Here is a 72,089-nt window from a genome sequence, read left to right on the forward strand (position 1 = left end):
AGTGGACCTGGCACACACCGTGTCGCCGAGCGGCCCCATCATCTTCCTCTTCCTAGTGGCCTTGAACGGCCTCCTCTTCGCCTCCCTGATGTTCGGGACACAAATGTTCGCCATCTGCGTGGGAAGGACCAGAATGGAGCAGCTGAGAGCCAAGAAGAGGCCGTGGGGCAAAGGGTCCAAGTGGGCCAATTTCAAGGTCATCTTCGGCCACCGTGTTTCCCTGGACTGGCTCAGCCCCTTTGCCTCCCCAGAGCCGCGGAGGGCTGTTGGGCACGACGATGTGGTCTGAGGGCTGTCCCTGAAATAGGAGCCACAGGCCCACACACACACACAGGGTACCATCTGCTAAGTCTCAGGCTTGGGGCAAGTGCACCAGCGAAAACAAGCCAGCCTCCCGCATGTGGTACAGACAAGCACCGCCGGGAATGCAAACCCCTCTGCACTTTTCTGAGCAGAAAGCCAGGCTTGTGACAGCCAGATTCAGAGAAAGTACACAGAGGCTGTGTCTGCCCCTTCTGGGTTGGTGTCCTGTCACGTGGAGAGATTAAAGCAGAGGAGTACACATAAAGTGTCATGACTGTTGCCAACCCTTATTAAATGTGCCAGCTGTGCACACTGAAGAACTCCTTTGTCAGTTTCTGATCCTCTGCTGTGAGTTGCACAGGTTGATTTCGAGCCATTGTTGCATTCCTTGGAACTCCAAGTCCATTGTGATGTGTTGTTTCAGGTTTTCTGTTGGATTTGGTTAGACCGTGTTTTATTTAGAATTTTCGCTGTTTTGGGTTGTCAATAAATTGGCCTGTAAATTTATATTCTTTTATTAGCCTTACCCACTTATGTTTTCCTGCAAGTCACAGCCATTGGAAGTGAGTGGACAGCTGTCGGTGTCTGAACAGGCTGGACAAGACTGAGGTAGATGCTCCTGGGAAGAGAGGATGGATTTTGCCAAAATAGCTTTCTACTTTGAGATGGTTGGAAGTCCACATGCAGTTGGGCCGTCACCTAGTTTCTCCATGGCAGCACCTTGCAGGACTGTGGGCGCAATCCCCTGACCCATGCAGACATCACCACTGTGCATGCATGTAGCTCTGTGTGCATTTGTGTGTCTGCCACCCCAGCCAACACAGACCCTTCCATGGCAAGGACCCCTGTGCTGTCCTTCTGTAGGCAGAAGCTACTCCTCCCCTCCCTCATTCAGCATCACCTGACCTGTTCTCCATCATTTCAGGAACACTGTGTGAGTGGAATCAGACAGCATGCATCTGTTGAGGTTCCTTTTCACTCGGTATAACACCCTGCGACCCATCTCAGGCATGAACGATCAGGGAAAAGGAGGCATTTCTGGGGTAAATACTGCTAGATACAGCGTTCTAGGATTTTGTTGAGGGTTTTGCATTCATGGGAGGTACTGATTACTGGATTGTTGAACCCAAGTCTGCGTCCTGGTGAAGTTGATTGAAGACATGGACAGGAGTTAAGAGTAAAGGCAAGCACAGAGTTTATTGAAAGGACAGCAAAAGCTTCCACATGGACAGAGGACTTAGGGAAAGCTAAGCCGTGGCATAGCTGAAGTCTAGGAGATGATATGAGGCGCTACCTGGCTTAGGGCCAACTCTCCTACTTTGAAACAGTATTTACAGTTGGCACCAAGTCAGCTTCTCACTGAACTAACTGGGCCACCTGTCCATCCCCTCTTTATTGATCAGATCATTCCAAGAAGACCCAGTCAGCTCGTTCTGGCCTTGGGGCCCACCACCCACACTGTGCAGCTGCATTCAGTTATTTAGTGAGGGATTTGTTATTTCTCTGAGAAGTCTTGTTTCCTATGCCCTCTTTCATGTCTGCTTCTAACGTGCCTCTTTCACCCAAAACGGAGTCACCTCTGTCACTGCTCCCCTTACACTATTAGTAAGTAATTTAATTTTTCATCTGGTTTCGGTATCAAGGTAATGCTGGCTTCCTTAGATGAGTTAGGGGAAAGGAACTCACATTGTCACAACTGAAGTCATTTCTTCCTCAAGTACTTGGCAGAGCTTGCCACTGAGGCCTGGAGATTTCTTTTTCAGGATTTCTAACCACAAATTCAACTTCTTTGACAGTCAGGGAACTCTTGCGATTCTTTCTGTCACCATGAGTGAGCAGTGCTGAACGTTTGCCCATTTGGCCCAGCAGTGGCAATTAGTGTGCAGTGTTTACGGTCCTCGTCACCCTGTGTCTGTGGGGTCTGCAGTGACAGCCTTTTCTACTCCTTATGTTTGTCATTTGTGTCTTCTCTCTTGTTCCCTGGTCAGTCTTGACGGAACTTTGTTAATTTTCTGTCTTTTCAAAGACACACGTATGAGTTCCGTTCATTTTTCACCATTATTCTGTTTGACCCCATTGATTCTACTCTTTCTCCCCTGACTTGGAGCCTGTCTTGTTCTTAGGAAGGCTGGGCCTTAACTTGGAGGCTTAGGTTCCTGATGTCTTCCGAAATGAGAGTATACGATAAGTGTCCTCAGCGCTTCCTTGGTCACACTCTACAAGTTTTTGATATGTTGTATTATAAGTTTTATTCAGTATAAAGTCTTTTTACTTTAAAACACCTCTTTGGCCATAGATTATTCAGATGTCCCTTGTTTAATACCCCAGTAATTAAAGATTACCCTTCTCTCTGTCTCTCTCAGGGCTTCTGGGTTAGGTTCCCAGTGAGTCAGTTCTCTCACGTGTGCTGTGAGACCATATGCGGTCTCTCCTGGTGAGGGTTCCACAGCTCTTCAAAATAATGCTGCCGACTGGTTGGTTGGTGATGGTGGCCAGTTATTTTCTGTCCTCGCTGGCTTCCTACCAGTTCCACCAAGAACCAGAAGAACCAGGAGACCTGAAGCCTCCAATGACACACGGGACTTGTCTGTTTCTCGTTTCACTTGTCAGTTTTGCTTCAGGTGTTTTTAACCTCAGCCTTTACATGCATGTACATTTAGGATTGTTACAGCTTCTGTGAGTTGAACGTCTGTCATTACACGATGTCCTTCTGTGTCACTCACAGTTGTCTTTGCTCTGAGCACTGCTTCATCTGACATCACAAAGTCACGCCAGCGTTTAGTGCTTCTGTTGTGTGTATTTCTCTGCCAAGGAAGGTCTGGGCTAGAAGAGGCTGGGCTGGGCACCTCTGAAAACTTGCTGTTGCAGATCGCGTGACCCCGCGAGAAACAGGATGTCCCTCTGATAAATATCTACACCCAGTTCCGACCTAAAATGTGATTTAAAAATAAGTGGGTGGCACACATGTGCCTGCCATCAGAGACCATCTGAGCCTGTGTATTATCTCATTCACACCAGTCCTGTAGGCAGCAGTATGTCTACACCCATTTTATAGATGGGGACTGAGAAGAAACAAGTCAATCAAATCCTCCAGATGGCACAGCAGTAACGGGGAAGCCAGAGGCTACAAGCTCAGACAGCCCGGCCCCAGAGTCTGTCACTTACACCTACACTGCCCCACTCCACCAAGAGGAAGCCTGAGTGGCTTCCTGCGGTGAGCTTGAGGAAATGCCAGCACAGGACAGAGCCCTCTTCTGAGGTGGACCACCAGCTGTGCCCATTCATCCAGCCACAGTGCAGGGAGCACCTGGCCAAAGGAAGCCCTCCCAGCTCTGCAGGGCTCTGGCCCAGCGCCTGTTTTTAGAGATGAACTGTAAACCATCTTCAGGGAGATTAAAGATAAAGCTGCATTAACTCCACACAGCAAAGTGAGGGTGCAGTGAGATGGGAAGGATGGTCCTCCTGTTGACCCTGGGGCTCCAGAGCCCCACACCCCGCCTCACATCCGGGAGAGTTGTAGGAAGCCTGGGCTGCCGCAGGGGCCAGGCTTGGGAAGTGATGGCAGACAAGTAGGCCTGTCAGCAAGGAGGGGGATTACTAGCTCTGCCATGGGGGTTCTGGGGCAAAAGTGGAAAGGAGGGTGTCTGTGGGGGACTCCAGTTTTAAGAATGAAGCCTCAGTCAGCTCAGGAGCAGCACAGGCTAGACTCAGAAAGTGTGAGCCAGAGAGGAGGCTTGGCAACACAATGTGACAGGGACACTCCTCTGGCGAAGGACCCCTGAGCAGCTGTGGACAGTAGGTGGCAGGGACTGGCTGGAGCAGTCCAGGCCCGCAGCTGCCCCCCACCCCAAGCCCACAGCAGAGCAAAGACAAGACACCCACCGGCCACAGCTGCACAGCAGGATCCTGGCCTCCTGCTTTCCAGAGTGGGGTGGCCTTTGGAAGTCTCTCTCGGAGACAAGGAAAGTGTCCTGTCACTCTCCAGTCTGACCCTCAGATTTGAAAAAGGTTTATGAACCTGAGAGAAGTCCCGCAGCCCTGCGACCTGCCTCACCCCGGGTGCTAATGGAGTATCCTGCAACCCCCAGCAGAAATCCCAGCCCAGGATGATGGGCCCCTCACCCTGGTGCCCACAGCTCGTGAGCTGCATTTCAATAGCAGCATTAATGTCTACCTTGACAGTCCCAGAAGTCAGGAGGACAGCTGGGTTTGGGAGCCAAGGGCTCAGGCTAGGGGGTTCTGGGGGAAAGCAGGTCCTGTCCCCAGCTCCCGCCCCGCCCCAAGTGACGAATCCCAGGCCCAAGGACATGCCAGTGTGCAGCTGGGCTGAGCCTGATGCGGCCCCTGTGGTGGGTCTGGAGCTATCTGAGCACAGAGGAAATTTGAACACACACAAAGGGCAGACCCGGGGCCCCAGATGCCTGAGCCTCCAATGGAGCTGGGTTAGGTGGGCAGAAGGGCAGGGCATGGGTGGGGAGGCCTTGACTTGGGGGACAAGGACAGGAAAGAGGGACAGGGAGGGTCAAGAAAGGTGATGGGGCTTGACTTATGTCACAGTGGGTTGCCTGATTCTCCCATCCAGATACACAAAAATGCCGAGTGGATTTTAACAGCTGAGAAAGCACAAGGGGCATGTGCTTGAGGTCCACATAAGTCACAGGCCACGGGATGGGGATGGACATTTGAAGAACATCCTCCCTGCAGAAAGAGCTAAAACACCACTGGCTGGTATGGGAGGGCGAGGCAGCCAGCCAGCTGCCAGGGCTGGTGTGCGGTGCATGTGGGTGGAATGGAGTGGACAAGCTTTGTCTGAATCCTGCATGCTGCGGACATGGAGTTTGCTCCCCTTGCCACAGGAAGACCCTGGTCAGAAGTTCAAATAGGAATATCTCTAGGCCTAGCAGAAACCCCATGTCTTGGAAGGGAAAAGTTCCACACACCAGGGCAGAAGAAGTTGCCTGGCACAGACCCTCCCGAGTGAGTCACAATGAAGACCCAAGCCAGCAAAGGATGAGTCACCCACAGGCAGGCCAAGGAGCTGATGGAAAAAAAAAAAAAAAACAGGAGAACATGCACCCCAATGATGAGGGATGATAGAGCATCTTAAAGACTCCTTAAATGTTTAAAACAAAAGAATAACATAGCAGCAGTAAAGCAAGAGTAGGACAGTACGAGTAAAGGAGGTGGGTTATAAGAAGAGAAAAAGCAGCGTTTGATCGTAAGCACCAGACAAGTCTGCAGTTAGCTAGACGCAGCTAAAGAGAAAGTTGACGATGTGAAGTTAGATCTGGGGGAGTCACTTCTCACAAGGCAAGGGGACCTGAGAAAGGGGGATTGAATGAGAAAGTTCAACACACACTTCTTCAGGAGGGAAGAGCGTGAACACCCCGGACAGGCAATGTTTAGGAAGGTAATAGACAACGGTTCCCCAAGATCAAAGCAAACATTTTCTACTACGAGATAAATAAAAGCAAATACATGCCTTACTCGTATGGCGATGAAACGATGGAACATCAGAGTCACGCATACATGTTACGCTCTGCCAGAGAGCACAAAGGCGCCTTCCACAGAGGTGACGGAGAGAGATGAAAGTGGTGACGGAAGGTGGATACATGAGCTCCCTGCTTCGACCATCACAGATGGTCTGATGTCACAGATGTTAGATTTTTAAAGACATCTTATGAGTGATTGGCAGCCAAGGCCAGCATAACCACATTTTCAATGTGTCAACAGGAAACAACCATCGATCAAAATGACACTCAGTTAAAATATTCACGGTTTCAGTCCAAGACCAAAAGTTGACCCTGGCTGAAAGAACTCGGTAGGGGGTTTTGGAATGGAGCAAGAGGGTGCAAGAATGGTCGTAAGTAAATGATTGGCGCACATGGTAGTCATCTGAATGACTGTCGGCTGTAATCACAGTGACTGGTTGCATTTGTCAGCAGCCCCGGACTTGTACATCTGCAGCCTCCCTGATGAAGCACCTAACGTAATCCCACTGAAAGCACCTACAAGCTCTAGGCATAAAATACTTAGGCCATTTTCAACACATCCTGAGCTGTCAGGAAAATGTGATGTCCTCAGAGGCCAGAGGCCAGAACAATCGGACATCCCAGAAGGGGAATTTGCACTGGACACAGGCGCCTCTCCAGGCACAAGTGCAGCTCTGGTTCTGACACTAAGGAGGGCACAGGAAGCAGCTCACAATGCAAGTGTGTGTGTGGAAATGCTTGGATGTACAAACACACATGCACATGCACAAGCATGCCTGCACGTATCAGGAATGAAAAACTCGTGTACGTGTATCAACGTGGCTTTAAGTAGAGTTTGCACTGCAGATTAAAGAGAAAAGAAGAGCCAGACGTGGTGGAACACCTGCAATCTCAGCACTCAGGAGGTGGAGGCAGGAGGAGTGGGCGTTTGAGGCCAGCCTGGGCTACAGACTGAGACCCTGTATCAAAAAAAAAGTAGGGGAGAGATGACCTTGTTCAGTGATGGATGCTGAGGAAACTGGTTAGTATGTTCAAAAAAGAAAGAAAATGGACCCCACCTCACTCCATACACAAAAATCAGTTCCGAATGGCCCAAGTGGTAGCTTAAACATTTGCAGAGCTTTGGAAGTCAGTGCAGGAGGGCACATCCACCAGCATGGGCTGAGGAATACTTTCTTAAACAAAAGCCCAGAAGCCCAAGCACTGAAGGAAAAGATTGACAAATTCCGTGGCATTGACTTCATCAGACAGCATGAGTAAAAGGAACGCAGAGGACCCCAGCGGGAAGAGATACCTGCACTGCCTTTGGCTGACAATGGATTAGTGTCCAGAATGTGTAAATAACTCCATCAAATCAATAAGAAACCAGCAAATCACTTAAGGTAAAAATCAGCCTGAGCGTCAAACATGAATGAAGAATAGAACTGGCAGATTAAGAAGCACCCAGTCTTCAGGTGCGTGCAAGTTAAAGCCATAACAAAACATTCAGCAAAACTGTGCACAGTCTGAAAACATGCAGACTTGGTGAGGATGTGGGAGAGCTGGACCCAGGGAGAGTGGAGGCTGGCTTGGGTCATTTCCAAAAACAGCTCTGAGAAGCTGAGCGACACAGGACCTGTGGCCCTGTCAGCAACTCCACCACTGCACAGGTGGAAAAGGACGCAGTGCAGGCAGCACACCAGGGTGGTGGGTCACCCTAAGGGTCCAGTGGATGGACAACAAGGCCCTGCCCATCTGGGGAAGCCTAGCCCACCTTCCTAGGTGTGTGCAAGAATGTTCATGGGACAAGTTTTTGGAGACCCAATCCCTGCAGTTAGGAGGTTGGGGACATCAACCATGACACATTGAGACAGTGGCACCCAGGCAGCCTGAGAGGGCTGAGCCCCAGGCACACACTCAACATGAGTGGCTCAGGGACTCCACAAGCAGAGAGGACAGGGTCCCTCCTACACTGAGTCCCCAGATGTGATCCACAGTGTCCCTCCTGGGAGTCCTTGCCACATGGGGAAAAAAAGTCATTTTTAACGCCAGAGATGAGAAACGCAAAACACGGACAGCATTTCCCCCGACAGTGAACGAGGGCTGGGTTGGGCAGGGTCCCACCAGGCTTTTGTTTGTCTGTTGGCTTTAAGCCAAGTGGGAGATCCTGGGTGCCTGTTGCAGCTTTTTCTTGACAGTCTTCTGTCCACTGGTAAGAATGACTCAGATGACACCACACACCTATCTCTGTTGCTTCCCTTTGCAGCATGACAAAAGCACCCCACAACTCAGTGGCTCAGACAGCAGCGTCCACCAGCTCTCATGCCTGGACAGCAGTCCCAGCCTGCAGGGCCCTTCTGATCTCAGCTGGACTCTCCCTTCAGTGCTCAGCAGCCATCGAGGCCAGGGTGGGGCCAAGTGAGGGAACCAGGGATGGCTTTAGTTCTGCTCGCAGGCCTTCCGCTGGGCTCCCGCAGAGAGGGGGGAGCTTGGGAGGGCTCACAGTGGTGCCTCCACCAGGTGGTCACAGGCCAGGCCTCATTTGGAGGAGTGAAGAAAGAGTGTCCACCTCCATGGAAGGGCTGCAAGATGTTAAGGACATTTTGTGCTTTTCCACATGCCTGGAGCAGGTGGGGCTGAGTCTCCCCACACTTCTGAGAAAGGACGCCACCCCTGATCACCACTGGAGTCCAGTGAGGCACCAGGCCTAGGGTCCTCTTGAGGGTACCCTGGGGCCTGACCTGGTTCTGGTCCCTTTGCCTGTCCTGGAGCCCAGGGCAGGTGTGGACACTGCTACCCAGAGCCCAGTGCTGGCACCTGTCTGAACCTTGAGAGGCTGTCCTGCACCAGGGGGTGTCTCTGTCTCTCTTTCAACTATGTCTCTTGTGTCTCTGTTTGTCTGTTTCTGTCTGTCTACATATCTGTCTCTCTGTTTCTCTCTCTTTTTCTGTGTCTCTGTCTCTATCTCTTTCTCGATTTCTCTCTCTCTCTCTCTCTCTCTCTCTCTCTCTCTCTCTCTCTCTCTCTCTCTCTCTCTTTCCCTATCTATCTATCTTACACACTTACCCTCTCTCCCTTACCCCAAGGTCTGAAAACACTACCTGTCCTTTGTCCCCAGAGGGGTGGTCCACAGTGGCCACTGAGGTAGAACAAATTTTCTGTGAGTTCCTAGGGAACTCTGATGTCCTTCCAGAAGGAAAAAAATATTGATTGCTGATATCTGCAATAACGAACCCCAGCAAATCACGCAAATTACCTCCCGGTGGCAGCGTGACAAATGCATCTCTGGAGGAGTCCACAGAGTAGCCACTGCCAAACTCACATGAAACATCTCCAAGACGGGTCTGAAATAACTTTGGGGTGAGAGTCTAAGTGCACTGGCATTAAAACGACAACAGATGCTGCTGGATTATATATTAGAGAGCTAATTCTCATACAAAATTAGAATTGAGGACTCGGCTGCAGTGCCGTGCGTTTTCATTTTTAGCAATTATCGTGTAACCAGCCTGAATCTATACTCAAAAACCTCGTTTACATTTTTCTCTTACATGCTGCGTAAGGGAAATCGGCCCTTTAAGAAAACAGCTTGAGGAGAGCTCATCTTTTTAAATGGCCTTTCCCTAGCAGGTTGAGACAGTGAGGGGGGCTGGAGAAAACCATATCCAGCACGAGAAATGGGGGGCTGTGGGCTCTGGTGGAAAGGAAGATTTGGGACACTGTGTCCCCCGCCCCCAGCCTTACACAGAGGCTGCTTCCCCTGTTAAGGGCCCCTTAACAGGCAAGGTCACACCATGCCCCTAGCACCTGCTCTGGCTGCCAGAGACCTGAGTGCAGGAGGGAAGTGGCAGGTGTGACTGTCAGGTGGCAAATGGCACTGGGCACCTCCAGGACGCAGTGCAGGAAGCAGGTGGTCTCTGTCCCGAGGTCAGATCCAGCCCAGTGGGGACCAGGGACTCCACAGACACCGGTGCTGACCCTCCTGCAGCAATGGACCAGATCCAGAGGTCACCAAGCTGTGGGTCCAGGGCTGGCTCCACGGCCTCCTGGTTTCAGTCAGAGTTGCCTTAATCAACAGGGTGTAGACATAGGAAAGTTTGGATCCTGTGGGCTTAATGGGACAGAATCAGAGAGGGTTCTAAGATGATGTGGAAATGAGAACCAGTTTTCACATCTTCAAATAAGTTTACTGTCTTTTCTAGAGACAGGATCTCACTATGTATCCCAGGCAGGTCTCAAACTCATGACCCTCCTTACTCTGCCTCCACGTGCTGGGGTCACAGGCCTGTGCTGCCACAAAAAAAGTGGAAAGCAAAATAAGTCCACTTTCCATCTTTCAAGACAAGCGGGGAGAGAGGCAAAGGCCAGTGAGTTCCCGGGAACGGCTGAGATTCCTGGCTGCAGGGACCTCACCACCGGCAGTTCAGCCATCCGTGGGTTTGGAAGGCAATGCCAGTCATCCCTGCAAGGTGCACAGCTGTCATCTCAGATGACACAAGCAGGTCACCACGCAGCCATGGAGACCCCCCACTCTGCCCCGGCGAGCTGCTTCTCTGGGAAACTGAGCTTCCCTTACGGAGTCTGCAAGCGGGCCACAGCTTCCTGTGCCTTTGTGCTATTTCCTGAAGACTGCCGCTCCATATTTCTGCTTTTCAAAGCCCCAGATGCTTTCTTCATTCCCGCAGGAAAGGATTTGCTCTGTTAGAATCCTGTGGGGGAATTCCAGAGTCCTATGTCAGATTAGAAGCTGCTCAGAAAAGTGTAGCTTGTGATTTTTTTAAAATCCCAGGTCATGTCACCTTTTTACATTTTATATGAGTCATTTTTAGATTGACAACAAGAATTGAGAAGACACTACAGAGACTTCCTGTGGTGCCCACCCAGCAGCACTTGCATCTATGGAGCCTGTGTGTTTATCAGAAGTAGGAAGTCAACACGGGTACCGTTACTTTTCTACAACACAACTTTATTTGGCTCTCACCCATTTGTTCACTAATTTCCTCCGTCTGCTCTACTCTCCTTGTCTTCTCTGGTCTGTGACAGGTTCCCTGAACTGAGAATGGGGGTTCACAAGGAGCCTCCTGTAAGAAGCAGAGAGGGGTTTGGGGGTCACCGTGAAGCAATGTGTGTGCACGTGTTTCAGTATTTGTGGAAGGGAGCACATGTGTGTGCATAGTGTGCTGTATGTTTGCATATGCATGTGTTGGTGTGTGTGTGCATACATGTGTGGTACACCTGTGTATTATGGAGTGTGCTTGTGAGTGACGCATGTGTACATGTGTTTTTGCTTACACATGCTGTTGTGTGTTGGGGGGTGCAAGTTTGCATGCTCTGGGTGTGCCTGTGTAGCCATTCCGCGCCCCTGTATGTGTGGGTACATGTGTGTGCGTGTGTTTGTGAGGCCTCCCCAGCTCAGGGGCCAGCAGGGACACCACCAAAACCTACCGACCCATGATGGGAAGTTGTAGTCAGGGAGGCCAGGGCCACAGGCCCCAGGTGACTAACCAGGAGGAGGCAGGCAGAACGTGGTACAGCTGGAGACACTGTACCCAGGGCACCCTGGGCAGTGTCTGGAGCCATTTCTGATTGTTGGGGCTGGGGGTTGAGGTACCCAGGGGATGGAAGCAGGAGTGCTGCTCAACACCGGCCTCAGTGGCCCTGCCAAGGCTGCACGGAGATGACAGGGCTGTGTGGGCAATAGTGAGGCTCTGGAGACATGGGCTGACGCAGCAGCCCCAGAATAAGGGAACATGTCGCTCCTCCACCCGTCATCTGCCCTCACCTTCCAGGAGTCCAGGGTCAATGGTCTCAGGGCACTGTGGTCCTGAGGGAAGAGGCCCAGATCCCATGGCCTGGGGTCACTGAGGACAGGCTGGTCTGGGGTCGTGAAGCAGGAAGCTCTACCTGCAGCCAGAACCCATGTGTGCCCCTGTGGGTCTCTTTCCCTTCCTCCACCCCTGGATCCCCTGCTCAGGCCACAGCGTTACATTCAAGGCCCCGCATCTCTGCGCTCATCTTCCCGCTGCTCACTGCACAGCACCTGGTAGCCAGCCCAGGGGACCCAGGCTGTTCTCCTGTTCTGCAGAACTGCACAGCACCCTCCTCCCCCCCGCCCCACCCCACCCACCCCACCCCTCTCCCCTCCCCCGCCCCAGGCTCTGCTTGGAACAAGGTGCCAGCAGCCAGCCTTCATGGGCCCTCGGGCACCCCTGAGGCCGGGCAGGACCTGGATTATTGAGGGCTGGGCCTGGGTTGCTGGGCTGGGCCTGGGTTGCTCTCTGCAAAATCATGAGGGTCCTACCCAGCACTCCTTTCTTCTAACAGCTCCCTTGGTTCTTCCACAATTTTTTTTTCTTTTTTATTAGGATATATTCATTGTACGCGGGCATTCATTGTAACAATTCCAAATAGGCTTACACTGTACATTAGTTAGATCGTCCCCACCATCCCCCCCACAACCCTTTCTCACCCGACTTGAAGCAATTGCAAGAGGTTTTTGATAGTTGCACCAGCAGGCCTGGCTGGGAGAAGATGCTCCATTGTGAGCTCAATTGGAGGAGAAAGTGACAGCCAAGCATCCACCCAGGAAGGTGGGCACTGCTGGGGGGCTTTGAGATGCTGATGAGGAAGGGATGGAACCAAGAGACCGAGAGTGAGGTCCAGGCACTGAGCAGCGCCAGGTGGAACAGGGCTCCTGCCCATGTGCGCCTGGTTGCGATTCCTTCCTTTCTCCTCTTTCCCCTCATCCTGGACAGGGCTCCAGCAAGGAGAGCATACTGGAGGCCGTGAGCGCAGCCACGCACCATCCACGGGGAAAGGCTCAGCTCTCAGTGCCCCACAGTCAAGGTGGAGCTGGGAAAACATCACTGAGGGCAAAAAGGTCCAGGAATCAGGGGACACGACTCCAACTCCATGAAACTGGCAGGCAGTCCTGAGTGACCAGCAGGGACGTTGCACTGAGAATGGAGGCTGGACCCCGGGACCCGGGGCCGTGTCAGCCTGGCCCACAGAAACAGTGCTGCCTCTCACTCAGAACCTTGACCTAGCTGACTGGACCCTGGACAGCCTGTGGAACGCCCAGGAGGCCACAGGCGGGCCTGGCCCACAGAGCAGGTCCAGTTTGTGCAGCCAGCTTCGCCTCCTGCTCCAACCAGGGCCTCCATCACGAGGGCGTCTGAATTTCCCTCATCCACAAATTGTCATCCAAGAAATCAGTATTGCAATAACTCAGGAATGTGGTCCCTTTATTAGTCACTGTGTCGGCATCCACAAATAATCTGTCACAACTTCTTACTGAAATAGTGTAATCACAGCCACGGTAATTAGACCCCTCATTATGTCATCACAGCTCCCCTCCCTTGCCTCCCCTCCGGTGGCTCTCCTCACAGACTGTGATTTATCTTGTTTATGCACAAAACGTATTTCTACTGAGAATTGTGATTTCTGTTTGGAGTATGACTAGATACAATTTTTAACAAACACATCAATTACAGAAAATACTGAATTTTTCAGAAAGACACTCTCCCCCCACCCAGGAGACAAGGGGAAACTGAAGGAAAATCTCCCTTGTCATTATTGTTTTTAACCAGCAAAGTCCTGAAAGGAATGGGCTGGATGGCCTCAGGCAGCACCTCTGACCATGGCGGCCACTGATCCCTGCCTGTGCTCACAGCCTCCGCCTGGAACTCATTCCCGAGCCTAGGTTCTCCCTCCTGCTCCAGAGACACCTGCAGGGCCATCCTGGACCCAGGCCATCCCCAAAGGGCAGCTGGAGTGCTCTCACCGCCCACTCCCCGTCACTGAGCTGAGGACTGAGGGACGGTGTCATCTGCCTGAGTCTTCCCCCCGTGGCTGTCCTGCTGCAGGACCAGACGCAAATAGATATTCATTAATAGGGTGACCCCTTCCAGGGACACCCTGCTTTGTACCTGTGAACCCAGCATAACAACGGGGCCTCCTTCCCTTCTCCAAAAGGTCCCTGTGGACCAGTAAGTCACCTGCTTATCCTGATGACAGATGTTTATTGATGTACTGGGGTAGAGGGTGCCCAGGGGAAGGGATGCCTGTCTGAGCACAGGCTTTTTATCTAGTCTTCACTTTTGAAGTGTGTGAATTCTCTGTACACTCATTATAAAATAAGATTAAAACCAACGAGGTCAGAGGCCTTAAAATAAAATTGAAATCACTGAGCCCAAAAACTTTTTTCTTTTTTTTGGAGTCAGGTTCTTACTGCATCACCCAGGCTGGCCTTGTACTTACAATCCTTCCACTTCAGCCTCCCAAGGGCTGGGATTACAGGCATATACAACCATGCCTGGCCCCAACTGCATTTCAAATAAGTGACATGAAAGCACAGGGTTTTATCAACCACAAAAAGAGCTTTGAAGCAGTTGTGGGGCAGCATTGCCCCAGAGAACCCAGGAAACCACCCAGGCGGTTCAGGGAAAGAACCTGGGGGCCCTCGGGGCGGGGGGAGGAGGAGACTAACAACACGAGGCCACCTCAGACGGGACAGATTGGAGTGGGCTCTGTGAGTGAGTCCCACGGAGCAGGCTCACCCAAAACCACACAGGCCGAGACTGACTCTTCAGCTGCCACGAGGCACCAGCAGTCAGTGCGTCACAGGTGTTTCTGTTACCTGGCAGGGCCATGGGGGAACCTGGGAATGGTGAGTCACGGGACTGAGGGCTCCCTCTGCATTTCCCTAGTTTTTGTCATTGCGTCTCACTCCTGTGAAGAGGCACCATAAGCAAAGGAGGGCAAGCATTTAGGAGCCTGAGCACAGGCCGCAGGGCCCAGGCGGTCCTGTGCATCACTGTCCTCTAAGCTCAGAGAGCCCTCTGGTGACGCCAGCTGACAAGGCACCCTCATTCCTGCCCAGTGTGAGCCAGGCCTCTGAAGGCAGGGACCAGCCCAGCGCTGGGCCTAAGCCCATGTGGCAGCAATGCCAGGACCATGTTTTAAATGAATGAATGAGGGATGACGAGTGCATGATGAGTGAATGAATGGGTGCGTGATGAGTGAGTGTGTGAGTGAGTGAATGAACGAGTGGGTGAGTGAGTGAATGAGTGAGTGATGAGTGAGTGAGTGCATGAGTGGGTGGGTAGGTGAGTGAATGAGTGAAGAGTGAATGGATAAGTGAGTGAGTGGATGAGTGGGTGAGTGGGTGGGCAGGTAAGTGAGTGAGTGGGTGAATGGGTGAGTGAGTGGGTGAGTGAGTGGGTGAGAGGGTGGATGGGTGAGTGAGTAAGTGGGTGGATGAGTGAGTGAGTGAGTAGGTAAATGAGTGGGTGAGTGAGTGGGTGAGTGGGTGGATGAGTGGGTGAATAAGTGGGTGAGTGGGTGGGTGGGTGAGTTAGTGGGTAGGTAAATGAATGAGTGGGTGAGTGAGTGGCTCTCGGGTCTTTGGGGGGCTCTGAGCTCTTTAGGCTCTGGAAAAGTGTTCAAGTACAGAAAATGGCGGAAGGGTGAAAGACAGGTGGAGAGCCTACTTGTTGTCCTCCTGAAGCTCTCACCCTGTGAAGGGCAACACCTAGCTGTGGTGCTGGGCTGACCACCCCTGCGCGCTCCACACGCCCGCGGGCCCACCACAGGCTCCAGCTCAGCCAGAGCTCAGGTCATGCAGGGCAATTTCCATAGCTTACAGCACCCCCACCACCCAGACAGCCACGTGGGGCACACGGCAGGCAGTACCCACGGCCCTGGACCACCACCTGGATGGGTCCTGCCCCACAGCTTCTCCAAAGTTCTTTTGGTCATTGATAAACACCATGCTTTGATGCTGTTGCATTGGCTCAAAATGAAGCCCACCCTGAGCTACAGCGCCCCGCCCATCAGACCCTGGCACCTCAGAACAGCCTGCTCAACCAGCCCGGTGGACGGCTGATCCGCAGATCATTCCCCAGTCCTTCATCTTAAAGCATCCAGGAAATCAAGTCATCCAAGGAGGGTGACCGCTGGACCAGGTATGGAGCAGTGGCCAGCGCTTGGCACAGACTGAGTGACCAGCTTCCAGCCTCCTTCAGCCGGTGGGTGGAGGTGGCTGAGACGGAGGCTGCCACAGTCTCTGGGCAGCAGAGCAACCAGAACGCCCTCCCTGATGGCCGCCAAGGCTGTGTCCAGCCAATGGGCTTGCCCAGAGCCACAGTGCAGGTCTGAGCACCAGCATGTCCTCCAGCTTACAGACGGCTCATCTGTCTTCATTATCTCTCACGGCTGCTGCCCAGCAGGCTCCTGAGGCCCGAGAAGGGGTTGAAGGAAGCAAATCAGCAAGAAACAGCTGCTCCCCGAGCCTGGCCTGCACTGCCTCAGCCTTACAGGCCCAGCCTGAGGACTGCATCCCCCACCCCAGCCACAGACAGTCCTGTTTTGAGAGCCACCCGGGGCTCAAAACTAGAGGGGACAGCACACTGGAGGACCCTGACCCAGAGACATCCCATCAAGAGAAGAGGCTCAGGCCATGGGGCAGTAAACAGCATGGGGTCCCACAAGGCCTGTGTTTGGGTAGATCTGGCCAGAGCTCGTGACTTGGGCCTACCCATGCCTCCATGAGAAGATGCCCCTACGGGTCCTTGCTCCAGCTGGGGTGGCAGCTCTCCAGTCCCTGACTCCCTTGGCCCAGGTGGCCAGGAGCCCCTCACAGTCCTGAGCTCTGCTGCCACCTCGAGCTGGTCAGGTGCTGGGGTTGCTCAGGGTAACAGAGGAGCTGGGCACCACCTCCCTTCTGGAAGCTGATGCAACCCCCATCTCCAGCCACCATGGCCTGGGGAGGGATCTCTGCCCACAACCCGGAGGAGAACCAGGCTCAGAGCACCCAGGAGGAGGGGCCCCCAGGCCTGAGAAGAACCTGGTATTTGAGGAGGTGTCCAGCTGGGCCCAGCAAGGAGACACTAGTGTCTGAGTGAAGGTGGTTCCATCTCCTCTCCAGGACTTTGCCCCCCCTGTAGGTTTCTCTGCTCTGTTTTGCCTGCTTCCTTTGTCCTGAATTCCTTAGCTCAGTTTGTCTCTGGCCAGCTCCGCCTTAATTTCAAGCAGCAAGCAGATTCCAACGTGCTAATCTGAAAATGAGGACATCCAGGGAGCCTCAGCACACACAGGGCTGAGGGGTCCCCCACTCGGTGCAAGGAGGTAGTGCACCACTTTTTCTGTCCCTGTCTGAGGAGGACACTGGACAGGACTGGAGAGGACGGTAGTCCCACCTCCGCCACCGCAGCAGCAACTCAAGGCCCTGGCTGACCTGCAGCCCAAGGGGAAGAGAGGCTGGGGGGAGTGGGGGAGGAAGACAGTGGACATTGTGTCTTGAGGGGAAAGATGCTCTTGGCTGAGAACAGCAGCAGAAACACCGAGGAAATGACAGAGCAAGAAGTGCCAAATCTTGCGTGGAGAAACGCTGAGGCTCATGCAGACGGGGTGTTCGGGCCTCCAACCAGCAAGGCTGCCACTCCACTCCGGGGACAGTCCCCAGGTGGGGCCACACGCCTGAAAGGAGCAGGTGGGGCACACACTGTTCCCTTCTTGGAGATGCACAGCCAATCACACGAGTTTACTTACCTGTTGATCCACCTTCTGAAACGAATAACATGGGGATCCTCATGCTTGAAGGCATCCCCCAGTCTCCACCGGTGAGAAGTCAGCAATGGCTCCGCCACCAGCAGGAAGGAATGGGGGATTTGACTGCATCTCCATGGACGCCAGGACCCCTGCACTGTCCCAGAGCAGATAGAATGGCAGCAATGTGCCTATGACAACATGCAGAAACAGAAATCACAAAATGCCTTTAGACAGAATTACATCTGTTTTTAAACCTGTCCATAAAGGAAACTCAGCATGAACTAAGATCAAAGTATGACAGTTGTTGTCTATAGGCAATTTTTTAGATTCCAGGATTTAATTTCCTTCCAAAGTCTTTCAAATAAGCTCACATCATATTTTTTTATTTAGGCAAAAAAGTTTGTATTGATAAGCAATATAAGATCCAGAACTTTTTATTATCTAGACACATCTCAAAGCCTCACTGTGAAAAAAGAGTGTAAATATTTCATTAATAATTCCTACTGATTACACATTGAAATGATATTTAGGACATGAGCTAAATAAAATTTACTGGTAGGATTAATTTTGTCTGTCACTCTTTCCTTTTCAGTGTGGCTCTAGATATTGTAACACTGCCTCCCACTGTTCCTTGATGTCCTGGGGGTTCAATTCCAGGACCCCCTGCAGAGTCAAACCCTGCACAGAACCTGCACAGCCCTCTGTGAACTTTAAGTCACCTTGGGATTGCTAATGACTCCCGGTACAAGGCAGAGGTCTTCCCCACCCTCTGGGTGCACAGGCTGAATCTGCGATGTGGAGCCTGTGCACTCAGAGGTCCACTAGCCATGGTCCCCATCGCATCTCCGCTGGACAGCTTGTCCAGATTCTGTCATGGCAGCCTGGATGGACACAAGTTTGGCAAGTGAGACTCACAGAGTCAAAACACAACTGATTTCCCGTCACTCGCAGCCTCACACCTGCCTTGCACCGCAGGATAGAGAGGTTGAAATACCCAGCTCTGAGTTTTCAAAACCCCAATTGAGGGTCCCTGGAGAAGTGCATCCTCCAGGCTTGTTGTCCCAGCAGAGAGGACAGACACCCTCAGTGTCACACCCACAGACCACAGCCAGTTCCAATGGCCCTGCAAAAAGGGGACAATGAGACTACCAGGAACCCTAATACGGTGCATTGGCGTGTGAAACATGTACAGACTGTGAGTTCAAAGGATGGAAAGCCACCTGCTCCAGTCCACCTGCGAGGCTGTAGGGGCGCATTTCACAACTTTGAAGACAGGTAAGTAAGGGGAAGATGCACTCTAGCCTGACTTCCCTGTACAAATTACGCCTGATAGCAGCCAAGTAGTGAAGGAGGAAAACTATGTCTTAATGAGAACCCACTTCTCCCTCTCAGGGGCTAGGGCTGGAGTTAAGTGCTGTTAAGAACTGTTAAATACTATTAAGTACCATCAAAATGCTAATAGAATTGTTAGTTCTGGGTGAGCTTTCATTACACGTTTTGCAGTGCTGGGGTTTGAACTCAGGGCCTCACTCTTGCTAAGCAAGTACCCGACCACTGGAGCCACTCCACCAGCCCTTTTTTGCTGGGTATTGTTGAGATGGGGTCTTGTGCACTGTTGGCCTCACTGACCTCAAGCCACAGTCCTCCCAATCTCCACCTCCCAAGCAGCTGGAATGACAAGCATAAGCCACCACGCTCAGCAAAGGGACACTTTGTGTGTGTGCACGGTACCAGGTTTGAACTCAGGGCTTCATGCTTGCGAGGCAGGTGCTCTACCACTTGAGCCACTCCTCCATGCTCATCACATCTTTGTTGTAAACACCCAGGACGTTTGATGGGCCCTTTCCTGATGCCTGGCAGCATTGCGATGTCAGCCAAGCAGCCATTCCGACTGCCCTCGCGTCAGTGGGCTGCTCTAAACACTCCACAAACACCTTGAGGAAGATACATAGCAGACACAGCTGATTGCTGTCAAAGCACAACTCTGGCTCCTGGTGGCACTGTTTGCCCCACAAGCTTCTGTCAAACTTTTTGCCATCACAGCCTCAGTGAACTGAGATGCTGCAGCTGTTCCCACCCAGGCCACAGGGGGCACACTTCCCCTGGTGACCCAGCAGAAGGGTTGTGCTGTGATTGGTGCAGGTCCAATCCTTCATTTGCATGATGGACTGTGCTGTGATTGGTGCACAGTCCTTTATTTGCATGAAGGTCCTTTATTTGCATGAAGGTCTTCCCACGCTCCCTTTCTGTCTATAAGCAGGCTATTTGACCCACTTTTCCTGTGCTGCCCCCTGGTGTTGCAACATCAGACCCAGTAAAAGTTTTCCGAGGTCTTTTCTGGCCTACTTTTGGTCGTTAGCATTAGGAGAGCAGGCTGAGCTGGAGATGCTGGAAGTGGGGAGCAGTAGCAGTGGAAGAAGCAGCACCTGCAGTGTGAAGAGGGTGGTTTACGAGTTCCAGAGAAACAACGGGGAGCAGAGATAACGGGGCGGGGTGGAGACATGAGAGGTGACAAAAGTAGACAGAAAGTGAGAGAGGACAGAGAGCTGAGGCCAGCGAAAGATGGAAGGCCATGAAAAGTCAGAGGCAAGAAACTGTGGGCCCTCATCTCTGGAGCAGTTCCAAGGAGCTGCCTTAAGGGTCAAGGGTCTCAGACACTCCCGGCCCAAGAGCTGCAACTCTAGTCACCGTAGGAGCTGAAGTCCCCGCACCCACGGCCCCTTCAGGAGCTATAACCTGCAACACTGCCTGCTGCTGCCTGCTGCTACAGCTCATGGCTGCTGCGAGCTGAGGATTGCAATGGCCACCAAGTGCCTGGGCCACCGATAGGCAATTGCCAGAGCCATAAGCCTCTGACCCGAGCACCTGGAACACAAGTCTCTGGCTTCTGAAGCCTGAGTCCATCGGCCCCTGGCTCTCAGGACTTGAACACATAATCCTCTGGGCGGCCGGTCCAGGGCCCAGGACTGTCAGTACTGGAAATGCTTTTCATCCATCCACAATTTCTATCTGGACAGAGCAAAAGGGCCCAAGCCAGCTGGCTGGAAACAGTAACAGAATTCAAGCCACCAGGAAGAAGGAAGCATGGAAGTGGAGCCATCACCATTTTGCATACTCCTATTGTGCAGTAATGGAGCTGGGCTCCAACCATCGACAGCTATTATATGACAAGGGGACACAACTGGACACTGTGTGCACCCAGACAAGAATCACAGAACCGCCCACAAGGTGTTCTTGCCCAAAAAGCAAGTGTGAAGCCCTCCAGGTGTTCAAGCCTTCAGCTCACAGGGAACTGGGCGCAAGGGAACACACCAACAGAGCTGCGGAAAATAACCAGCAAGATCCAGAATAGGGAAGTCAGGGGGAGAGGGCCTCAGTTTCCTTGACATAGGAAGAGGAGGAAAAAGTGCTTTACACAAGACTTTGTGACATAGCCACCCAACACAGGCCAAGGGCCAGCTCTGAGTCCCGACAGAGAGAACCAACACAGAAAACACGAGGCCTTGGGGGAGCGTGGACGCTGACTGGATATTTGTTGATACAAAGGAATTGCAGACACTGTTTACAGATGAAAGTGAGTAATGTAGTTAATAAAATTCTCCATCTTTTAGAGATACACAACATTCCCTACCTGGAATGACCTGAGACCGGTCCCCTGCTTGGAAACTGTGATTCAAGGAGCACTGCACCGGTTGCCTGCAGGGTCGGGGGTGCAGATATCATGGAAATAAGAATGCCCTGGAGGTAATTCTCGAGGGACACAGGGCACAAGGGGATGATGGTATAATTGAGTGTGTCCCCAAGGGCTCATGTACGGGGAGTGTGGTCCTCTGGAGTGGTGTGGGGGTGGTGGGACCTTTAAGAGGTGGGGCCTAGTGTTAGACCACGGGGTAGGGGACTGCCCTCAGAAAGGATTAATGTAGTTCTCATGGGACCCCATTAGTTTCCAGAAGAAAAGAGAAAGCCTGGCTCCTCAGCCTCCCCGGCTCTCAGTCTCCCCTGTGCTCGCTCGTCCTCTCGCACCCTTCCCACCATGGTCCCATATGCCGTGTTCTGATGCAGCCAGAGGCCTCTCACCAGGATGCCAAGACCATGTCGTTTGGACCCTCCAATGATCGACATCATGATCCAATAAGATCTGTTCTTTATACACTGCCCAACTGGAGTCGTTTATTTTGGCAACAAAAAAAATGGGCAGATCCGTCAGGACGGGAGAAGCTTTTCCAGGCAGGTGGCGTGAGGTGTGGGAGAGGCCACTACTCCATACAGACGCATCCCCGAACACCCCCACAAACCATGCGTCAGCCCAACAGAGTCACATGGCCGTCACCACAAGGAAGAGCCAGCAAGATCTGAGCCATGGCCAGGTCCATCGCCCACAGCCATGATCACAGTCTTCCCACTGGACGGTCCTCTCTACTCCTCACAGAGACACCCAGTGACCCCCTCTCTCTCCACAGAGCACCTGAGCTGCCATTTCCCTTCCCTTCTGCCCACAGCTGGGGACGGGCCTCAGAAACCAGCAGCGAAGTGGCCCTGGGCTCCAGGCTAGGTATGCAGGCCTGGGCTGTGTGAGAGCCGAGGACATCTGAATGAAGGGCTGGAGCCTAAGCAATGTTTGATTATGCGTTGTTATCACACGTTAGTCAAACTCCCTCAGCACAGAGTGTAAATTAGAGGGGGAGAGAGGCAGTGTGGCCACTACACAGCTCCGTTCTCAAGGAGGAACTTCAGATTGTGTGTGTCTGTTTGGGGAATGCCTGGGCTACTTGTGGCATCCTGCCAAGACAATTTGAAAGGTATCAACAGTTTAAATGACATTTTCACCTTCAGCAAATACAGCTCTGCCTGCTCAGAATGGTGATGCTATCCTGCTCCTGGCATCTGTGATACAGTCATGTCAGAAGTAGGTGTCAACTCTCATTACGCTCCCGAGAATAAATCCCACTTATCAGGCCCAGCAGCATCCCAGCATCCCGACACCCAACGCAGACCCAGACCAGGCGGCCTCCCACCTCCCTGGGAGACACAACTCAGGGACACTGCCAGGGTTTTCAATTGCCGAGTCCATGCTGGGTGCCAGGAGATGTGCAGGCAGCCTGAGAGTCCAGGTATGGTGGGACACAGTGCCCCGTAGTAATAACAGTTATCAGTGCCGCAGGTGGGGGACTGAACATTGGGACTTGTCTGCTGCCATGCTGGGAATGTGTTTGCAAAGAGAAAGACTCCATTGTTCAGAAGCATGGGTCCCTGAGATGGGAGGCTCAGATCCCCACAAGAGCGTCTCGCTAAGCACAGGGTGATAAAATAAGAACCACCCAGAACTGAGGACCCGGAGAAGGTGACCGGCTGTATTTTCAGATTCAGGCTCTGCCGGCTAAGGCCCAGGGAAGAGGGGAATCTGGATCTGCTGGCGGCAGGGGAGGCTCACTGCAGAAGAGGCTCCGGCCCTGCTGACCCCCAGCGCCCCCAACTGCAGCCTGGCTGGACTCCCCACGCTGCCATGACCCACTCAGCCACCCTTCCCCATTCAGTCCCTGTTATTGGTGATTCGACCTGCCACCTCCCACCCCCACCGCCGGGGACCTCAAGGAAAGCAATCCGAAAATCCCTGCCTTGGGCGCTGACAACAGCCATGAAGGACAGAAAGCGCAACTTCTTAACAATAAAGCAGCCAGCCCTTCGGGGACATGGCAGTCCTATGCTCCTGACAAAGAGCTTTATACCTCAAGCAAAAAGCAACATAATTTCAGCATAAACAAATTCACAGAGTTATGACAGACTTCAGCATTCCCTCACAGAAATTCAGAGGACAGCAGAGCGAAGATCAGTAAAGATAGCAAGCACTTGAGAGCACTACCAAACGACTGAACCTAAACGACATCTCCAGAACGTTCCTTTCCAGTGGCCATGGAAAAACCTTGCAAAATAGACAACATTCTAGCCCAGAAAACAAAAAAGTCCTGATGTATTTAAAGGATTCCAGTCATAACCACGCAAGCTCTATGACCATCACTCAGTCACAGAAGCTATTTTAGACATTTAGTAACAACTTCCAAATACCTGGTGGGTCAAAGAAGAGTATTTTTAACTGATTGAAGACAAAGGTGCAACATGTCAAGATGTGATACTTAGAGAAACATCTATAGCACTAAATACTGCTACAGTCAGCCATCCAAATCTTCAGGTTTTACAGCCACAGACTCTACCAACAACAGATCAAAAATATTTGTTATTCTGTCTGTAGTGAACATGCACAGACATTCTCTTATCATCACTCCCTGAGCAATGCAGAATAACAGCTATTTACATAGCATTTGCTCTGCATTAGGTTATTAGTAAACCCAGATGATTTAAAGTGTTTGGGAGCATGTGTAGATTGCAAATTCGGCACATTTTATTCAAGGGATGGAAGCATCCACAGGTTTTGCTATCTGCAGGGGGTCCAGGAACCCATCCCTCATGGGTACCAAAGTTTGGCTAAATTAAAAAATGCTAAAGCCATCAAATCAGTAATCTCAGCTTTCCCCTTATGAAGTAGGAAGGTTGTGGAAACAAGCAAATTGAACTAAATGTGTGCAGTAGGAAAGAGATAATGAAAACCAGAAACAAGACCAATGAAGCAGAAGCAAGAAAAGATCGATCGAGCTTCAAATCTCTATCCAAATTGACCAGGAAGAAAAGAAAGAAAGAAAGAACCAGGAGCAGGAAGGAGAGCTGAGGCCACCACCTCTGAAGATAGTCACAGGCCAGCACAGGAACACCAGGAGCAGCTTACTTCTGTCCACTCTGCAACTTATATGAAAGGGACTGACTCCTTAAAAAACACATTGAAACTTATTCAAGAAGAGATAGGTCATTGCGTATCCCTACATACATACAGCATATAAATAAATATATATATGATAAGATGAATTTGTATTAAAACCCTCCCCTAACAAGCCTCTGAGCCCACGTGACTTTTCTAGAGAATTCCACCAAATATTTAAGAAATACTGATTTTACAGAAATTCTTGTAGAAAACTGAAAAAAGAATACTTCCCTCAACTTTCATGAGGCCAACATTACTGTAACAGAAAAACCAGAAAAAGACATTTCTAAAAAGGAAAACTACCAATTATGTTCACAATATCCCTCGTGAACATAAATGCCACAGTTCTTGACAAAAATGTCGCAAATTATAGCCGATAATATTTAAGAGGATAATAATGCACAATCAAGTGAAAATAATCCCAATAATATAAGTATTTTTAACATTTGAAAGTCCTAATCACTATAATTCATATTAATAGGCAAAAAATGAGAACTATAGTATCATCTCAACAGATGCAGAAGGAAATCTGGTTAAATGCAGCATCCATTCCTGATTTTACCAAGTAGGAATAGAAGTCCGGCTTTCTGTACCCCGACGATGAGTATCATGGACTGAGCTGTACCACCTCCACCATGTTAATATATTGAAGTCGGAACACTGAACCCAAAGTACCTCAGAATGTGACCACGTTTGAGATGGGGTCATTGCCGTATTCATTGAGCTAAAGTAAGGCAATTAGGGTGGCCCTAATCCAGTCTAATGGGTGTCCTTGTAAGAAGAGATCAGGACAGAGACACACAGGAAGGGAAGACCACACAACAGCACCTGGGGAAAATGGCACCAGGAAGCCAAGAAGAGGCCTCAGAAGAAACCAAGCTGGCCACTGCCTGAACCTTAGACTTACAGCCCCTGGCCTGCCTGTTCTTCCAGGACTGTGAGAAGATAACTTCTGCTCTTTAACCCACCCGCTCTATGGCACTTTGTTCTGGCAGCTCAAGAAACTAATGCAACAAGAAAATCTTTCAACAAACCTAACAGTAGAAGGATCAAGGCAAGGGTGTGCGCTCACCTCTTCAATTCAACATGGCTCCCTTATCATTATGATAAGGAAAGCAGGCAGAAAGCATTCAGACGAGAAAGAGAAAAGCAAAACTCTCATCACTCCCAGATGGCATGCTTGGTGAGGTAGCGCGCTGATGGAATCTACGAGAGTTAGTAGAACCAATAAGAGAATTGACCACTTAACCTCATTAGCCAGGTGTAAGATCAGTATGTAAAAAGCAGTTGAATTTCTATATGAAAGAGAGCTATAAAAATTATAAATTGCTATTTTAAGTTCCATTTAAATGGCGCTCAAAGTATGAAATATTTCTAATAAATCAGAAGAAAGAGGCACAAGACCTGCAAGCCGAAAGCTGAGACACATAGGAAGCCTACGTGAATGGGAGGACCACCATGTTCATGGACTGGATGACTTGTCAAGATGCTTTGTTCTTACAAAGTTCATCTATAAATGAACAAAATCACAGTCAAAATCCCAACAAGCTTTTTTGTTTAAAAAAAAGATGTGGAGGATACAAGTTTAGAAAAGCCAAACAAAAACAACTTGACTTCAGTCTTACTACAAAACTATAAGAATCAAGAAAATGTGCTATCAGCATAAAAACAAGAAGACCCTGAGAACAGAAGCAAATCCAGAAACAGACCCACACCCACACAGCCAAACGTGCCAAGACAACTCGGTAAGGACAAAGGCACTAGATCAACGGATGTCCTTAAGCAAAAAATCTTGGATCCCTACCTCACACCATATAAAAGATTAATTCAAAATGGATCGTAGACCTAAATGTAAAACCTGGACCTCTAGAGGGACACACAAGGAAAATCTCTGAGGCTTTGACTCTGGCAGAGATTTCTCAGATGTGATTTCAAAACATAATTCATGAAAGAAAAAAATGATATACTGGGCTCCAGCAAAATTAAGAATGAGATTAAAAAGGCAATCCACTGCCTGGGGAGAAATAGTCCTAAACCACAAGTCTGATAAAGAACTTGTTTCCAGACTATATAAAGAATTTTCAAGCTTTAATAGTAAGAAATTTTTTGAAATGCACAAAGTGTTTGAATGGACACGTCACCAGATAACACAAATGACAAAAAGGCACATGAAGACATGCCGAACATTACTGGGGAAACACGGGTGACACAAGATGGCAGTGAAGTATACCACAAACTGCTGTGCCAAGAGGAGGTGAGAAGGTGGAGCAGTAGATGGACAAATGTCTGTGTGTGGGCTGGCAGTGTCTTAAGTGAGGTGCCCACCCAGTATGGGACCAGCCATCCCCCTGGCTGTGTCCTCTCCCAACTCGTCACAATGTTGCCAATGGGAAAAAGACAATGTTTAGTGTAGCCAGGCAGTGTAATAATACTACACGGTGACAATGACAAGTTGGTGCTACACAGATGAATTTCAAAGTCAAGTGAAAGGAGCAGACCAAAGAAATAAACCATACGCTCATGTGATACGTTCACATAAAGCAAATAGGAGGGGGAGCAAGAAACTTGTAGAGAACAGAGGCCTGCCATCACAGTGGCGGTGACGGACCTTTTCCAGACTGCACCTTAAATATGCAGGGTTTCCGTGTGCCTGTCACACATCACGGGAACGGGGCCTGGCTGTTCCACAGGGCTCAGAGCCCCAGATGCTTTGGGGGCCTACAAAGATGTTTTAATTTCTCTTAAACTCGGGATGAGGGATGTTGAACTGGAGGTTCAAAGAAAATGTCTTAGCTTTTTGTTACATTGGAAAGAAATCAAAATTTTAGTTTGCCTAAAGCTAAGGAATTTAAATGTGAAAAGATGTATTATATTAGAAATAATTTTTAAACAAGGCGTGATGGTTGGTGCACGCCTGCAATCCTCCCTACCCAAGAGGCAGAGGCAGGAAGATTGTGTGTTCCAGGTCAGCCCAGGCAAAGTCAGCAAGACTCCATCTCATAATAAAAATGAAAAAGAGCTGGGGGCATGGCTTAAGTGGTAGAGCACTTGCCTAACATGTGCAAGGGCCTGGGTTCAATCCCCAGTACTGCAAAAGCAATAATAATAATTTTTAATATTCACACTATGGTAGGGGAGGGGTTCACAAAGGCAAAAGTCCTTCAGCTTGAGCAAGGAGCCTGTGGTGACAGCAACCGAGGGTCACCTGCGGCGAGGGTCACCGGCTGGTGAGGTGGCACTTCTGCATTTGGCAGTGAGGGAGAGAGGTCTGTCCACAGGGCCTCAGGCTACAGTCCTGGGAGGGGAGGGGGATGAGAAGGGGCAGCAGAGGAGGGAAGCCTTTCTCTCTCGTGTATACGTACAGCACAACGCACGAGCACATGTATACACGTAGGCAAACGCAGGCATGAACACAGTGCACACATGCAGCCATAAAGACACACAGTACCTGGCAGGACACAGAGCCTCACACCGTAATCCTGATACTCAGGAGGGGGAGATGCGAAGGGCTGACGTTTGAGGCCAGCTGGGCAAAAGTGCTTGAGACCCCATCTCAACCAAAGGCTGGGCACAGTGATACATACCTGTCATCCCAGCCACACAGGGAGGCACAAATAGGAGGATGGAGGTAAAGGGCCAGCCTGGGCATAAAGTTCAAACTAGCTCAAATACCCCAAAAATACCCAAAGCAAAAGAGCTGATAGAGTGGCTCAAGTAAAAGAGCACCCACCTACTGCAAGGACTTGAGTTCAACCCCCATAACCACCAAAAAAAAAAAAAGACCTACCAGTGTGTATACACCCCACACAAATACACACACGTATGCAAACCCACACACACACACGCTTGCAGCTGTGGGCGCTGAGCTGTGCGGGGGGATGGACCCCAGGCTGGTGTCCATCCGGCCATCAGCCATGGTCACAAAGTGCTCCTCAAAGCAATACTGGAAACCTGCTACACACGAGAAGCAGCAGCCGAGAGACTCCCGGACCACGGGCTGTGCACCGTAAGTCATGGCGTGTTTGCGTGTTGACTGCATCGTGGGAGCGGAGGCCCCAGTGCTACACCCAGGGGAACCTGCCGTCTCCCTCCCGCCAGGCCCGGCCAGCCCGGGACGCACCAGATTGGCAATTGCTTAGCAAGTGGAATGGTGCTGTGGTGATAGAGTGTGTAATTTATTTAAATGGAACAGAATGTGACATGCTGCCACCGGAGCCCAGGACTGCACCTGTAGGATCTTATTTGACACAAATTGAGATTTCAAGGTTTACAGAAATTGCAAATGAAAACTCCCCGTAGGGTGTCAATAATGGTTCACCGCTTCCTTTTATTTGGTTTGAATTAATCGCCAGATAGGAAAAAAAAAAAAAAAAGTTCTATTTTTGAGGGCTTTTTAAATAAAATTATTCTAAGACACATACATTTCTTCCAGAGCTATAATTAAATTTCCAAATTGCTGTTTCCGGCTCTCCCCACTGCAGGCGGTGGGTAGAAGGGATCCTGCCTGTGTTGGGGGAAGCTGCAGCTCTGCTTAACCCTTTGCGTCTGCGCCAACAGAGGCAGAGCCCGCCCTTGAGAGCCAGGGACGAACCCCGTGCAGCGGGCAGGAGCCTGTGAGCTGGGCGCCAGCACCCCCCTCGCTAGGACCACCTTTCCCGTCTGCGTCTCCACCATGTCCCTTCTCTTCCTGCTGAACTGCAGAAACCCTTTGCATAGCCAGCCCTGGATCCCTGTGTGTCCAGCCCTCACCAAGAGAGGCAGTGGTGTCAGCCAGCTACTCTTCAAAACAGACACCCCGTGCTCAGTGATGGACCTGAACTCTTGCTCAACACCGGGTGAGTCTGGTCTCTACTGGGCTCACTCACGGGTCTGAGGTCAGCTGGGGCCCAGAGGCTGCTCTGCAGTCTTGGCTGGACTCTCCCCACATTGAGGATCACCTGGATTTGGGCTCATCCAGGATGGCCTTGGCCCAGGACAGTGGACGACACCTGCCATCTTGGCCTCCAGCAGGCTGCTCTCACACTGAGGCCAGGACAAGAGGGTGGACGTGTGAGGCCTCAGAGCTGGCTCGTTGTGATTCCCACCACAATCTACTCACCAAAGTAAGTGGCAGGTCTGCTCCCTAGAGGAGTGGGGAAAAGACCCCATCTCGCTATGGGGGTGTGGGTTCCAGGATGCCTCCCCATCCAAAGCCAGAGCCCCGGAGTTTGTCACTGGCCTGCAAAATCAGAGTGGCCACCACCGCCCTTCCACCTGACCCCAACTCCCTAGACACATGACTGGCTCTGCCCTGCTGGAGAACAGGGGTACCTGGTGGTCACCACCCCAAGGCCGGGCTGGCCTGGCACACTCCACAATGCACAGTGGCTGGTGGACCTTTCTCCAACCTTCAGGGGCCATTGATCAAAGGCTTTTCCAGACAAGGACTTGTGAACGGTGAAGAAGCCTGGCAAGGAACAAACGCCCAGGCCCGCCTGATCAGCCTTCCAAATTTTCCTGTAGCTTAGATCAAGGGCTTGGTGCTTTGAGCAAATTGGCCTAGTGCACACGTCTCCCCAGAGGAGCTGCCATGACAGTGAGCCTCTTCAAAGCAGCCAGCAGGATGGGTGATTCCTTTCTGAGGAGCCGTCAGAGACCCACACTTACATTTAATTTCCAGGCTCAGACACAAGCCGCGGGTGCCAGACCCCTGTCATCAGCCTTCGATAGACAGCGGGCGCCACTTGGAGGAGTGTGTGCTAAATTAACCTGCAGATTCGCTTCGGCTGCACCTTGGAGGGCTCTCCTATGAAAAGCAATAAATATTGTTAATCTGTGTTCAGCGTGGCGGCTTCAGCGCCAAAGCAAGGAGAAGATGTTTTCACGGACACATCACAGAGAGGGCAGTGGACTTCAGCTTTCGGTCAGGGATTCTGGGAAGGAGAGGCGTGAAGTGCACAGGGCTTCCCATGCTTAAGGGCAAGGCCGTGTGGGGCGCCCGTGGACAGGTGATGGGGAAAGCCTGCGTCTGGCACACAGGCTCAAGGCCCCTGCCGGTGCTGGTACCAGGTTCGGGGAGAACCGCGGTGAGATTGCTGGGTGCCGGGTCTAGGAGGAACTAGCGCCTGTGGCTGTCCTGGGGGAGCAGGTGATCTAGGGGTGTCGCCTCAGGTGGCCTCTGCACTGCACCCCTCTGACCATGGGGCAGTTGTAGGGAGGGGACTCTCCCCACCCTGGGAGGGTTGCAAGGTGGTGTCTCAGACAGGCCAGCGAGAGAGAGAGATGGACCGTAAAGCCTCCTCTCCTGGACGGCATCCAGCTGCCCACACCCACCTGGTGGCCACCTTGTCGAGGACCTGCATTCAGAGGCTGAGAGTGGAAGCCAGCACACAGGGAGGAGAGGCTGGCCATGCAGAGGCTGTGGGGACAGTCCCTGGGGAGGAATCCAAGAGCACAGGCTGCCATGCAAAGCGGCAGATCGAGAAGTAGAAATAACTTCTCACCAGGCTTGGCAGTGAGCCCACAAAGGTTGTCTACACAACTTCAATTTGGCAAGATGATAAAAACAAAGGTCCAGCAGGGGCAGTGGTGACGGCTGCCCAGGAGGGTGGCTGTGCTAAAGCCCTGAGTGGCTCACTTCAAAGAGGCAAGAGTGGGAAATTCCACATTGTCCAAGATAAAGTCTTAGAAAGCACAGTTTTGCAGAAGACAAATGACACTGGGGGAAAAAAAAAAAAAAGACAAAGTCTTGCTTTGTAGCCCAGGCTGGCCTTGAACTCGGGATCCTGCAGCCACCCCCTCCCTGGTGCTGAGATTACAGGAGTGCCCTGCCACACCCAACTTTTTTTAGCTGTAGTTTTGAGCTGGTTTGCTATACAGCAAATCCTAACGAATCGACCCAGAAACGTGAAAATGTAGATGACAGGGACAACTATAGGAAATTCGTCAAATCTCAATGAGCTTCTGTCCAGTAAGGAATTCAATCTTCTTCAAAACTCTCTCACAGAGAAGTCTCCAGGCCCGCACGGGTTCCCGGGTGACCTGTTCCAAGCACTTAAGAAAGAAGCCATTTCGAGGTAGTGTGTGATGTTGGTGTAACTTGGTGCCTGTTCATGACAGCAAGCAATCAGAATGAAGTAGGTAAGGAGCACTTGAGCCAAACCTCACCCCGTCTTTCCACCATAAACACCCTTGATGTTAAAACACTCATTGCAAAGCCAGGTGCCAGTGGCTCACACCTATAATCCCAGCTCCTCAGAAGGCAGCAATCAGGAGGATCGAGGTTTGAGGCCAGCCAGGGCAAATAGTTCACAAGACTCAAAAATATTCAACACAAAAAACAGGCTGGTGGAGAGACTGAAGTGGTAGAGCACCTGCCTAGCAGTGTAAGGCCCTAAATTCAAACCCCAGTACCACCAAAAAAAACACTCATTGCACCTGTTATCAAATGTGCCTGCACCCATGTCTGGGCCGTGTACTGTCTATCTTTCTTTTCTTTGCTTTACTAATAAACTTTCTTGATCTTTACCTCTGTGTCTCCTAAAATTGTTTTTGTGACATTATAAACTCGGTCTGTCACTGATGAGTCTCCAGTTTCAGTGACAGGATCGCAGGCATGAGCCACCAAGCCTAGCTTATTCATTGAGATGGGTTCTTGATAACTTTTTGTCCAGGCTGGCCTTGAACCACAATCCTTTTGATCTGCACCTCTGGACAACTGGGATTACAGATATGCACCACCATACCTGGTAGATCTGTCTTTTCTGACTGCAGATCCTACATGAGGTCAGAACCTGTTGGAATGGAAGCAGGTGTGAGGTAACCACTGTGCTGAGAAACAGAGCTCTTGTCACATGAAGAAAAGGTGTCATTTGTGTTAAAAATGAATGGGTCTGCTACTGTGTTTTGTAAATGAATAAACAAGTATTTGTAAGCATCTGGTTTAGTTTCTAATATGGTGGGCATGGATGAACAGACACCAGCTCAACAAAAGCCCAGGGGCGTCCCCAATAAACTTTCCATGTCAGAAGGCCTCGAGCTGGGATGAGAGTGGCTGTAGCCTGCAGACCCCTTTTCCCCCAGGGCCAGCCTCCATCTCCTGCAAACTTCTCTGTGGCAGAAACCAAAAAACCTCCATTTCCCAAAGTTGATACCCATTTTTTGGGTTTTTTAAATTACAGAAATGGTCTTGAGGGCCTTAGCAAGCACAGCAAAGACACATTTCTTCTGAGTGGGCTGGGGCCAGTCCTGAGTGCAGGACACAGCACAGGGGTCGCATGCAGAACCAAAGGTTGCCGGTGCCACGAGCAGGTGTGCGGAGCAGAGACCTGACGTGTGTGGACCTGGCCTTAAAGTCGTGAAGCCCAGTGTGACCTCAGACAGTCAGTGTGACCCCTGCGTCCCACCTGTGACCGAGATGCAGGTGTGGACAAACGCCACCTGGATGCTGCCCGCAGGTGCGGGCACACACTCCGCTCATTACCCAAGTTTCTTCCCTGCTTGTCACGTGGTATCAGAGATGGCAGCTGAGGTTTTACTGACGGTCCTTCCAGCTCCTTCTCTTGTGATCACATAAATTTTACCCGCTTTCTTCCAAGCATAAAACATCAGAATGCCCTGCTGGGTCTGTTTAGGTTTTACCTCTGCCTTTTCCTGGCTATTGGACGCTCGATTTGTCCTCTGTGCAGATTCTTCTGGTTCAGGGACAGGGCCGTGCTAGTCTCATAAATGAGTCAGGTGGCTTTCTGATCATACCCAGCTGAACACAGTACAGGCTTCCGGGGCAGAGCTTGTCACCTCTGCTCTTCTTTCTTCTTTGGGGCTTTGGGGAGGAGTGAGGCGAGCGCAGGCCTGTGAGCTGAGATCCTGACGCAGACTGTCACCAGGTCCTCTGATCCGGATTCTCCTCGGGTTGCACTTTCCCGTCCTCTGCAGACTTTCACCCCATGTAAACCCCATGTTTGTCCTCACTTTCATTCCTTCTGATGTCAGTAGCGGTGTGTTTGCCTTTTAGTCACATTTTACTCCTGTGTGCGTGGGCCGTGTGCCGTTGGCTGCGCTGTGGAGGGATGCGAGACTTGGCCCTTCCCACCCTCACACCCACCATTTCTTTTGGGTGAGAACGTTGACAGTCCCCTCCTTCAGCTGTGTTGAAACATAGGTCACAGTGTCACTAACCAGCCACCTGCGTGCAGTCGTGCGACCTTTCCTCCTCCTGACAGGAACCTTTGCCCGTGACAGGGAAGCTCCACACCCTGAGGACTGACAGCAAAGGCAGAGCACATCCTCGCAGAGGGACCTCAGAGGCCAGGGTGGCACTCACCGCGTCACTTGGCTGTGTGCTCACGCTTTATCCTTCACGCTCACTCCTCTGGCTGGGTGGCCTTGCGACATGGGTGCAGTGGCAGCAAGCTCCTTACTCAGTTTGAGAGTCAGTCTTTTGCAGGGCACAGTGCCTCACGCCTGTAATCCTAGCTACTCAGGAGGTAGAGATCAGGAGGATCGAGGTTCGAAGCCAGCCTGGACAAACAGTTTGAGAGACCCTATCTCGAAAAAACCCATCACAAAAAAGGACTGGTGGAGTGGCTCAAGTGTGAGGCCCTGAGTTCAAACCCCAGTATTGCCAAAAAGGAAAAAAAAAAATGGAGTTTGCCTTTTATTTTATTTTTTTTTTTTATGGAGTCTGCCTTTTAATGCGGAAGTCTAAGCTCTTCCCATCCATGGCGAAGGTCAGACATTCCCACTGAGTCAGCCTTTTCCCAGGGGTCCTGGTTCCCAACTTTTTCCCTGCCAGTTGTTGGGTTGAGTTTCCTTCATTCTGTTTTTCTCTTTTGAAAGTTATGCATCCAGTTTGTCGTGGGTACTCTAATTCTTGGAAATAGATTGCCTGCATTTTTTAAATAGTACATTGCTCATTGTAAAAAATCTTCAGGAACACAGAGCAAAAGGGAATAATTCAAGTTTTGAGTCTCACCACACAAAAGTCACTATTTGCTGGCGTCTGGTGAGCTCAGCTCCCGAAGCCTCTGCACGAGAGTGGAGGACTGAGAGGATGGTGGCACTAACTACAGAAGCAGCATTGTGACAGTTTCCACCAAGAGTTTCACATTTCACTTGCAACTGACAGATTCTTCCAAAGCAAAAGTGAGAAGCCGGGCATGGTGCCACACACCCATAATCCCAGCACTTGGGAGGCTGACACAGGAGGCCTCAAGTTCAGGCCTCGTGGGCCTCATGGCAGGACCCTGTGTCAAAAAAGTAAAGCATAAAAAGTAACTTTGTACTTTTTTATCATCTATTGCTGTACTGGGGATACATTGTGACATTTACCAAAGTGCTTACAATGTATCTGTTGAATTCACCCCTCCATCACTCTCCTCTAACCCTCCTCCCCCGCTGCTGCAATCTTTTCAACAGTTCTCATTTCTCCATACTCATTCATGAGTGTATAATATTCCACCACTTTCTCCCTCCTTCACCCTTTCCTTAGATCCTCCCCCTCCCACTGGTGCCAACCCCCAGACGGGACCCGTTTTTCAGAGTAAAAATTGCTGATGTGCCCTTCCTTCACACACACTCACTCCTAGTAACTGAAAAACATCCCGCCAAACCAAGCTGCAGGACTGGAAATGACAAGATGTCCTGAGACCAGGGCACGGTCAGTTACACTTTGGCAGCAATGCGTGAGGAGACTCCTGCCCCTCCCCGTCCTGGGCCATTATGCACGTCCTCCTCTGCCCAGCTCCTCGACCGCTGTCCTGCTGGTGACTCCGGTCACTCTGGGGTTTTCCCTTGTTGGCCTCAAGCATTTTCTAATGGTGGTAAAGCCCGTGACGATTTCAGCCATTTTAAGTGTGTGCCTCTGGGTGATGTGTCCCTTTCGTTGTGCCATCACCCTCGTCCCCCCACGCCAGCAGCCCCGTTCCACCTCCGTCTCTGAGTGACTTCTCCAGGGACCTCGCCTGCATGGAATCACCCGGTGCTTGACCTTTGACGACCAGCTCACATCACTTAGCAAGGAGTGCTGTTCTGCCGTGGGGAGCACGACCTTTGCTCGTCCATAGGGGGACAGCTGGGCTGCTCCCATCGTGTAGCTCTTGGGGACAATGTCGCCATGAACATGCTGCATGGCTGTCTCTGCTTTCAGCCATCCCGGGGGCTGTACAGCTAGAAATGGGTCAGGTGGTAACTCGGCTTCATTTTTTCGGGAACGTCCACCCTGTTTTTCCACCTCAGGAGGGCATCAGGGCTCCCAGGTCCCCACCTCCTCGTCCACACTGGTCATTTTCTGGGGTGTGAGGTGGTGCCTGCCTGCGGGCATCTCCCCGTGTTTCTTGGCCTTTTCCTTCTGTAGAGAAATGCTCGTTCCACTCCTCGGCCACTCCTCAGCTGTGCTGTGCGGTTTTCGCTGCGTTTCTTCAAACACTCAAGAGCAGCAATTCCCTATCCGGGACGTTCTTTGCAGATTTCTCCCGCTCTGTGCGTCGCCTTTCCACTCTATTGACACGATTCTTCGATGCACGAAGACTTCACTTTGATGAAGTCCACCTTGCCACTCTTTCCTTTTGTTGCCTCTGACATTGGTGTCACCACCAAGGAGTCATTATCCAAATCAGTGTCACAAGGACTCCCCTGAGTTTTACCTCTCACATGAAGGCCTTTGAGCCACCTGGAGTCGGTTTCCACAAATGGTCCCAGGTGCCGACCTGAATTTGGATGTCCAGTTTTCCCAGTGGCATTTGTTGACATGACTGTCCTCTCCCTGCTGAATGGCCTTGGAGCCTTACCAAGAGTCTCTTGACATCTGGTGGGGGTGATTCCTGGACTCTACGCTCTGCCTTCGGTCAGTATGTGTTAACCAGTTTTCTGTCACTGTCACACAGCACCTGAGCTAATCAACTTCTGCAGAGGAAGGACGTTCTCTGAGTCCCAGTTTCAAGGTTCAGGCCATGGTCCGTTGGTCCTGTTGCTTTCAGGACTGATGGGAGCACATGGAGGAGGAAACTGACTGACCTCAGGGCAGCTGGGAAGCAGAGAGAGAAAGGATGAGGAGGAGCCCAGCGCCCAGAGCCCCCTCAACCCCTCAAGGTCACCCCCAGTGACCAGAAGGCCTCCGGCTCGGCCTGTCCTCTTGAAGCTTCACCACCTCGCATGTGCCGAGGGCTGGGCACGGCCTTTAACACACGGGTCGTTGGACGCTTCAGATCCAAACAGTTCCATGCTGTTTTGATTACGTTAGCTTTTCAGAGACTTCTGCTGTCAGGAGAGTTCTTTATCAAGACTTTCCGCTCTTATCCCTTGAAATTCCATAGGAATTTTAGAATGGATTCTTCTTTTTTATGCTGCAAAAAAAAAAAAGCTAATGGAGATTTTGGCAGGGGGCCACTGCTGAATCTGCGGACTCACTGTGAGTCTGCTGAGTCCTGAACACCTAATGTGGCCATTAATTAGTGTCGTGTAGTTTTCCATGCATAAGTCTGTCACTTCTTTGGTAAAACTCATTCCTAAGAATTTTATTTCTCACCAGGCTCTGTGGCTCACACATGTAATCCCAACTACTTGGGAGGATCACGGTTCAAGGCCAACCTGGGGCAAAAGGGTAGCAAGACCCCCAACTCAACAAATAAGCGGGCTTGCTGGGTGCGTCTGTCACACCAGCTAGGCAGAAGGCACAGGTGGGAGGATGGCGATCTGAGGCTATCTCCAGGCCAAAACACAAGACCCCATCCAAAAAATAACTAAAGCAGAAAAGGGCTGGAGGTGTGGCTCAGGTGGCAGAGTGTCTTCCTAGCAAGCATGGGGCCCTGAGTTCAAACCCCAGTACCACCAAAAACAAATTATTTTTTTTCATGATATTACAAATAGAATTTTTGAATTTCTTTTTGGGTTGTTTGTTGTCTGTGTGTGGAACTGGTTATTATGCATCAGTTTTATATCATGCAACTTTGCTGTATCCCCCCATTCTTCTTACAGTATCTTAGGATTTCCTACACATAAGGGGTATGAGAGAAAACCTCTGGTCTTTCACCACTGACTGTGATGTTTGCTGCAGGTCTTTTGCATGTGGCTTTTATTGTGTTGATGTAGCTTCCTGCTAGTCCTCATCTGTGTGTTTTCTTGAATTTTGTCAAAAGCATCAGTTCAGATGGACACAGGGTTCTCTCCTTCCTTCTGCTAATGTACTGGATCCATTTTCATGTCCAACCATCCTTGCATTCCAGGAGAAATCCCACTTGTTTTATGCTGCTGGGCTTTGTTGCACCTTCCATCATATCTCAGTATTTCAAAATAAACCTTTTTCTGCTCCATTCACTCATTCCACTATTCAGAAAAACCAAATATGCAACCTGAATTCCTTTTGTGCATCTTCTGTATATCTTTGGGGTGGGACTTGATGGGGGTTCACAAAGAACTAGGACTCTAAGCCACATGCAGGGACTTCAAAACGTCTTCTTGGTGGGGAGGAAGGGGTGGAGCCATCTGTCACATCTGTCACACAGGTGCTGGTCAGGAGAGCCTGTGTGACAGAAATGGGCCAGTGAGTCATCAAACCCACATCCTCTCATGCCTGGACACACAGCTGAGCCTCCCGTGTGCTGGAGACCACCCCTCCTGAGTTCTTTCTGGTGATGGGGCCTGGTGGGTCCCAGTCCTGAGACCCCATACACAGTCCCCAGGCTCTTTCCCTCTGTCTGGGTAGAGGGGACCTCAGAGTGACTTTGGAACCACTCATGGAAGATGGAGGAGCCACAAAAAGAAGGAGCAGATTCCTGACTCTGTGGGGATTGAGGCAGCAGGTGCCATGTTGGGCTCTGGGGACACAAACACCTGGTGTGTGGAACACTTGGATTCTTAGGCTGCCCCAACTTTGTCCCCTGGTGGTGCCCAGCCATGCTACCAAGTTCTCCTGTCCCAGAGTCTTGGCATCTGTTCATCCCTCTTTTTGGAACTCTCTGGCACACAGCCTGCCTGCCTCTTGCCTCTTAACCCTCCATGTGGTATATGTTTTCCCCAGACACCATCCCCAACCCTAGTGCCCTGTTCAGTCATCGTGGCTCCCAGTGTGGGCGTCACACTTTTGCTTGCCTGTTTTTCCTGAAGACCATGAGCCATCTCCTTCCCGCTGGACCCTGGCCCCAGCCCAGGATCGGGCCTCAAATGTGAGCTGACCTCAGTCACCAACTCTTCCTGACAAGAACATGGCCTGTGTGGCTGAGTGACAGATAGAAGGCAGAGAGAAGACAGAAATCAGCATGGAGGGCCTGGCTGGTGAAGGCCAGGACAGAAGTCGGCCAGTGCCGGGGAAGAGAAGCCATGGGACCTGCCTAGTGAGGCCAGACCCACAGCACTCCAGGAAGGACCTTGCTGTGTCCAGTGGGAGAGGCGAGAGCTGGAGAAGCTGAGCCCCAGTGGCTTCTCCAGCACCCCACACCACACATCCTCTACTCTGCACTGAACATGGGCATGGAACTGGGGTTGTCCTCCTACACACATCCCAGCCCCACCCACTGCCCTCTGCCAGGCTATGGTCACGTGAAGCTGCCTGGGTGTCTGAGCCCTAACAAGCTTCTGCCTGCACCAAGCTAACTGCTGACAGGTGGATGGGGTGACAAGGGAAATTTATAGATGTTGCTTGGTGCCCAACCCCAGGGCCACCAGGTGTCAAATCTGGCTGGAACAGAAATGGCCAGACAGGGAGAGTGGATACATTTTTCAGGACAGAATGAACCCTCTCACCTGCCAGGCTGCACCCAAGGAGAGGACAGCAGGAAGGACAAGGGCTCCCAGAGAGAAGGAAACCCTGGTGGCAAGGGCTGGGCAACAGTGGAGGTGGGCACACACCTTGCCCTTGCAGCCCCACCCACTCTCTCAGCGCCACCTTCCTTCCCTTCCCATCCCATCCCAGGTGGCCACAGGGTGCAGAGAACACCGGAGCCTCAGCAACAGTCCAGCTGCTGCTTCTCCTCGGGGGCTCCAGAGGCAGCAGCACGAAAGGGAGTTCTACCCCAGGAGGGAGCCCTCAGGCTCAAGGATGGCTCAAGGTTTCCACAATCACTCATTTTGACAGCAACTCCATGGGTTGAAAGGCCATTGTTATCCTTACCTGCAGGCAAGACTGAGCCTGGCCACCTTGTGCCTTCCTTCCTTCCTGCTCAGTGGGTGGAGGGCCTGGAGCCCCACTCACACTGCTGTCTGCCAGGCCTACACTGTCTCCCCCGCACCCCATGTGCTAATTCCCGATGTCCCCAGCTCTGGACCCTCAGGTACACCCATGTGTCCAATCCTCTGAAGCTATGTTTGAGAGACCCCGGCTCATTGCTGAGAGAGGTCTGACCTCTGCTGGTCTGTTAGTGCTGCAGGAAGAGAAGATGGAGTTTCTGTCCTTGATGATCGAGTGCTGTCCCCAAGGCATGGCAGGTGCAGCTTCCTAGAAGGAGAGCAGTCACACAGCACCCAGGCCCAGGCAAGAGTGGGCAAGTGGGGTGAGAGGTGAGATGCGTCCACGGCAGACCCTGACCCCGTCATGTTTCCAGGGACACCTCAGGTCTGTTACTCCATCCCTAAGCCCTCCCTTTCCCCCAGGTATAGGAAGGACCTCAGCCCCTGCCTGCCCCGAGATGGTGTCCTGGTAAAGACCGAGTAAGTCCAAGCCATGCAATGTGCAGGGGGAGGCCAACTGACCATGGAGAGGACTAGCCTCCAGAGGAAGAAAGGAGGCAGGGGCTGCACCCTGTGAGAGCCACTCGGTGACTATTTACAGTGGGATGCCGACCAGCCCTGCTCAGGTGTGACCTGGGGAAGCCACCAGAACTTACTGACCTAGTCACAGGTGGCTGGACTTGGGGTGCAGCAGGACATTGTTAGTGGGGAAGAGGGCTCCATGAGGGTACCCAGGAGGCCTGAGCCAACCCAGCTCTGGAGCTCCAGCCGGGGCAGCACAAGGCTGGTGGTGGTGAACTAGGAGGGGTCCCAGTCCTCAGAGAAAAACCCTGGAAGGAGAGAGTTGGGCACCCTTCAGAAGAGGAGTCGGGGTGGGGCCATGAAGGTGGCCCAAGAGGAGCAAGCAGTGCGTAGTGCCTGAGCATGCAGCTGGTGGAAGGCAGCAATCTCTGGACCCTAGGACGGCTCATGAACAGTCAAGCATCCATGTGACCGAGAACGAGGCCCTGGCTCTGTGGTTCCCCCAGCTGACCATCACCAGGTCACACCACAGGAAGCCGAGGCTTCCACATCTAGGGACACAGACCCCAGGCCCTCCTAGGAAGGCCTGGTCCCCTCCCCGGCTGCTTTGTCCTCAGGCCCAAGGTCACAGTCATTGATCCTAAACCTCAGGCCTGGCTTCTGGGGACGGCTGTGCTGCTGGAATAGCTTGCAGCTGTGTCTATGTCAGCCAGCAGCCTCTACCAGCCTGGGTATTTACATCCTCTTCCCAAACGGAAATGTAAGGAAGTGTGTCGGCAATTCTGACTTTATTTCATAAAACACAGGCTGGGCCCAACGGGTGGGAGTTGGTTTCTGAATAGACTCAGATTAGAGACCTGGGAAGTCCAGTTCGAGTTCCGCTGCAAACGCCATTCAGAGGAAATGTCATTTTGTAGAAAGAAGCTGTGTGTTGTGTTGACTCGGCTCTTACCTCAGATCCCGGAGGGATTTCAAACTTGCTGTGGGTGTCCTACCTGTGGGTGACAGGGCTTCTCTCCCTCCACCAGGACCCCCTGCCCCTGAGGGCCGGCAAGGCAGGGTCCCAAGATCCCAGTGATCCTTGCAGGGGCTGCCCAGTGGCAGAGGCCATCCATAACCCTGGCAGCCCCAGGTCCCCCACAAGCAATCCTTGTCCTCCCCATGGGGACCTGGAAAACCAGCAGTGACCCGAAACTCCCGGGAAATGTACCACCCCACCCTGCTGTCACCTCACAGGACCTCAAGGAACCCAGGATACATGAATGAACTCCTGCCTCCAGTGCTCTCCCTTCCGTCCTCAACTTCCTGCTTCCTCAAACATCAACTCCTCAAAGCCTTCCTTGGCCATCCTGGTCACACAGAACACCCCAAACACCCCCCACCTTGCCCATTCCCACCCCAGAATCCATGTGGGGATCTGGCAGTCTCTCCAGGCCTAACGATTCCTCACGGCCCTTGTTGCAGGTCCTGCAGCCATGGCAGGGCCCAGCAAGCCCTGAGGAGGGCAGCAAACCTGGGAAGACTTCCTGGAGGTGGAGGATTTCAGAACAGACTGGAAGCATGAAATGGATTGCAGGTGGACTCAGGTTCCCAGCCCTGAATGGGGCTGTAACTCATGGCTTGTGGCACATGGGTGATAGTTCTTGACACCTGATTCCGGCAACCTAGGGACCTGACCAAAGCTGTGAGGTGACCAGTGACCAGGTCAGAGTCAGCCTGGGCTGTGTGCCCCACACCAGTTGTCCTGAGAGATCCCAGGCATGCCCCCACCCCACCCTCAGCACAGCCGGGAAATTCCCCCATCCAGGCTCCAGCCAGACCTGAGCTGAGCTCAGTGAAGCGTCCTGCCCCTCACTGCTGTCCCCTTTCCAGACAAAATCCCTCAGGGGCTGTGGACCTTCCCTCTTCCTTATTGGACAGAATCTCCTGCCCTGTCCTGATCCTCTGGGCCTCCCCACTGAGAGGTCCCATCCAGAGCAGGCCCTGGTGTCTAAAGCCACCTATGATGACTCATTCCTTGGGCAAGCTGAGAGCACCTCTTCATGAGTCACACCACAGATGCCATTTTCCTCTCACTGTCCCCCCACGGCCATCCCTGCAGAGGCGGGGTCCTCCTGGGGAGTGGACACCAATCCCTGCTAGGGTGTCCCTCTACCTAGAGGAGGCAGAGGGGACAAAAACTATCCCAGGTCAACACTCCCTGCTGTACCTCATTCTCTTCCACAGGCACACCCAAGTGGACACTCAGAAAGCCCTGCACCACCAACACCTCCACCACCACTCACCTCCATCTCCACCTCCATCTCCACCTCCACCTCCTCCTCCACCTCCATCTCCACCTCCTCCATCTCCACCTCCTCCTCCACCTCCATCTCCACCTCCACCTCCACCTCCTCCTCCTCCTCCACCTCCACCTCCATCTCCATCTCCATCTCCACCTCCACCTCCACCTCCATCTCCATCTCCATCTCCACCCCCACCTCCACCTCCATCTCCACCTCCTCCATCTCCACCTCCACCTCCACCTCCATCTCCACCTCCTCCTCCACCTCCATCTCCACCTCCACCTCCACCTCCTCCTCCTCCTCCATCTCCACCTCCATCTCCACCTCCACCTCCACCTCCATCTCCACCTCCTCCTCCACCTCCATCTCCACCTCCACCTCCTCCTCCACCTCCATCTCCACCTCCTCCATCTCCACCTCCATCTCCACCTCCATCTCCACCTCCACCTCCTCCTCCACCTCCATCTCCACCTCCTCCATCTCCACCTCCTCCTCCACCTCCATCTCCACCTCCACCTCCACCTCCTCCTCCTCCTCCACCTCCACCTCCATCTCCACCACCTCCACCTCCACCTCCACCTCCATCTCCATCTCCATCTCCACCCCCACCTCCACCTCCCTCAGGCTGGAGGGGCAGCTGCCCCAGATGCTGTCTCTCATCCCAGTGAGTCAAACCCAGCAGCCAATAGAACAGACCTGGACTGCACACCAAGGGCCCCCAGAAAGGCTTCTGTGTACCCCAAATGGAATCACTTCTAAACACCATGTCTGCAGGGATTCAGGCTCAGTTAGCATCTTCCCTATAAGTGAGGCAGAATCATTCTTCTCTGTAGCAAGACTGATCCTGATTGAGGGTGCACCTGATGCTGTCCAGTGTTCAGACTTGAGTCCTGCATCCTCCCAGGTACAGAGTGGTGCCATCTATCCCTCCAAGTTTGGGCTAGAGCTCAAAGTCAGAAAAATAAATGTCTCATTTCTCTCCATTCTAAAAACAAAGAAGCATAAGCCCTAATGAGATGGCACTGGGGAGGGCAGGCAGGCTGTGGTCATTAGGGGAAGACCCCAGCCCGAAGGACCGAGGGCACTGGACAGCCCTTGCCTTCCTCATCCAACCTGGTGGAGCAGAGTGGTACAGGAAGGAGAGAGTAAAGGAGACCCCGCCTGGTCCCACCTTGCATCTGCTCACATGCAGGTCAGGCCAAAGTGATGGGCAAGCTGAGACGAGAGGGGCAGTGGGCCAGGAGAGCTTTGTGATGCCTCCTCTTCCTCTCTGGGTCTCCTCCCTTGTCCCCCTCCTCCCTTACCTCAGCCCTGAGTGTGTCTGGGAACTGCCTGACTCAGTGGTACTGGCCCAATAATAACCCCTAAAAAAAAAAAATCACTTGAGAAACGTGACACAGAAAGGAGAACTCCAGAACAGCCCCCGGTGGCGAGGGGTGGGACATGGATCCAGGTCAGTCAGCCCTCTTTGATCACTCGCAGGAATGCACGTGGCCACATGGGGACTTTCCACCTCACAGCTGTGTGGCCACCGGAATTCGTGCAGGCCAGTGTCTGGGAGTCACCCTGAGGCCCACGCCCCCCAGGTGACCTTGCAGGGAGGCAAGGAGCTGCTTCTCCTCCTTCAAGAATAATTAGTTCATCTTGGTTTTGTCTTTTTTTTTTCACATAAAAATGGTTTTGCCAAAAAGAATTAACCTAGAAGGTAACACCCACGCACAGGAAATCAATGTGAGTCAATGCCCTGTATAGCTATCCTTATCTCAACCGAAAAAACCCTTGTTCCTTCCTATTATTGCTTATACTCTCTCTACAACAAAATTGGAAATAAGGGCAAAATAGTTTCTGCTGGGTATTGAGGGGGGGGAGAGGGAGGGGGTGGAGTGGGTGGTAAGGGAGGGGGTGGGGGCAGGGGAGAGAAATGAACCAAGCCTTGTATGCACATATGAATAATAAAAGAAAAATGAAAAAAAATAAATAAATATGAGTCCAGGAAGAAAAAAAAAATGGTTTTGCCAAATGCATAAAATTATAGAGCAAATTAGATCCTAAAACAAGGTGATGAGCTTATTGAGGGGAGGGTGGACTCCTTGGGTCCCCAGACATAGGCCAGAGGGCAGGAGCTGAGCGGCCAGGGGAGGGGGGCTTGGTGTGAGCTGTGAGCTGTCCAGAGAGGTTGCTGCACAGACGAGTGTGCCAGCTCTGGCCAAGACCAGTTTTGTGCTGTTTGCTCCAAATGTGAGCTCTGCCGTTTACTAACCACTGCTTACTGTGCACGATTGAATACATTCTTCTCTCAAGCCCTGACGTCTAGGGCCCAGTATCAACATCTTCTCAGTAACGAAGGAACAAAGGAACACGGGTAGACCCAGGGTCCCTTCCCCCTGCTGTCCAAAGTCCCCCAAGGCCAGCTCCAGCCTCACTCCCAGCCCCACCCCTGCCCTACTCAATAGGCCTGGGCCTGGCCTCTCAGCCCCAGCCAGGATGCCCACCTCTCAGTGCTTCTCTCAACAGAGCGAGGCCAGGCCTCCCCAGGGGTGTCTGCAGCCCATGGGCGCCAGGCACACTCCCACCCCCCCTCTGAGGACCCTCAGGTTCCCGCCTCACGCTTCCTTCTCCTCACTCAGGCAGACGGGTGCAGACCCCTGCCCTCAGGGCAAGCACTCACGCTCTGTGGGTTTCCTCCTCCACCCCATTAAAACGACAGCACGAGGGCACATATATGTCCTTTTTTTTTCTTGGTGCTGTTGGAGTTTGAACTTAGGGCCATGTGCTTGCCAGACAAGCGCTACCACTTAAGCCACACCCACATTCCCTTTTTTTCTTTTTTTTTCTTTTTGTGTATGTGTGGTACTCAGGCTTGAACTCGGAGCCTACACCTGAGCCACTCCACCAGCCCTTTTTTTTGTGTGATAAGTTTTTTCGAGATAGTATCTCATGAACTATTTGCCTGGGGCTGGCTTTGAACCACGATCCTCCTGATCTCTGCCTCCTGAGTAGCTAGCATTACAGGTGTGAGCCATGGGTGCCCAGACTTTTTTTCTTTTCTTAATGAAATGTTTACAGTTATCAACTTTCCTCTAAGCACTGCTGTGCCTGCATCCAGGAAGTTTTGTTATGCTGGGTAACAAAATCTCTGAGGTGATTGTCACTCACCTCAGAGAACATTCTGTGTTTTTCTTTTTAATCCATTTGGTTGTTTGAGTCTGTGATTTAATTTCCACCTGTGTGAATTTCCTGTTTGTGGTTTCTGATTTCATCCTCTGTAATCAGAGATCATACTTTGAATGATTGACGGCCTTGTGCCTGATCCACCATGAAGATGAAGACTGTGCACCCACTGTTGGGTGCAGTGTTCTGCATTGCACATCTGCTTGGCCAGTACTGTGTTCAAGTCTTCCTGTTGTTCTCCTGCATAATTGTACTATCCATTACTGAACTTTTTTTTCAGTACTGGGGTTTGAACTCAGGGCTTCACGCTTGCTAGGCAGATGCTCTATCACTTGAGCCAGGCACCCCAGCCCTTTTGCTCTGGTGATTTTGGAGATAGGGTCTTGCTTTTTGCCCAGGCTGACCTAAAACTGTGATCCTCCCAATCTCATCCTCCTAGATAGCCAGGATCACAGGCGTGAGCACCAGTGCCTGGCTTGTTACTGTATTTCAATACAGTAAATGGAGCATTGACGTCTCCAGATATCATCGGTGGATGTCTATTTTTCTGTTCAATTCTACCAGTGTTTATTTAGTTTGTTTTTTTTTTTGTTGTTGTCTGTTTGCTTTGTTTTCGTGGTACTGGGGTTTGAACTCAGGGCTTCATCCTTGTGAGGCAAGCACTCTATCACTTGAGCTACATCAGTTTTCACTTTACACATTTTTGGGCTCTTTTCTTAGGTGCATGTGTTTATAAATGTTATTTTTCCTAACTTTTATTATAAAATATCCCTCCTTATCTCTACTAGCATTTTTTTGTGTTGAAGTCTGGGTTTGTTGTCTGATACTACTGTAGAAACTCTTCTCATTGCAGTTTTCATGGTATGTGTTTTTTATTTTTTATTATTATCATATTGTTGTATCAGGGGGAACACAATATGTATTTCCTTTGTTTTTTTATTTTGCAGTAGTGGGGTTTGAACTCAGGGCCTCACACTCGATAGGCAGGTGCTCTAGCACTTGAGCCGCTCTGTCAGCCGGTGCATATTTTTCACCCTCTAACTTTCTTGAACCTTTGGTTCTACAGGGTCTCCTGGAATGGCACGTGGCCAGGTTTTCATCCAATCTAACCTGAGTATCTCTAATTCTAATGCATTCACATTTGCTGTTATGGACAAAGATTTCTGTCTGCATTTTACCGTTCGTTTCCAGTATACCTGTCTCGGGATTTCTGTTTTTATAGTCGTCGTTGATCTGTTCTTTTACTTGCTTCCTTCAAATTAGGTGAGTAATTTTGGTGCAACGTCTAGATTTCTTTCACAGCTTTTTCAGCATTTTTCAACGATTTGCTGAGTGGTGCTCTGTGACCATATGCACCCACCTGGGACTCATGGTGAGACTCAATCCAGTGGTGTTAGTGTGCTTGTGATGGCTACTTCAAAGCCTTTGTAAGTCTGACATCTGGTCTCTCTCACGGGAAATTCCTGTGGCCTACTCCTTTCCCAATATAAAGGGCACACCTTCCTGCTTCCTGGAGCGTCTCAGTTTTTGTTGAAAACTCTACATTTCAGAAAATACAGCAACTCTGGGTCCTGGTTCTCACTCACCTCTCCTGTCGTTGTTCAGACTTGGTTATTGAGTAAACCTGTGTCCTCTGCTGTGTGGAGCCCTGGGATGCTGGTGGCTTTAACCAGCCCCCTGTGTCTCTCTCCCTGGCCTCCTGGCCAAGTGCCTGCCTGGTTTGCCATCACACCCACCTGCTAAGCTTTGTTGCTTTTCACTGTGCCTTGGGCATAATCAGGACAGGCTCTGAGGCCAGCCTGTGAGCTTTGCTCTGACCCAGAGGGCTCTTCTTACCTGTCTCTATCTTGGTTCCTCTAGAGCCCTACCTGACCCCTGGTAACCACTCACTACTGCTGCCCAAGGAGACCTTCTGTTTCCAGGAGCAGTCAGGCTGGAGCGTCCTCACAGTTTCACATGGAATCAGCTTCCTTGGGGAGTGCTGTGGACATCCCTTGCTTTGGTCTGGACCTAGAGTACCCAGCAAAGGTTCGTGTGGTGAAGCCTGGGTCCCCAGCCTGTGGCGCTATTGAGAGGGGTGGAACCTTTGGAGATGGGGTCTCCTGGGAGGAATTACACGCCACTGGAGGCCCTTGGAGGAGATAATGGGACCTCAGTCCCTTCCTCTCTCTACTTCCCAGACACCATGGCTCCATCACACACCCTCTCCCCACCATGATGTCCTGAAACCATTGACAGACACCATTATAAGTTGATTATCTCCCAGGAATTTTGTCACAAGGGCTTTTTTGTCTTTTCTTATAGACTGCTGCCCCTCTGAGCCACTGCTCTGGACCAGACAGGCAGTAGCCTATGGTCTCTGGGGCTTGCTCCTCCTGGTGGGGTCTCTCTGCTCTTGAGTGGCAAGGGTGGTCTGGCCTGCAGGATTCTCAGCCTGCCACACCTGAGGTGCAGTAGCTCTTCTCCTGCTCTGGTGGACTCTGCTCTCTCGGGTAGATGGGGCAGAAGAAGGGAGCCTGTGACCTCTGGACCACACTCACCCAGGACATAGCTCTTCAACTTGGAATTAAATGGGATGAGAAATACTAGCAGCTGGCAGTGACCTTTGCATTAGAGCAGAAGGGAGAGCGATCCCATGCACCTGGCCACTGCCACCTGGACTGGAGCATCCACAAATCGAGCTACTGGCGAGGAGAGAGGGAGCAGGTCATCGCTCAAATGCCATGGGCTCTCACTGTTCTTACTGAGTTCTCATAGGCTTTCTTGAATAAATATTTCTTCATTTGCATAGGCCCTTAGGACAATTTCCAGAGACTAAATGGTGAGGATTTTTATAGCTCTTGCTAGCTGTGCTTGTTTTTCTGGAGCACAGTCTAAAGCGTTCTTTGAGTGACCATCTCTGTGGCTGGGGATGGAGCTCAGTGTAAACATTCCTGCTATGTGGGAGGCGAAGACCACTCACCTGTACCTTCTGCTGCCCCTTGGAATCCCACCAATTGTTCCTGTAAAAGCTACACATCCAGCAATGAACTCATTATGTCCCTAGCACAACTCTCCCGCACACTGTGATGACTTCACTATCCACCAGCTGGGCCATGTGGGCATGTGATGGCATACTGAGTCCCCTGTCCACACTCCCATGGAGTCCCTCTCGGCTTCCACCATGGCCACTCCCTCTGGCTGCCATCAGACCCTCGCTACCTACTGTGGGACATCTGTGAGAAAGCAGATTTTAAGTTAAGCCATTTTAAGTTAAGATCCCACTCTCTGATCCTAGTCGTGTGTCTCAAATGCCTAGCAAGGGATCCCCTGGAGGATGGGGACGTCCAGGACCCAGCAATGAGGGCTGGGGAGGTGCAATGATCAGGAAGGGGGTCGCCATAAAATCATCACAGGTTTAATTAATCATGCTGGTTAAGGTGTCCTTAGGGATATAGATTAATTGTCCTAATAAAGGGAACAGATGCGGATATGCACGGCTCCATTTCTGTCTTTTCTTCTTTCTGTCTTTCTTCTCCAACCACAAATTGAGACAGCATAGGAGAAAACACAGTCCTGGCTATTCTCCCTTAGGATTTCATGAGCGTTGCTCACTGAGCTAAGGGTACTACAAAATGTATAAAATTCTAAAAAAGAAGGATTAAAAATAATAATACATGGCCAAATCAAAGTTGCAACTTTGGTATTTGGGCCATTTGTGTTACTTTTGAACTGATTTTGAGTTTCTGCAGTTTATCTAACAGGGAAATTTGGATTCTATTTTGGTCTTTTGCAGGGAAGGGATGGTACATCTTAAAGCAGAAGGTTTAAAGAGATCTGTTGTGATTTGCATAAAAATTAAAGGCCCTGAGCTTATCTTGTTGCTACCCTAAGGAAAATTCTCACTTATACTTGGCTTAAAAGGTTGTTATGTGTCTTTGTGTGTATGTCTATTAGTCTTGCATTTAGGATTGTTCTGGAATTCCAGGTCATCTATGTGCACTTAAATTGACGTTTATGGCATGCCTAATTTAAAACCTTTTTTGCATATTTGTATGTTTAAACATCTTTAAAATGATTCTCATTATAGAGTTAATATAAAGGAACTGCCGATTCTGTTCTGTTCTCTTCCTCACCTCCTCTGCTACTACTTTTTAGAAAAACCAGGTTTTCAAGGTTTTATTTCAGCCAGGTCTAACTAAAATACAGGCTTTACTTTATGAGCAGAAATCTTGATCTGTTTCTTCCTGTGTTACATTCAACTCCCATAATGGATGTGTCTTTAAGTTACTTAAACAGTTTAAAATTGTCTTTCTTCATGGGTCTATATAGTAAATATAAGGCTAACAGAAAAGACAATTTTATCTAAACTTAAATTCTTATAAAAGTTGTTTTCAAATACAAGTTACAACCTCAACAAGTAGAAAGGATATAACAAGGCACTGAGTATGTGTTTGGGAAGAAGTTAAAGGGAGAAAGAGTGCTTTTGGATGACAAAGAATTTTGTAAAGAAAGGTTTGTCCTAAAGATTGCTCCAAATGAAGAGGGATGAGGACAAAGCACCAGAAGGTTCAGGATGTCACATAAAAGTCCTGAGTAAGTCTTGAAGGTGTGTGATAGATGGAGTTTTTAAAAGTTTATGTGTGTGATTAAGCTGACTGTAATTGAAGAATTATCGAAGGTGTTTCCTAAAGTCAAAATATTGCTTGTGGAACCCATCAGGGTTTTGACTCTTTAGGAACTGAGTCCTAACTGAATGTCTTTTCAGTGATTTTAGTACAATTATCATGAAAGTGTGGTGCTTACGTCTAAGTTTCATTCAAATGCGATCCCAAGGTTTATGGGGTTACAGTTATAAAAGTTTAAAGGGACCAACACTTGGTCAATTAAAAACAAAAGCAAAGACAAAACTAATTGTATCTAGAGCACTAACACTTTCTTCTTACACTTGTAAAAGGTCTACAAGCTTTGCTAAATCCTACTCTAAAGGTAAAATTTAAATACCGCCCTAGTAAGGAAAAAGCAATGCAGCCTATCGCTTCCTATGGGAAAGCAAACATAACTTATTTTAGGGTGAAAGGCACTCAAGAGGTGTTCGTCTTCCCCATAAAGGCGTATAAGTTGACCCCAGCCATAAGAAACGGTATGTAAAAAGTCATAGATCAAGAAACACCATTTGCTTACAATAAAGGTGGAAGTTTCTTTATACTTGATCGTGAGGCTAGTACTGTCATTTTGGAGTATAAGCTTTGCTATGGATCAGTTTCTCCGAAATGATGAGCTCAGTCTCTCTTCAGTTCTATCGTCCCTTAGGCAACAGGGACTGCAGATTACATCCTGATCGGACTTGGAGTGGAGAGAAACTCAGCCATCCTGGAGGGACTCAGCAGGTGTTGCTCACTACCGAGACTGCAGTATGCACTGTGAGAAGAGAGGAACCCACTACAGCTGAATAAAACCAGCTCCAAGGAGGAGCAGTGGACTGTGTCTCCAGAGCCTGGCATCACCAAAGTACCTTTTAAAAGACTATAGTGGGACTATCTTCCCTTGGGAACCTGTGTGTTTACCATTGATGTCACCAAACTTCTCCTTTGACTGTTAAGTTTGATGCATGCCTTGTACCCCCCTGTGGTGATCCCCAGGGACAAGGTCACCTCTGGGCTAAGACTATATATATATGTGCTCATACCCGGCCCCAGAGAGGACTAGCACGATGATTTTGATAAAAACTTAGATGGGCCATGTGGGGGGTGGTCAGACATGGGCTGGACTACACAGTGTAAGGGTTGGACCTCATCAGCCAAGGGAAGGAAAAGTGGAAGAATTATAAAGTAAGATACAGATTAGTAGAACTCTCTCTCGGCAAGCGCCAACTCTACCAATTCAACTCCCCTTGATGGTCAAAGACACCCACGTATGACCAGAGCCTTCCATCTTGAGGCGGTATGGATTGGGAGCTGATGTCTCTGGAAGAGACCCATAGGTACATTCTTTTTGAGATTAATTAAAAATACTACAATTACATCAACTCCTGACAGTAGGCCTCTATCTCTGACACCACCCCTCAATCCTTATAGTGAGCAAGCCACTGTAACTATAGAGGAGGTTAAAGATTTAAAAACAGACCATCGCTATTAAAGCTGGTTATGGGGAAACTGAGGCCTGGTTAAATGGATTAAATGCTCTGTCTGCACCTTAAACAAAAGCAAAGTTACTCACGTGCAACAGGAAGACCAGGGCCTCAAGTTGTCCCTTTCCCTTTGGGATGGACCTCAGGCTCTGCTAAAATGAAATACATAATAACACTCTTCCAAAAAGAGGATGGCCTGGGGCAATGAGTTTTGTATGACCTTGTCACTACTGTTTCCTGTGGTCAAAGATTTTGGGTGGCAAAAGCCACCCCAGTAGATTAGACCTCCATGCTAAATCTCTAACTATACCTCGTGCATCTCAGGGTTGGGGAAGGAATTAGAGTTCCTGGGAAACATATCTGGGTGCAGTGATGGCCGATCCTTTGGAGAGTTAAGCAGTCAGTCCACTCTGACTGTTCCCAAAGCAAATGTCTGGTGGTATTGCGATGGACCTGTACTTGAGACTCTTCTGGTCTAACGGAGTGGGACTTGCACTTTAGTCTAATTGGCTATCCCTTTCACCTTGGCATTCCAATAACCCAATTCGTCCTTAACCACATCTACACAGATGTTGCTGGGGGTCTCATGGGGAGTCCCTAATAAATTCCAGGCAAAAAATCAAATAGCAGCAGGATTTGAATCAGCACCATTCTGGTGGCCCATCATTAATAAGAATGTGGAGTGGATTAACTATATCTATTATAACCAACAGAGATTCAACAACTAAAGAGGGGGAGTTGTGAGTAAGCAGTCTTTTCTATCAAGTGTGTGTCTCCATTTTAATTACCTGTGTTGTCTTGTAGTCCGGGTTCTTCTTCTGGATTCTTGCTCAGCCCCTTTGCCTATGAAAATTGCCCGCCATGTTGTGTATCTTAACCCTTCTCGAGAGTTAGAATTTCAGCCAATCAAGAAGATTGTGAACTTTTGATCTGGACCAATCCACGTTAAGAGGCAGGGTTGGTCACATCAGGAATATAAGGAGGGACAGTGCCTGCCCTTCTGTGCATGCTGTGCCCATGTGCCTATGCACTCTTCTATAAAAGTAAATTTTGCCTTGCCGAGGCAGTTCTGTTTCTGTGTCTTCAATTGTGACCCTGGTGGTCTTCAGGTGTCTTATTTCTAACACATCTCTGTCCATTAGCTTGAGACACATTTACTTGTGAAGATCCAGCTCATGCCCCACTCCTCCACGAGACCCAAGCAGAGTTGGTGAGGCCTCCTGGGGCCTCGCACTGACCTCTTCTGACCTCTAGGATGGGTGATCACCTGAATCCCAAGCACAAACTGCAGTACCTCTCCCAGAGTCACTGCCCTGCTCAGCAGAGCTCCTGGAGTCTGCTGAGTGTGAGGAGTCTTCAGATGACAGCATCTTAGGACAGATGTCACATTGAACGATTAGGCAGAGAGTTCCCTTCTGGAAAAACAGCAGTCAGGAAGCCCTGGAAATGCCACCACCACCTCCAGTCCCCACCCCCTGCCTTCAAATACCTAGAAATGCTGAGGGAGCAGAAGTGGAATATGAAAAGCGGTGCCACCAGAGAACAGAGGGGCAGACATGAGCTCCCAAGGGCAGGTACCGAGCTTGCTGGGAACCCAAAAATTACCTCTGCATATGACTGGGTGCACAAGCTATGGCTCCTTTTTCTCACCCAGCAGTGAAGAGGATAAACCAGAGGCACATTTATTAATGTGCGTGAATCCCTGAGCCATCATGCTGAGGCGAGGGAGAACTCATGCAGTGTGCTCCCACTTATGCAAAGTTTATAGCACACAAAACAGCATTACATACTTTTTACGGATCAGTCCACACCCCGGAATGACACCCTGGCATGCAGGAAGAAGAGCCCCTCAGAAGGGCGCTGCCAGGAGGACAAACAGACCGAGGATGGGTGCACTGTGGTTTTGCCTCCAGTGCGTCACTCACAGTGTGAGGTGGCAGGCGAACCCAGCAAGCAGGACATGGTACTAACCCCATAATCAAACTGTGGGGAGTGCGTTTCTTTACTGTGTTTTTTCTACTTTTCTGTAACCTGAACAGTTCCATTTTAAAGGCAATACGAGGTCATTCATGAGGACTTCATGGTATACGTGAAGGACTAGCATCTGCTCCTAGGGGCTGCGTGGCTGTGTGGACAGAAGACAAACGAGAGGTCCAGGACATCCCACAGATCCACCAGGATCCCATCATCCACCAGGCCGCCAGCAGCAGTCTGACGACCACCTCCCCTGACCACACCCTGGAGAGAAAAGGACTGGGTGTGCCATCTGCCCGGCAGGCGTCATCCAGTCCCCAGAACCAGTGTGCTTTCTCACACTCAAGGGGCGACTTTCGGAAGTAAAGGAACACATGACATGACCTCTTCTTGTGCAGAGGGCCAGGACGGACTTTGTTCACAGGAGAAATGGGGCTGAGGTCCCTCCCTCTAAGAGGAGCTTAAACTGCTTTTGCAGAAAAGCACTGACCCCTTACTTGAGTCCACAAATTCACCGAACAGGAGAAAAGCTTTCACACCTCTGTCTCTGTTTTGCATCTGTTGTCCTTTGCTCTGAGCCATTCTCTCCTGCAGCCACCTTGGAATCAAGAAAGGACAGGAATGCTGGGTAACATCTTCATGACAAGGGACAGAAACTTCCTCCAACAGTACAGTCTCCTCAGGTTGGACCACCTGCCTGGCTCCAGGTAACAACTTGGGAACCTCTCCCAGAATAATGACTGAGATAATGGCCAATCTGTGACTGAACCGTTTAACTACGCATACCTTTGTCCCCTGCCCTCAGTTCTTTGTCTGCTTAGACCTGTAGCTCATGACTGTATTCTCAAGATGGCTGGACATGGTCTGAGTGCTTACTCTGCCTCTTCCCACAGTGCACCGAGCCATGTAATAAATTTCCTTTCTCTGCCTTTACCATGTCTCTGTATTTGGCTTATCCCTATAGGATAGGCTAGAGGCAGAACCCGGCATATGGACTCCCAGGTTTCAAGCACAGGTCCAGGTGCCTTCCCGAGGTGGCAAGGATGGTGGAGGCACTGGAGGGTTGTCCTTGCCAGTAGACAAGAACACCCTCCAGCCCAGCACGGGGAGGGGAGGGGAAAAAGCCCTTACCTTCCCTGCACCCCACCCTGGGTGCCTTCCCCTCCATGACCCAGAGGAGGGGCCCTGCAGCTGCCCCTCAGTCCTAACGAGCAGCCACATTTCTCTGCAGGTACTAGGAGTGGAGGATGTGCTGGGATGCTGTGAACAGCACAGAGGGTGGGACTCAGCTTCACAGTGCTGCAAGGTCAGCCCTGCGGGTCCCATCCCCTTCTTCACTGCTGCCCGGTGAAGGGAGCCCATGGGACCCCAGCCCTAGTTAACCGGCTCTGCTCCCGGGCTGGTCCTACACCTTCTCTGGCCCCCAGCACAGTGGGTACATCCTTGACCCAAACATGGTGCAGACCCGCAGGGCCACTCAGTGAGCCTGGGGGTGGCTGTGCTATAGACCACCTCTCCCACCAGCCCCCACCACGCCGCTGTCCCAGGAACCGGGAGCCAGCCTGGTCCTTGGATTCACAGAGACTTTCCTGCAGGAAGACTGGTGGCTTCAAGACAATGACCCAGAAAGAAAGAATCAGGTCATGGAGAGGAGGGACCTAAAACAGGAGGAGGCAGGGGTCAGCCTGGACTCCAGACAGGGAAGCTTTGACAGCTGAGTCAGCAGCTCCCCAAATTTCACTTAGCCAGGTCGCAAGCAAGTTCATCATGCGAAAGCAGTTCCCACAGCCTCACAGAGCAGGAAGTCAGCGCAGAGTGCTTGGGAGAGACCCCAGGAGGCCCCAGGTATTCCCAGGGACCAGAGAAAAGAATGGGGAGGCCAGTGTGAGGAGTGGGGTCTGGACTGGGCACACATATAAGTGTTCCAGGCCGGCCCCATCCCTGTGCTCACAGAGACCGGCATATAAGGGGCAGGGCAGGGCGAGGGGCTCCCCCAGCTTGCGTGTCTGCCACAGATGGCGCCATAAAGACATCTGCCACTTTCTACCACACCATCTGCTCCCTGATGACAGTAAGGATCAGAGCCCAGAGGCTCCAAGCTGTGAGCCCATCTAAGGTGCAGGCACCGTCAGCAGCACGCCAGTGCTGTGTGCACCCAATGCCGGCTGTGCTCTGACCTCAGGAACAGGCAGACACCTAAAGGAAAGGGGCCACCTGGAACCCCAACACCTGGTGCTCGCCAAGGGGGCTCCTGCCTTCCTGCCTTCCCTAACCTGTCTCAAACCTCAAATGAGTGCACATTGCTTTCATAGAAAAAAGTCTCCCATTCAACTGCAGCTTTTCTCTGAAAAGTGAGTTACATACAAGGCCTGCGCAGCTTCAGCCTTGGGGTGCAGAGAGGTCTGCCACGCCCCAAGGAGGCTCGGAGTTTGTGGGCCTCACACATCCCTAAGAGCAGCCACCACGCCTGACCAGTCACCCAGCCCCAGAGCCCTCTGCACACGCACACTGGCTGACAAATGGGCCCAAACGCACCCCGGGCCGATCTGATGCGATTGCCTGGCTGAGACAATGGGGGGACCTACGACCCCCTCCTCTATGCACTTCATCCATGGGCAGATGAGGGACAGGACTCTGCAGCCACTCCTGTCCGCGCTCCCACCTCCGGCCTCTCCTAGCTAATGTGCGCATTTGGGGTCTAAAGGCCCCTTCCTCTCGGTTCTGTCTGCCAAAATGTCCTCCGCGGGGCTCGGAGGACAACAGCGCCCCCTGGCGGCGCGGGGACAGCGGGCACGGCAGGAAGGGAGAGATCTTGGGGAGGGGGTGGGGAGGGATGGGGAAACCTAAAGGAAGAGGAAATGAAAGCCAGGGAAGTGGCGGAGTTTGGGCAGGGAGGAGCGGGGAGAAGTAAGGAAGGGGCGGGGGTTGGGGGAGGGGCGGGGGTGGGGGAGGGGCGGGGTTAGGGCGGGGAGGGGCGGGAGAACTCCGGAAGGGGCGGGGTTTGGGCGGGGTTTGGGCGGGGAGAACTGGGGAAGGGGCGGGGATTTGGTGGGAAGGGGCGGGGTTATGGCGGGGAGGGGAGGGGTTTGGGCGGGGAGGGGCGGGAAGAAGTAGCGAAGAGGCGAGGTTGGGTGGGGAGGGGCGGGGAGAACTCCGGAAGGGGCGGGGTCGGGGCGGGGAGTGGTGGGGTTTGGGCGGGGAGAACTGGGGAAGGGGCGGGGATTGGGTGGTGAGGGGCGGGGTTTGGGTGGGGGCGGGGGAGAACTCCGGAAGGGGCGGGATTTGGGGGGGAGAGCTCCGGAAGGGGCGGGGCTGGGGCGGGGCTCCTTGCCTCCAGGAAGCCCCAGCTGCTCTGAGGTGGCGGCCGCGCCCGCCGCTCCGGAACCGCGTACCTCGGAGCGCACGTCCAGGCTCCGGGAGGAGCCGACCTGATACAGGGGCTCTGGGAAGGTCCAGCCGGGCTGCACGGGTGCTCCCGATGTCCCAGCCGCGACCCTCCCCCTCCCGCAGACCTCGAGCCCATAGGTGCAGGAGAGGCGGGTCAGGTGACAGAACAGGGCCACCGGGGACGAACGGCCGGGGACGAAGGGAGGGAATAGAGCGGGTTTGCGAGTCTGCGACCCGCCCGCTCCGGGTCGCTGCGGGTGTGACCTGGTCCTCCTGCGGGATCTGCGATTTTAGATCGGTTTCAGATCGGCTACTATACAGAAAATAGATTGGGAATTTTTGTTTTTCCTGGTGAGAGTGGGGTTCGAACTCTGGGCTTCCTGCTTGCAAGCACGTGAGCCACACCTCAGGTCCATTTTGCTGTGGTTATTTTGGAGATGGAAATCGCGAGAACTGTTTGCCCAGGGTGGACTCGAACCTGGATCCTCCCAATCTGAGTCCCCAGGCAGCTAGGATTACAGGCATGAGCCACAGGCGCCCGACTGTGAATATCTTTTAAAAGATACTATCTTAGTTTTAAGCAGGATTTACTTTTATTAATACAAAATCGCTATGTACACCTTGCAATTAATAAAACCCTCTGAAAAGGACAATTGGGCAATTTTATGATTGGTAAACCGCCCAAACCGCATTTGTAGTGGAGGACACTGGTAGAGGAGCAGACAGTGCAGGGAGGCATAGGTCCTGTCCACACGCTGCCCCAGCACACAGTAGGCAATTATCAGTGCTGTGAGACACAGGGACAGCAGGGCAAGAGTGTCTTCAGCAGCCTTGGGCTGTGTTGACCCTGAAAGCCTGCCTGAGTGCAGCCTCAGAAGCCACCACTGAGAACTCAGAGTGGTCACATCACCCTCAGCAGTGGACAGCACACCCCACTGGGGTCCAGTCAGGCCCTGCTGCTCATCAGGACAGAGGGACCGACTGTCCTCACACACAGCTGCTCACTTAGCTGCTAGTGTCACAAACAGTGACAACCCAGAGTCTATCAGGATGCCTAGAGAGCCCTGCACATCCCCAGCAGGTCCTGTGCTGCCCATCCAGCTCACTCTGCTGAGATAAAATCCCACTGGAGGACACTCAGCCTTAGACTGCATGCTAAGGCTGCGCCTGCCAGCACACACCTTGTCACAGACAAGAATTGCAGCATGGGTACTTACCTGTAACATTTGTCTACATCACTGGAAGTGGACTACTAATTGGACTTTAATTTACAATTGAGTCAGAAACATTGAAAAACATTCTTTCAAAGCATTTTGCTGGGAGCAGGCCAGCCACAGGGCGCAAGGCAGGCTCCCAGGTCTGTGAGAAAACACTCGTGGGATCATCGTCAGAGCTGGAGAGAAGCAAAAGTCCACCTTGTCCTTGGGGGTTACAATGTGCAAGTTAAATGCAGGTCTGGAATGGACTTTTTTAACGGGCATGTTGTTCATTTTGGCATTTAACCTGACAGGGAGCATTTGCTTCTGAGGAGGTGACATTGATGACAGGGCAAGAATCAGGGCTCTGGAAGGAAATCATACAGAAAGCTGATGATCCCCACAGGAAGCATGCTGTCAGCTCCCTGTCTTAAAGACCCACTGTCACCACTGGGGTCATTGGTACCCCTTGAGGGCTGGGCACGAGCAGAGCTCCAAAGCCAAGTTGGCAGGTGGCTCAGAAGAGGGACAGGCCCCTTTAGTTCACCTGAGGATTTTCCCTCTGAGAAGCAGAATTGAGACCTAACCTGGAGACAGCCTGAGCCTGAAAGAAGGAGGGGCTGTGCCTCATGTTCCCAGAGGCAACTGACAGCTTGCACCCCAGAATGTCCCCAGAACCAAGGAGGTGCAGGCCCAGAGCCCTGCAAGGCACACTTGAGGACCACTTAGACTGGAGCACGGTTAGAACCAGCCAGGTGTGTGGATTCTGAGCAGCAGACGGCTGGATACAGCCCCATCTGTATACTCAAGTACCCCTTACATTGAAGCACTTGGTCCCAAGTCTTGTGTTTGCATCACAAATCCAAAATGTTCCAAAATCTGAAGCTTTTTGAGCATGTTGTCAGTGATCAAAAAGATCCTGCGGTGTGAAGCCCATCAGAACCACACAGCTGGGACTGGGGACTGGACCAACAGTCCCAGAAATCACTCAAAACCACCCCACATTTTGAAGTTGGGCTGCTTTCTTATCATTGGGTTTGTCTATTGCTTCCATATTCTGGATAAATCCTTTATCAGACTGTGATTTGCAAGTATCTTCTCCACATTTATGGCTTCTCCTTGCATTCTCTCCACAGTGTCTCTGCAGAGAAGTCCTCAGTCTTTGTAGTGTTCAGTTCATCTTTTTTCCCTGTTATGGGTCATGCCTTTGAGTCCATATTTAAGAAATCTTCCCTAACCTAAAGTCACCAAGATTTTTTTACTAAGTTGTCTTCTAGATTTGCTTTTGGTTGGTTTGTTTTTGTTTTTGTTCTTATGTAGCCCAGACTAGCCTAGAATTTGAGATGCTTCTGCCTCAACCTCCCAAGTGCTGGGATTACACCACCTTGGCTAGAAGTTTTATAGTTTTAGGTTTTACGTTAAGGCCTCTGATTCATTTTGAGTTAATTTTGTAAATGGCAAAAGGGTGTTAATTGAGGCTCACTTTTTCCATATATATTTATTTCTGACTGTTTCACCACCATTTCCTGAAAATATTATTCTTTGCTATTGACTTGCTTTTGCATCTTTGCAAAAAATTTATTATAAGCAGTGTGGATCTTTGGGGGGCCTTGCAATTAAATTCCATTGATCAATCACTCTATATTTCTACCAATACTATTCCATCTTGGTGATGATAGCTTTATAGGTCTTAAAATCAGACAGTGTGGGGCTCCCAACTTTGTTCTTCTCTTTGAAAGTCAGCTTGGCTACTCTGGGTTCTTCACATTTTGAGGCAAAGCTTAAAGTCAACCTGACAATTTCCACACACAAAACCACCTGCCGACATTGCGATGGGGTTGCATTAGCCTCTAGGTAATTCACGGAGAATTGAACTCTTAACAGCATTGCGGCTTCATGAACACGGTACACTTCTCCACTTACTTAGTTCTTTTCTGCTTTCTCTCAGCAGTGTTCATAAGTTAAAGCCTGAAAGTCTGGCACATCTTTGATCATTTATTCCAAAGTATTTTGTATTTTCGATACTATCATGAATGATAGTACTTTACTCCAATTTCTCATGTATATATATAAGCATATTCCATCTGTAAATATATAATAAATATAGGAGTTTGTGTCTTGATCTTAGTTCCTACTGCCTGGCTGAATCCATGTACTGTCTGTTTTTTTTTTTTTTGCGGTGCTGGGATTTGAACTCAGGGCCTTGAGACACTCGAGCTATTGCCAGGGCTGGTTTTGAACCTCAATCCTCCTGATCTCTGCCTCCTGAGTGGCTAGGATTACAGGTGTGAGCCACCAGCATCTGGCTCCCATGTGCTCTCTCTGATGGCCTTCATATGACTGTGGGACCTTTGCATAGGTGACCAACAGCTCCATCTGTGAGTGAAGACAGCGATGCTCCCCCTTCCCACCTGGTGTCTGTCGAGATGCTGCATCTTCCTGCCCTGGGTGATGCTGCTGTGTAGAAGTGGCAGTGGTGTCCTCTCTCGCTCTCGCTCTTAGAGATGCGGGGATGTCGTGTCCTGTGTCGGCTGGTCAGGTGCCCTCTGCCCTTCTTCTCTGTGGGAGTTTATGAAAAGCAGCGGTGGGATTCCATCTCTGCAGATGGCCATGCAGCTCTGCCTTTGCTCAGACCACAGTGTGTCACGCCAACCAGTGCTCAGCTCTTGGGTCACACTGTGGTCCTTGGATGGACCCCGCCTGGCCTCCTTCGGTGTTGCCCATTCTCACATACTATTCAAGCTGATTCCCTACTGTCACTGGGACTAGGGTCTATGATTGTGTTTTCTTGTAATGTCCTTGTCTGCCTTGGCTGTCACAGTGACTCCTGGCCTCAAAGTGAGCTGTGGTGTCTCTTCAGTCTCTGGAGAATCCACACTGTTTCTTCCAGAACTGTTGGGTAGGATTCACCAGCGAAGCCATCTGGGCCTGGAGTTTTCTTTGTAGGAAAGTTTTGAAGTATGGATTCAACGTCACTCAGGTGCAGGCTCTCCATTACCTGTTTCTTCCCAAGCAAGATGTCAGTTTATCTTTAAAGGAACTCATCCAGATTATCTGTTTTTCAGTTTATTGGCCTAAGTTACAGTGGTATTCCCTTAATGATCCTTCCATATCTGTAGGAAGTCACCTGTCACTCTCACGTTGGTGATTTGTGTCTTTTGCTTCCGATCAGCGGACAGAATGTCCTCAGTATTATTAATCTCAAGGGGCAGGTTTTGCTATGTTAATTTTCTGAGTTTTTTGTATCTGATTTCTTTTATTTCTTCTCTTTATTGTTTCATCTTTATGCTCACTCACTTGGAGGCCAATTTGCTCGTCTTTCCTACGTTCTTGATGCATAAGCCTTTTCACTGATCTGCCACCTGTCCTCTTTTCTGAAGATTCCCTCCTTCAGGTCGTGAGATACTTTGTTTTCATTTCCATTCCATTAAAAATAGTTTCTAATTTACCTTTGATTTCTTCTTTGACCCAGTGTATTATTTTATCTCCCTATATTTGGAGATTCTCCAGACTTCCTTCAACTATTGTTTTGCTTATTTTTGTTTAGAATTTCTTCAAATTCTATTATGTTCAGAGAATGCTGGATTTGGACCTGCTCAAGCTTATTAAGTACTCTTGCTCTGAGCTACACCTGCAGTCCTTTTTTTTTGTTTGTTTGTTTTTTTTGTTTGTTTGTTTTTGTTTTTTTTTTTTCATTTTTCTTTTATTAGTCATATGTGCATACAAGGCTTGGTTCATTTCTCCCCCTGCCCCCACCCCCTCCCTTACCACCCACTCCACCCCCTCCCGCTCCCCCCCTCAATACCCAGCAGAAACTATTTTGCCCTTATCTCTAATTTTGTTGTAGAGAGAGTATAAGCAATAATAGGAAGGAACAAGGGGTTTTGCTGGTTGAGATAAGGATAGCTATACAGGGCATTGACTCACATTGATTTCCTGTGCGTGGGTGTTACCTTCTAGGTTAATTCTTTTTGGTCTAACCTTTTCTCTAGTTCCTGGTCCCCTTTTCCTATTGGCCTCAGTTGCTTTAAGGTACCTGCTTTAGTTTCTCTGCATTAAGGGCAACGAATGCTAGCTAGTTTTTTAGGTGTCTTACCTATCCTCACCCTCCCTTGTGTGCTCTCGCTTTTATCATGTGCTCATAGTCCAATCCCCTTGTTGTGTTTGCCCTTGATCTAATGTCCACATATGAGGGAGAACATACAATTTTTGGTCTTTTGAGCCAGTCCTTTTGTTTCGATTCTGTTTGTTTGAGATAGGCTCTTGCTAACTTTGCCTGGGCTAGCCTCAAATTCAAAATCCTCCTGCCTGCTGACTAGCTGAGACTACAGGCATGTGCCTAGCATGCCTGACTCCAGCCTTGTACTTTTTAGATCTCTGTGTCTGACTTCCTGTTTAAAATGTGTTTCCTATGGGCAACACAGAGTTTATTTGCGTTTTGTCTAATCTGAAATTCTCTCTCTCTTTCCTGCCTCCCCTCTCTCTCTCTTTCTCTCCCTCCGCCCGCCTCTCTCTCTGTCGGGTTTGGTTTTGGCATTTTGGCTTGTTGAGACAGGGTCTCACTATGCAACCCAAGCTGGCCCTGAACTGTGATCCTCCTGCCTCAACCTCCCAATTGCTGGGATTACAGCCGTGTGTCACCACACCCAAGAGTCTCTGCTTCTAATTTGAGTGTTTCAACTGTTTCTATTTAATGTGATAATTACTGTTTGGATTTAAATCTATCTTGCCTGTTTTCTATTTGTTACATCTCTTCTTTTGCCATTTTTCCTCTTTTCTGCCTTCATTTGAAGTAATATAGATTTTTATTACCACGTTTATCTGTGATGTTGACTTATAACTCTTTTGTTTGTTTAGCAGTTGCTTTATCAGAATATCCAGATGTAGCCAGGCGCCAGTGCTCACATCTGTTATCCTAGCTACTCAGGAGGCAGAGATCAGGAGGATCATGGTTCGAAGACAGCCCAGCCAAATAGTTCACAAGAACCTATCTCAAAAAAAAAAAAAAAATCACAAAAAAGGGCTGGTGATGTGACTCAAGGTGAAGGCCTTGAGTCCCAGTACCACGAACACATCTAGTAACAACACAGTCTGCCTTCCAGCAATACCGCAGTCATTCACACATAATATGAAATTGTATGCCCAGTTCCCCTTCCTTAACTCCAACGTTCTGCTAATATAATCAAACACTTCAGTTTACATAGAGTATGAGCCCCATAGTACATTTTAATTCCTTTTGTTTCAGTAGTTAATCACTTTAAAAATAGTGTTAAATTAAAAATATTTTCTTCTTCTATCAATGTATGCTAATGTAAAAATAGGACTTAAACATATCTTCTACTTAATTCGCACACGTGTCTTTTCTGGGATTCATCGGTAGCTTGGGTTCGTTATCCTTCTGCCCAGGAGGCTTTCACATCCTATTGAGCACCTTCTGGTGACAAATGCTGCTGTGGCTTGAGCGTCCGCAGGTTTTGTGTGCTGAAATTTAACTTCTGTTGTGAGGTGTTGAGAGGGGGGACACAATGCAACCATGGTGTTGAGGGGTGACAAAGGTTAGGTACGACCATCAAGGTGGGGTCCTGATGATTTATAAGAGGAGGGAGAGACAGCAGCAGAGGACTCTCTCCATGTGATGCCTGGCAGCACCATGGGACTCTGCCAGCAAGAAGGCCATCAATAGATGTGGCCCTGGACTTAGGCCAGGACTGTGACCGAATAAACCTCTTTTTGTAACTCTCTCAGCCTGTGGTCGTGTGTTATGGGCAAAAGAAAATGAACAAGGACAAGTGCTGTCAGCTTCTGTATGTCAGAAATCTGCATTTGCCTTCGATCTTCAAAGATACTCCTTTGAAGAATTATTCCTGTTCCTCTGTCTGCTTTTAATTCTTTAGCACTAATTTTAAGAAATTTGTGGGGAGTAGATGGCCCAAACAATGTATACACACATGAATAAATGTAAAAACAATAAAATTTTAAAAAGAAATTTGCATATGATGCACCTTGGTGTGGTTTCTGTCATGTGCTTGGAGTTCATTGGCCTGCTTAGAAATTTAGGTGTATAGTTTTCATCAAATTTGGAGAATTTGTGGCCTTTTTTCTTTTGTGTGTGTGTGTGTGTGTGTGTGTGTGTGTGCTGCTGGGGAATCAAACACAGTGCCTTGTGCATCCCAGGCAAGTATTGTGTGTGCCACTGGCCATCTCTCATTTGTCATTTGAGCTCTTTGAATATGGTTTCAAATTAATCCCTAGAACATGAGCTCCTTGTGAATTGAGCTACTTGCCAGTCCTCCCAGCACCTCAGCTCCCAACCCCTCTTAAGCATTTGAGGATGTCTGAAAGTGAAGAAAAGAAGGGGAAAGGATGGATAGAGAGAAGGAGGGAAAAGGGAAGGAGGAAAGGAGACCTAAATAAATGGGTTCATCCCTAGAACTTAATCTATAGCATCCAGTCAATGGATGGACAGATGGATGGGTGGGTGAGGGAGGTGGGTGAGTGTGGGGATGGTGGACAGATGGGTGAGTAAGTATATGTGAGTAGAAATGGGAGGTGGGTGGAGGGATGGGTGCATAGTGATGGGTGAATGATGAGCAGGTGAATGGATGAACGGAGGGCGAGGGTGTGGGGTGTGTGGACGGGTCTGTGGATAGGTGAACAGGTATATGTGAATAGGATGGTGGGTAGGCAGGTGGATGGGCAGCAAGATGGATGCATTATGCACCTATCATCATCAAGAACATCATCCGTGCTCAGATGGGCCATAAAACTCCTGAGTAACTACTTGCTGCTCACTTGTGAATACACAATCCCTGCATGGACCATTGCCTCCCTCAGCTGTGGTCCCCACCCACCCATCCGTCCCCAGCAGGTGCCAGCAGAGAAGATGGCTACTTCTGAACCTACCCTCCACTCTGATTCCACTCCTTCCTCTGAGAGATCTGGGTGATGGCTGTGCTCTCCTCAGTCCTCTTTGTGTCTCCTCATTCCATCAGCACACACTTGTTGCACAAGCCTTTCTGTCAGGCTCAGAGACGGTGACCCTGCCCTCCGGGGGTTCACAGCCTAGAGAAGCAACAGACACACAGATGGCCATGCTGTAACTGCTCAGGGAACCATGGAGCCCAGAGAAGAGGCCCCTCATTCAGGGGTGGAAGGAAAGAGGAATCCAGAGGCCACCTGGAGGAGGCGCTGTGAATGGAGTCTTCAAAAATAAGTTAGAAAGCATATAGTTTTTCATCACTGAGCTTGACGTTCACTGTAGGTTTTTGTAAGTGTTCTAGTTGGAAGGGTTCCCTTCTCGCCCGGGTTACTGACAGTTTTTAACACAATGATTGCTGGATCTTACTGAATGCATTCTCTGAACCTATTGACAGGATAGTGTCATTTAGCCTGTTGATATCATGGAGCATATTAATTAACTTTTGAATGTTGAGCCAGATTTTCATACTGAGATTTTCACACATGCCACCTGTCACAATATGTAAATTCTTTTTATTCAGTGTTGCTGTCTATTTGCCAATATTTTGTGGAATGTTTTCATCTGTATTTATGAGAGGTATTAATGCCTTTGTCTGGTTTGTGGTGATAGCGATGATGACCTCATAGAATGAGCTGGCAGATGTCGCTTCTGCTTCTTATTTCTGCAGTGGGTTGTAGAAAACTGCCATGGTTCCTCCTCACCTGTTTGGTAGAATTCACCAGTGAAGCCATGCAGCCGGCCACTTCCTATTTTGAAGTAGGAAACACTTGCCAATCAATTCTTCTAATATATATGGGCTTACCCAAGCTCGTCTGTTTCTTCTTGTGTGCATTTTGGCAGATTGTGTCTTTCAAGGACCTGGTCTGTTTCATCTAGGCTTTCAAATCTGTGGTCATAGAGTTTTCACAGTGTCCCTTATTGTCCCTTCAGTGTCTGTGGGGTCTGTAGTGATAGCCCTTCTTTCTGATATGCTAACTTGGGTTTTCTCTTTTTTCTAGTTGGACTGGCTGGAGGTTTACCAATTTTATTGAACTTTTCCAGGTTCGTTGATTTCTGTTCTAGTTTTTACTGGTTTTTTTCTGTGTGCGTTAGACTTAATTTGATATTTTTTTCTAGAATCCCCAGGAGAGAGCTTGGATGAATGCTTTCAGAACGTTCTTCTTTTCTAAAACATGCATTAAGTGCTATAAAATTCCTCTTTTGGATAAACTGTATTTTCATGCTCATTTAGTTCAAAATATTTTTAAGTTTCTCCTGACCCACATTAAAGAACACGTATTTGCCAAACACCTTGGAGTTTTCCAGCTACTGATTCTAGTTTAGCTCCCCTGAGGTCTGAGGGCACGTCTGTGTGACTTTTGGTCTCTTGGACATGTTAGCTGTGTTTTCTCGCCCAGAATGTGGTCAGCCTCTGTGAGAGCTTGAGAGGAACATGCGTTCAGCTGCTGTTGGGTGGACAGTCCACAGACGTCAGTTAGATCAACCCAGCTGATAGGAGGTGTTGCTCTGTCTGCTGGTCCGTCAGCTCCTGGCGGGGTGCTGAGGTCTGCACCTGTCACCATGGGATTGTTCATTTCTCCTTCACATTCTGCCGGTCATTGCCTCCCATGTTTTGATGACCACACGTGTTCATCTGCCAGAAGGTAGGGCTGGTGAGGACAGGAGAGCATCCCTCAAGCATCTCCTGAGAGGCCTCTGGGCCTTTCCCACCCCTGGGACACACACGGGCCTTGCTGTGGCACCCACACCTCTGAGCCACCCCACTCACCTGAAGGGTCATCCCTCCTGGTGGGCGCCCTCGGGCAGGGCTCTCCTGAGTGTGCTTCTTGGGGTCCCTCCACTAGGATATGGTAAAAGAGACGGGATGAACGTGAGTACATAGTGTTAGAAAGAAGACCACCAGAGTCACAACTGAAGACACAGAAACAGAGAATTGTCTCAACAAGGCAAAATTTACTTCTGCAGAAGGGTGCTCAGGCACACAGGCACAGCAAGCAGACCATTAATCCGCATTTTTATTCCTGACACAGTGGGGCCCCGCTCCCTTTACTCAGATTGATGGAGTTCAAGTGCACAATTTGCTTGCCATTGGCTAACCCTACACTTGGGATCTGGGGTGGGGTAGGTAGTAATTTCAGCACAAAAACAGAGCTCAGGGAACAAGAACGCGGAACTGTAAGCCACTAAGATGGCAACACACTTTGATAGAAAAGACTGTTTTCCTCACAGTTCCCCTCTTTATTTTCTGTACTCTGTTTAAACTCATTTTACATTATCTGACTCTCTATTTCAGCCATCTGCAACAATAATTGGTATGATACAGGAGTTTGTTTAGTTAGAGCAGTTTCTATGAATCTAAAAATTAATCCCCATGTACAGGGGACACCCAAATAGAGCCATTGCCCCAAATACAACAACGAGGGATGTTAAGATTGAGGTCATCACCCCCTTCCATTTCCCAAACAATTGCTTTAGCCAGTTAGTAAGGGGGTCATTTATCCCTGAGTTCCTAACCAGTTCATTTGTCAGGGCTGTCAGGCCTTGGAGAGCCTTGGTATGGTCCCACCTGGAGCTGTGCTGCTGGGGATGAATGTACAGCGCTCGCCCCCAATCAGGACACATTTCCCCCGCATTTTTCTGCCAGAATCATGTCTAGAGCCATTTGCTCTTCACATGCCATCTTACTGGTCAGCCTAGTTGATATGCAATTCCCCTCACTACATCCCTAGTATAGATGATAATTCTCTGCTGGTTATAATAAACACAGCTAATCAAGTCCACTTTTCAGTAATAGTGGACCACCAGAATAGTGCTGATTCAAATCCTGCTATTGTCTGGTTCCTTGCTTTGAATTCATCCAGGACACCTTGTGAGACCCCAGTGGCATCTATGTAGACATGGGAGTCAAATGACCCTCCAGGGGAACATGACCTTGTTTCTGTCTTTCCTTGGTTAGGGAAGGTTTGGGTTTCCAGAATGCCAGGATGAAAGGGATAGCAAATTGGACAAGGGTACAAGTCCCACTCCATTTGACCAGAAGAGTCTCAAGAAAGTTCTACTGCAATACAACCAGACATCTGCCCTGGTGGCAGTTATAGCGGACTTACTGTTCACCTCTCCAAAGGATCTGCCTTCAGTGCACAGGATGCGTTTCCCAGGAACTCTAATTCCTCCCCAACCCTGAGAGGCATGAGGTGTAGTTAGAGTTTTAGGATGAGGGTTTAATTGACCGGGGTGGCTTTTGCCCTACCCCCCAAATCTTTGACCACAGGAAACAGTACTCACTGCCCCAGGCCATCCTCTTTTTGGAAGAGTGTTATTATGTATTTCATTTTAGCAGAGCCTGAGGTCCATCCCAAAGGGAAAGGGACAACTTGAGGCCCTGGTCTTCCTGTTGCACGTGAGTAACTTTGCTTTTGTTTAAGGTGCAGACAGAGCATTTAATCCATTTAACCAGGCCTCAGTTTCCCCATAACCAGTTTTAATAGCGATGGTCTGTTTTTAAATCTTTAACCTCCTCTATAGTTACAGTGGCTTGCTCACTATTAGGATTGAGGGGTGGTGTCAGAGATAGAGGCCTACTGTCAGGAGTTGATGTAATTGTAGTATTTTTAATTAATCTCAAAAAGAATGTACCTATGGGTCTCTTCCAGAGACATCAGCTCCCAATCCATACCGCCTCAAGATGGAAGGCTCTGGTCATACGTGGGTGTCTTTGACCATCAAGGGGAGTTGAATTGGTAGAGTTGGCGCTTGCCGAGAGAGAGTTCTACTAATCTGTATCTTACTTTATAATTCTTCCACTTTTCCTTCCCTTGGCTGATGAGGTCCAACCCTTACACTGTGTAGTCCAGCCCATGTCTGACCACCCCCCACATGGCCCATCTAAGTTTTTATCAAAATCATCGTGCTAGTCCTCTCTGGGGCCGGGTATGAGCACATATATATATAGTCTTAGCCCAGAGGTGACCTTGTCCCTGGGGATCACCACAGGGGGGTACAAGGCATGCATCAAACTTAACAGTCAAAGGAGAAGTTTGGTGACATCAATGGTAAACACACAGGTTCCCAAGGGAAGATAGTCCCACTATAGTCTTTTAAAAGGTACTTTGGTGATGCCAGGCTCTGGAGACACAGTCCACTGCTCCTCCTTGGAGCTGGTTTTATTCAGCTGTAGTGGGTTCCTCTCTTCTCACAGTGCATACTGCAGTCTCGGTAGTGAGCAACACCTGCTGAGTCCCTCCAGGATGGCTGAGTTTCTCTCCACTCCAAGTCCGATCAGGATGTAATCTGCAGTCCCTGTTGCCTAAGGGACGATAGAACTGAAGAGAGACTGAGCTCATCATTCGGAGAAACTGATCCATAGCAAAGCTTATACTCCAAAATGACAGTACTAGCCTCACGATCACGTATAAAGAAACTTCCACCTTTATTGTAAGCAAATGGTGTTTCTTGATCTATGACTTTTTACATACCGTTTCTTATGGCTGGGGTCAACTTATACGCCTTTATGGGGAAGACGAACACCTCTTGAGTGCCTTTCACCCTAAAATAAGTTATGTTTGCTTTCCCATAGGAAGCGATAGGCTGCATCGCTTTTTCCTCACTAGGACAGTTTTTTTTTCCTTTTTATTTATTTATTTTTGTTTGTTTTATTATTCATGTGTGCATACAAGGCTTGGGTCATTTCTCCCCCCTGCCCCCACCCCCTCCCTTACCACCCACTCCGCCCCCTCCCTCTCCCCCCCCAATACCCAGCAGAAATTATTTTGCCCTTATTTCTAATTTTGTTGTAGAGAGAGTATAAGCAATAATAGGAAGGACAAGGGTTTTTGCTGGTTGAGATAAGGATAGCTATACAGGGCATTGACTCACATTGATTTCCTGTGCGTGGGTGTTACCTTCTAGGTTAATTCTTCTTGAACTAACCTTTTCTCTAGTTCCTGGTCACTAGGGCGGTTTTTAAATTTTACCTTTAGAGTAGGATTTAGCAAAGCTTGTAGACCTTTTACAAGTGTAAGAAGAAAGTGTTAGTGCTCTAGATAAAATTAGTTTTGTCTTTGCTTTTGTTTTTAATTGACCAAGTGTTGGTCCCTTTAAACTTTTATAACTGTAACCCCATAAACCTTGGGATCGCATTTGAATGAAACTTAGACGTAAGCACCACACTTTCATGATAATTGTACTAAAATCACTGAAAAGACATTCAGTTAGGACTCAGTTCCTAAAGAGTCAAAACCCTGATGGGTTCCACCAGCTATATTTTGACTTTAGGAAACCCCTTCGATAATTCTTCAATTACCGTCAGCTTAATCACACACATAAACTTTTAAAAACTCCATCTATCACACACCTTCAAGACTTACTCAGGACTTTTATGTGACATCCTGAACCTTCTGATGCTTTGTCCTCATCCCTCTTCATTTGGAGCAATCTTTAGGACAAACCTTCCTTTACAAAATTCTTTGTCATCCAAAAGCACTCTTTCTCCCTTTAACTTCTTCCCAAACACATACTCAGTGCCTTGTTATATCCTTTCTACTTGTTGAGGTTGTAACTTGTATTTGAAAACAACTTTTATAAGAATTTAAGTTTAACTAAAATTGTTTTTTCAATTAGCCTTATTTTTACTATATAGACCCATGAAGAAAGACAATTTTAAACTGTTTAAGTAACTTAAAGACACATCCATTATGGGAGTTGAATGTAACACAGGAAGAAACAGATCAAGATTTCTGCTCATAAAGTAAAGCCTGTATTTTAGTTAGACCTGGCTGAAATAAAACCTTGAAAACCTGGTTTTTCAAAAAGTAGTAGCAGAAGAGGTGAGGGAGAGAACAGAACAGAATCGGCAGTTCCTTTATATTAACTCTATAATGAGAATCATTTTAAAGATATTTAAACACACGAATATGCAAAAAAGGTTTTAAATTAGGCATGCCATAAATGTCAATTTAAGTGCACATAGATGACCTGGAATTCCAGAACAATCCTAAATGCAAGACTAATAGACATACACACAAAGACACATAACAATCTTTTAAGCCAAGTATAAGTGAGAATTTTCCTTAGGGTAGCAACAAGATAAGCTCAGGGCCTTTAATTGTTATGCAAATCACAACAAATCTCTTTAAACCTCCTGCTTTAAGATGTACCATCCCTTCCCTGCAAAAGACCAAAATAAAATTCCAATTTCCCTGTTAGATAAACTGCAGAAACTCAAAATCAGTTCAAAAGTAACACAAATGGCCAAAAACCAAAGTTGCAACTTTGGTTTGGCCATATGTTATTATTTTTAATCCCTTTTTTTAGAATTTTATACATTTTGTAGTACCCTTAGTGCAGTAAGCAACGCTCATGAACTCGTAAGGGAGAATAGCCAGGACTGCGTTTTCTCCTATGCTGTCTCAATTTGTGGTTGGAGAAGAAAGACAGAAGGAAGAAAAGACAGAAATGGAGCCGTGCATATCCGCATCTGTTCCCTTTATTAGGACAATTAATCTATATCCCTAAGGACACCTTAACCAGCGTGATTAATTAAACCTGTGATGATTTTATGGCGACCCCCTTCCTGATCATTGCACCTCCCCAGCCCTCATTGCTGGGTCCTGGACGTCCCCATCCTCCAGGGGATCCCTTGCTAGGCATTTGAGACACACGACTAGGATCAGAGTGGGATCTTAACTTAAAATAGTCCCTTTTAAGACTTCAGATTTGCCCCTAGAGATGCTTTTAAAATCACCTCTAATAACAGCTTACTTTGTGCTACAGAAACTTTGTTATTAGTCAAATCTTTTAAAGGAAATTTAGGGAGCCAGGTTTTGGGCAGAAAGCTGACATCTTATTTTGTCCCCCAGAAAAACGATACAGGATGCACGAGTCCAGCCTCTTAATTTACACCAAAAGTTAGTTTGTTTTTTTTGAATCAGAATCTATATGTTAGTCAAGGAAAAATGGCTTACATCTCCAGTGACACTGGTGATCTCTGGCTATCTTAGTAAGCATGGAAAAGCTAAAATAAATTAGCACATGAAAAGTTAATTTCAGGGAAGGAGCCCCTTATAATCACACACACAAAAAAAACCAATACCTATTGAATCCATAACAGAACCCAAGAAGGGGGCTGTCCTGTTGCCTTTTAGCTGATGGAACAATCTAGAATATGGGCATTTGTGGGAGATAAAGAAAAGCTTAGA

Source organism: Castor canadensis, chromosome 8 (assembly GCF_047511655.1).
Source record: "Castor canadensis chromosome 8, mCasCan1.hap1v2, whole genome shotgun sequence".
Lineage (NCBI taxonomy): Eukaryota > Metazoa > Chordata > Mammalia > Rodentia > Castoridae > Castor > Castor canadensis.